Source organism: Argiope bruennichi, chromosome X1 (genome assembly GCF_947563725.1).
Source record: "Argiope bruennichi chromosome X1, qqArgBrue1.1, whole genome shotgun sequence".
NCBI classification, from domain to species: domain Eukaryota; kingdom Metazoa; phylum Arthropoda; class Arachnida; order Araneae; family Araneidae; genus Argiope; species Argiope bruennichi.
In genome coordinates this window covers 18,445,576-18,517,664 of record NC_079162.1, presented here as the reverse complement: position 1 = coordinate 18,517,664, position 72,089 = coordinate 18,445,576, and the positions used below count along the sequence as shown (strand labels likewise).

At 29.9% G+C, this 72,089-nt stretch overlaps 1 protein-coding gene and 1 long non-coding RNA gene across 2 annotated transcripts in view; one reads left to right on the top strand and one right to left on the bottom strand.

Moving 5' to 3' along the window:
• Positions 1–39,299: 39,299 nt before the first annotated feature.
• LOC129959004 (uncharacterized) lies at positions 39,300–42,546 on the bottom strand. The gene is made up of 4 exons (XR_008783371.1): positions 42,384–42,546; positions 40,838–41,453; positions 40,579–40,733; positions 39,300–39,640 (listed from the first exon to the last, which is right to left on the bottom strand). It is a non-coding gene; the product is annotated as an uncharacterized LOC129959004 (long non-coding RNA).
• A 20,090-nt stretch (positions 42,547–62,636) lies between these two features.
• LOC129958569 (inactive tyrosine-protein kinase 7-like) overlaps positions 62,637–72,089 on the top strand; it is an 85,222-nt gene continuing 75,769 nt past the window's right edge. Inside the window, exon 1 of the mRNA XM_056071131.1 lies at positions 62,637–62,738. Coding sequence (XP_055927106.1) covers positions 62,705–62,738 — 34 coding nt within the window. The 5' untranslated portion in view covers positions 62,637–62,704. The remainder of the gene's footprint in view (positions 62,739–72,089) is intronic.

The window sequence follows — 72,089 nt, the reverse complement described above, 5'->3', positions numbered from 1 at the left end:
AATATTAACAACCAATGTTCATTAGCACATGTACGAAATCTTGATTAATAACTAAACCTTTTTTTTAAAAAAATAAAAATAATAAGGGAAATTTTTTTTTAAAAAGAATCTAGTAATTAACGCAATACGGCACAAAAAGAAAAAAAAATTAAATACACGCAAGCAACTGCAAATAATATGCAAGGACGAGTTTTCATAATCAATAGAAAAATAAGCAAAAAAGAATTCTAAAAATGAAAATCAATCAGAATAAAACATTAACATTAAAAAACATTAACAATATTACTAACATCAGTACGTAATAACATCATTTGATGCATCTAAATCAGACTGAAATGAATGATCAGCAGAAGTGATATTCAAAAGCAACACTGAAAAGTTGTCAAAGTCTGTATTACAATTGATAGTTGCTATGCAAATTGTTTTGATTCACAGTTGTGGTTAATCATGTTGAGAATTTTGCACGGAGTATTTAACCTAGAGATTACGATTTTCAACAAATGATTATTAAATTGTGTGCGTTTGAAATAATTTGTGTGTTTATAAATAATAATGAGATATCAAAATAGCAATAATTAGTTCAAAAAATTAGATAAAAGTTGTGACACATATGTGGAAGAGGAAATATATATCTGAATCAAAATAAAAACTATTTCATGATGATAAAAAGGCATTAAATAAATTGGAATCGCAATCATATTTATGGATTTTTTTTTATTTAATAAATATATGGATTTTCAGGTCTTCGTGGCTTTCTCCTATGGTTTACTGTGACTCATGCTTTTAAAATATTTATCCTCACATTAAAATTTTTGATAAAAATTATGTTATTTTTCCTTTTTTTAATACAATATTAAAAGCTGTTAAAATTATTTGTGTTTATTATTTTCTGGTGGTTATTCTTCATTTTTTATTACATTTGTTGTGAATTAGGAAAACAACTTACCTAAATCCAGAGAAATTTTCCGATGGAGGAAAAACACCTCCGAAGGAGGGGCTGAATAGGATAGAATACGATGATAGGCTGAATAGGATAGAATACGATATTAAATAAGATTTACAGGGATAAATATTTCAGAATAAATAGTGTCGGATACAATAGCTCTTTCTTCTGCATGCGCCACAGAACCTTCTCAGAATGATTCGACAAAAGATTGAAATTGAATTCGTTCTTACATAAGAATATTTCATGTATACATTAATTTAGAACTGTTTCACCTTACATCTTTCTGAGTCAATATTTTAAAGTAAACCTTATTCCAGAAATAAAATTGCTTCTAAAGCTGGGAAATAAGAAAACATATATATGTATATACTCACCAACAAATCTTCGTTTTTTGGACTTTTATTTAACCCTTTCCTACTAGTATCACAGTTGTAATCAGCTTTTAATAATCTGTAGATATCATTACTTGCACTTATATGTTGTAGGTGTCAACATGATCTAAATATAAATGGATAATTATTGGATAATTTTAGCTAATTAATCTGGATAAAGTGAATAATTGTAAATACTTCAGGTAACACGCAAGTATTAATTTTTTTCTAATATTTCATTTTTAAGAAGAGATAGTAATTTGAATAAAGGTTAGGAGGTATTTTCTTATCCTGCTGGAAAAAAAAAATAAACTGAACTCTGCGTTTTAAAATGATTCAGAAAATCAGGAGCCCTGATTGTTGCAAGAGGAAAGAAATCGAGTCGATTTGTATTCAGCGTGATTAGTGGCCTCCGCCCTTCTCTCGGAAGCGGACGTGTCAACTATTAGTAGCCAGCTTTTCCCCACTGGCCGGATATTAGAAGAAATCTTTTTCGCATTCGGGCACCTGTCTACTCGGAAAAAATACTTTTAGCCAGAAACAATTATTTGTTGGATTAGGAAAATGCAACTAAGGAGGGAAATGAGATTTTTATTAAAATAAACATTATTAGTAATCTAAAAAGAATAAAAAGAAAATGTGTTTTAAATAATAATTAATTCTACTTATTAATGTTTCACTAATGAATTCACATTTTAAATATTATGGAATATTGAAATCAAATTTTTTTCGAATCAAAACTTCCCCTCTCATATAAAATCAGAATTTAATTAAATGAATCAACTAGTTGATAATTAAGTACTGAATGCATTAAATTAATGTATTGTCATAAAAAAAAACACAAGTGTCCAAAATTTCAAAATTCTAGAATATCAGGAAGTGAATGAATAAGAGATCTATCTTTCTAAACATGAAACAATTCACTAATAATCGGTACTTGGATCTGTCTTTGCAGGCATGCTAATTTGTATCTTGAACAGTCCCGAAGAATTGCTAATATTCTAAGTAGAGCAATCGCATACAAACCCTATTATTTCATAAAATATATTCTGAAGATAAGCAACATTAGTTCTAATATTAACAACCAATGTTCATTAGCACATGTACGAAATCTTGATTAATAACTAAACCTTTTTTTTTAAAAAATAAAAATAATAAGGGAAATTTTTTTTAAAAAAGAATCTAGTAATTAACGCAATACGGCACAAAAAGAAAAAAAAATTAAATACACGCAAGCAACTGCAAATAATATGCAAGGACGAGTTTTCATAATCAATAGAAAAATAAGCAAAAAAGAATTCTAAAAAGGAAAATCAATCAGAATAAAACATTAACATTAAAAAACATTAACAATATTACTAACATCAGTACGTAATAACATCATTTGATGCATCTAAATCAGACTGAAATGAATGATCAGCAGAAGTGATATTCAAAAGCAACACTGAAAAGTTGTCAAAGTCTGTATTACAATTGATAGTTGCTATGCAAATTGTTTTGATTCACAGTTGTGGTTAATCATGTTGAGAATTTTGCACGGAGTATTTAACCTAGAGATTACGATTTTCAACAAATGATTATTAAATTGTGTGCGTTTGAAATAATTTGTGTGTTTATAAATAATAATGAGATATCAAAATAGCAATAATTAGTTCAAAAAATTAGATAAAAGTTGTGACACATATGTGGAAGAGGAAATATATATCTGAATCAAAATAAAAACTATTTCACGATGATAAAAAGGCATTAAATAAATTGGAATCGCAATCATATTTATGGATTTTTTTTTATTTAATAAATATATGGATTTTCAGGTCTTCGTGGCTTTCTCCTATGGTTTACTGTGACTCATGCTTTTAAAATATTTATCCTCACATTAAAATTTTTGATAAAAATTATGTTATTTTTCCTTTTTTTAATACAATATTAAAAGCTGTTAAAATTATTTGTGTTTATTATTTTCTGGTGGTTATTCTTCATTTTTTATTACATTTGTTGTGAATTAGGAAAACAACTTACCTAAATCCAGAGAAATTTTCCGATGGAGGAAAAACACCTCCGAAGGAGGGGGGAGGCAAACAATATTTTTCTACTTTTTCGCCACAATAACACAATAATTAATTTTATACTTAAATAAAACTAATTAAGATTTTAATAGCTAATTTTGTTATAATTAATAATTATTTGTAGTAATTAATTATTTGAATGTCGTCGTGGTAGTAAAAATAATATTGCCAAACAATGATTAATGATAAAAAATAAGGAAACAACTTGCTCCTCAGGCGATCAGTTGTCTGCCCATGAGTTTTATATTTAAAATAATTGGTAAAAGCAAAGAGATAGTCTTAAATATAACCACTGAAACCGATTTCGGCAATTTTTGTTTCTTATGAAAATCAATGGACATTATCAATGGTCCCGCTGCTCTCAACCACGATCCGTCTTCGAAAGAAATTGCAGAAGCGAGAAAGTGGGCAAGCGATCACTGATGACAAATCTAGAGGACATAAGTTTTCATATGAAACAAACATTTGCGAAATCGGACCAAAGGTTGGTTCGGATTGGGCAACTGATTTTCTTATTTTTTTTAAATATATAGTGAACATAATATCAATTGAAATGTATCGAGCTGATACTGAATGTTTATTATTATTTAAATTTTGTAACAAAAGAAAATGATAGCAAAAACAAGTGAAAATAGTTATTAACTTATTATTGAGCTTGACTAATTAATGATGTATTAAGCTAAATGAATTAAACATATGCTAATTAAATAAATGCTATAAGAAAAAAAAACAAATTAAATCTATTTTTAACGAACCTTTCAAGTCAAATTTGAATTGTTTAACAGAGCATAATAACTCGATTAAAATAATTTATCTTTTTTTGAAAAAGTGAAAATTGAATTTCTACTTAATAAAAATGTGAGTATTAGTATCAGATTCTCTTAAGTAAAAAGATTTAACAGAACATTTCTTCTGGTAAATGTACTTTTAGCTAACAATTTGTATTTTTCAATTCCTCAAAAAAAAAAAAAAAAAAAAACTTATTAATTTATGAACTTAAATATTTTCTTCGCTTTAGAAATAACATTTTAATATTTTCTTTTCACTTGTTATGGAAAGAGCAAAAGCTGAAGATTGTGTTTTTAAATATATTATCCTTTTATAAGCTTTCACGTTAGATGAAGTTTATGGGCAGTAAAGGTAAAGCTGTTGAGGATTTAGTGTTTCTATCACTTGATAATCAGCAAGTATCTTTCAAAATCGCTCCTTTTAGAAAAACAATAATTCGGTAGAATATTTTTGTAACGCTGTTTAATATTCTTATTATTGTAAAAATATTGAAAATCTTAGCCTAATTCGGCATGTAACAGTGTTACAAACAAATCAGTAATAGGCGAAAACTTATCTTTTTTTGGAAGTGGTGGAAAGATATCTTTTGTTCAAAATATTCTTCTGGATGAGCATGAAAACTTCTACAGAAAAAGAAGAACTTCTCTTCTTATTTCTTTTGAAATCAGAATATAAATTCTCTAGAATGAATGTTGTAATCAAAATAAGTGAATGTCTATTGTCATTAATCATTTGCAAGAATAAGAGATTAAAAAAATAACAAAAAATAAACAATGATCCTGATTAAAAAAAAAAAAAAACTCCTAACATTTTGATGTATATAAATTTAAAAATTTCAGATTATGAACTGAAATCATATCCAGAAATACCATGAACACCCAGGGCCATGGTATAGAGAACTGCAATACAAATTCTATAAAAACTTTCCACTAATCTTCATTTCCCATTTCGAATTGAATGCACGAAACTTGGTGAAGTGAGACGTGCGTGTGTTGCTGGAATAAGTGACAAACGGCAATGGACACCTTCCGTGACATCGCAAAATCGAGTGAATGTGGACCAATGAATTACGACTTCCGTACCCACTATCATTTAAGTGCGTTTCTCGACCACTTTTTCCGGAAACGTACCGGAAAACACACACCCTTAACGCTAAGGGCGCACTCCACTCGTTTCCTTGCTTTTTAATGGATTTCCAACACCCATTGTAGGCGACACTGCCAGGGAGTCTGCAAAGGTGGAGGCGTGAGAAGCCATTGTAACCATTTTCGGAATTTCATTTTGAAGAGTTAGATTTCCTTAGATGAATTTTGTGTCAAGTCTAAATTCCTTAACTTATCTATCACCCAGATATATAACTAGAGGAAAGACTGTTGCTATTCGACCTAGAAGTAATCAGATATTATTGAAAAAAAATCATCGCTCCTGAAAATTCATAGTTTCACTTCATTTTTATTTTTTCACACACTTAGAAAGCGAAAATATTGTAATCTTCAGAAAGAACCATCCTCGAGATTTTCAGGAATTTCCACATTTCACACTTCCTAAATACGATAAACACATTTTTTGAATTATATAAGTTTGTTTGCCTCTGTTCTGCCTGTAAGCATGATTACTCATAAAAGCTTGGAGCTAGATACATGAAATTTAGTATTTATGCCACATTTGTAAATTTCTATCAAACTTTAAACGAAATCTATAATAGGAAACTTGTCTGCCTGTCTTTCTGAATGCCAATGAACTACAAAGCACAAAAAGATAGATTGAAATATATTTTAACCATGTAAAATATATATCCATATACAATTTTGATCAATATCTGTAAAGGAGATTTCTGTGGATTGCCATGTTGGTAGCGCAAAATTACGACTTCAAAAGTTGAATTATAGCACGTGATCTTGGCCCTGAAATTGTAGTTTCAATCTGCAAAAGCAGCCAAAATGCAACAGTGAAAACGGTGAAAACAAAACTTTAAAGATTCGTGGCGTTATGGCCTTGCCCAAGGACCACAGCAGTTTGATTTTATTAGGAGGAAAAGCCAAAGTTCACTTCCGATGGCTCACCAAGAAAAAAAAAACAAATTTGTCCTCCGCTCCACTGCAGTTTTTATGCACCCATCCTATCATTAGAATATAAACAATCAAAATTTGATATGATTTTATTGTAGTTATCGGAAGACGGTTTTAGGGGCTACAAAGAACTATGAAGATCACGTCTAGTTGCTGCATCCTGTAGGAACACAGTAGCGGTTAGTAAAACAAAGCCTTCGCATGGATAACAAAGCTGTCCAAATCCAAATTAATTAGTTTCCCATCTGAAGGCTTAGATAACTATTTAAGTCACTACACAACTACTACTACTACACTACTGTTCGAAATCACTACGCAAAAATTCCTGGCGATATCCATCAGAAATGTGATATTGGACAAATTTACCTGGTGATGATGATGTCGTGTCCGCTTTATCACGTAAAGGGGGTGCAGTAGCTTCTGAGGGTAAAGACCCTTAAGCACCCGAGGGCAGAAGTCTGACTTCTAGCTCATATGAAGATGAAATTCACACATTCGCTTGCACAACCCCTTTTTAAATTAGGTCACATTCACACACCTCACAGATAGAACACAGATAAAGAGGAACCATGCCCGAACCGGGAATCGAACCCGGGAAGCCCAGATCAAGTGGAAGATGCGATACCCCTATGCAAGGAGGCCGGCAAATTTACCTGCTGGTACATCATAAAGGAACATGGATTTTCTCTTTTTTCGAAGGAAACATTATTGGCATAAATTTTTTTTCAAATCTAAAACACGACGCTGTAACAATAACATGATATTAATGCTCCGATAGGTTTCTTCTCTCGCAAATAATTTTGATAATTTATTAGGAACAATGGTCCCACTATCTCATTCATATTATATACAGCTTAAAAAAAATTTATGCTTTGCATAAAAATCTTGTAACAACTTTTTCAATATCCTGTTTCTTAAAACCCATAAGAAAACACACACACACACACACACACACACACACACACACACACACACACACACACACACACACACACACACACACACACACACACACACACACCTTATTTTCATATCTTTTTAGAAAACCATTTAAGCAGTCTGTTCTGATCGTCTTAATATCGTAATTGAACTTGCTCTGCAACATATTTTTGATTTTAATTCGCTTACTACGAACATTGTTAAAGATTAACCAAAAAGCATACTTTCTATCTCCAGTATATAATCTACTAATTCTTTTTTTTTGTTGTTGTTAAGAAAAAAAGGGTGTGCAGTCCCAATCCATCTTTAATAGCCGCTTGCTTAGAATTCAATAAGCTTCCTTTAACCTTTGGTTTTATCTATATTTTAAGATATTTTATGGAACATTGAAGCGTTTTGCTGTTTTCGAATATTCCTCCCTACTTCACAACACCTCATGTATAGCCCTCTTTATTCTTTCGAGGCTGTCACTTTTTCTTTGGAAAGTTTTGGACATATTTGATATTTAAAAAAATTAATTTAATTGTGGGGTTGGCGATTTTATCCTGAGTGCAGAGATTATATAATCAAAACTACACCACGCTTCTATTGGATTAAATCCCAACCACTTTGTTAGGGTATAAACCCTTAGTAAACATATAATTTTGGGCTGAATAGAGTTAGAAATGGTGAGGTTGAACTGTATAGAGTTTTTAGAACTGTAATGACTATTAAATAACGATAGTTTAAAAAAGACTAGCGACTTGACATTTTAAAGCAAATTCATACAGATGTACTGAATTCGACTGTAATAATACGGTCAATACACTTTGCCCTTCTATTTGACTAGGCGAATGTAATTCAAAATCTGCCCGCTAGACAGCAGAATAAATAACGTCAGATTCAAGGGGTCCAGTTTCCCCTCAATATCCAGTCTTGCCTCACTCTTCTCTATAAGTTCCAGGAAATCGCGAACTTGGACCTGATGTACATAGGCATATAGAAATTGATACTGTCCGACCTTCTAAGACTGAAAAATAATTATGTGTAGTCTCAAAATTAATGACGCAAACAGTTTTGATGTTATTTTCAACCATTCCTATCACAACAGCTAGAGGTGAGATTTCATTCACATGATGTAACCGATGAACACATGATGATTGTCGATTGAACAAATTTTGAACCGAACACTATATTTTGAAGAAGTAATAGATACTCTTGAATGAAATGAGATATCAAAATAAATAGTTTGAAATTAAATGCAAAATATTGTTAACATATTAATTAGATTCATTTAATAAGCTTTTCAACTGAAACATTCGTCGAAGTATAACTACTCCCCTAACATCCTCCTTGGAAAATGTTTGCTGAACTCAATAATAATTTGTATCTTTTAATGATAATTGTTTAAAAGAAAAGCCATTTCAGACAAACCTTTCTTTAAAAGATTATTTATTTAAATAAACTATCTGGAAAGAAAATTTACATTATTTAGTGAATTCTTTTTCAATACTTTCAAAGTAAGATTAAATACAAATGAAATCAGTCATAGATCTCCTTTGATTTCAATGTCTAGCATTTCAGATGCAAAAGAATTTACACTTAATCTACAGAATGTAGTAGCTGGCCCATTCCTATCTCCACAGCCTGTTTAGCCAGAAGGAGAAAAAGAATTACTAATGTCAAGGGATATCTTTCGCTCTCCCGTATCAAGTTTAAAAGTCGTAAAAAGTGGCAACAATTAACAGTTTGTTATTTTAAAAATTTCTCTTTCTCTATGTTCATTATAATATTTGCTGTTACTTTCTCCACTTGTTAAGAGAAATAAAATTTATTTTCTCCAAAGCAATCTATGACTTTCGGTTGTATATTCCTGCAAAAGTAAGCAAGAAAAATATATGGAATTATTACAAAGTGCACATTTTTTTCCTAATCACACCTTAATTTTTACTCATCTAGTAGACCAATTATTATAGCTCGAGGAATATGCATATCAAAAGATTATTTAGATCTAAAAAAAATATCAACTTCATTTATTTTCTTTATTTACGGTAGCAGGCCGGCGTCCTGGCCTAGGGGTAGCGCGTCTTCCCCGTGATCTAGGCGTGCCGGGTTCGAGTCTTGGTTCGGCAATGGTAGTTCGCTTCCTCGTGTTCTCTTTGTGAGGTGCGCGAATGAGCTCCCCTGTAAAAAGGGGTTGTGCAAGCGACTGTGTGTGTGCTATCTTCATTTGAGCAAGAAGTCAGACTTCTGCCCTCGAGTGCTCAGGGGTATTTACCCTCTTTACGCAAAATTTGGCTTAAAATAGTCACACGACAAAAAAATCATGTTAGCAAGTTGCAAAACTAAAAAGCAATCAAGAATATTATCTGTTACCAAAGATGGAATATCAAGAATACAGAAAATAACAAAAATTAGGAAGTCCTTAAGAAAGCACCTGAGCTGTTTAAACATCTTTACGTGCTTTAAATATTTTACTCTTTTTTTCTCACCAGATAATAATTAAAAGTCCGATGTTAGAGAGAACTTAAATATTACATACGCAGTTCCCTACGAGACCAAAAACATCAATAAATATTTTCTCAATATTGCAGTTGTCGTAAAATTTGTAAAATGTATAATATGATTGGCTATCCAGAAATAAAGTGAATGTGAGAAAAAAATTGCTGCATCGCAATCATCCATGACACTTGTTTTAAATATTGAAACCAGAAAATACTTTACAGAGCCCAAGGCCATTGAAACATATCTTTTTGAAAATTTTCTTATAACTATTGCGAAAGAATATAATGGTTTTTCGCCCCTCTACTGAACAGGACATGTTGATCTCGACGCTGAACAACAGAAAATAGTTCAGAGAATTGGACATCAGACAATTGTCAAAGGTGAGTCAATAAGCCGTAAGCAGAAAAATAATCAAAAGGAAATATCTTTTGGAATATTATAACTATGAATAATACTGAATCATTTTTATCTTTCGACAAATTTTTTTAAAAATTTTTCCACAAAATTGCAAACTGCATACATATGGATATCTCGAGTTTTCTTCTTCATTCAGAGTTTCCAAGCTTTTGAATTTTTATTTAGGAGAGCTTCCGTTCCATATTTGAGAACTTAAAACTCTCTCTGATCAGAGGCTAGAAACGATGCCTGTAATGTCTCCCATAAATCATCTGGCGAGCGTCTATAGTAAACGTGTTTGCTTAAAACTCTCTTTTGTTATTTTCTGGTCCATTCATTCTTTGCTATTAAATGACATTTTTGTTTTGGAGTTTATTTCTGCAAGACAACGAAAATAAATATAGTTGATGTTTTCTTTAGATCTGAAGAGCTTTTTGCTAGCATATTGATCAAACATTTGTATTGAAAATTATTTTGACGATTAGGAACCGAAAATTACATATTAAAATAATTTCATTCTTTTTTTCCTGCTTAACTCTTATCGTGTCAAGATTGCTTTTTTGAAGAAAAGCAAAAAAAAAAAAATGTATATAGGTAGTTTTTTTACAAATTATATAGTATTAGTTATTATTCTTTACAAATTGTATAGTATTAGTTAAAAATTATTTTAGCTTCTTTAATAAAACTAAGTTAAAAATTATTTTATAGTGGTAGTATATTTTTATAAAGTTGTATGTATGGTATACTATACAAAATGAACATAAGGGTTAACAAGATATGTACAACCGAAGGTTACAGACAAATTTTAATTAAATAAATTTTTCACTCTTTAGGAGTTGAGTTTTTAACAACTAATAAACAGATAAAGAAAAAAAATTGAAATAAAAAAATAATGAAAAACGGAGGATGTATTTAACGGAGATATGTAAAACGGAGGAACGGATTTCCCATGTTTTGCGATTTTAAGCATCATGGGGATGTCATTCAATATTATTAATCTGCTTTTTCTTCCAGGTTCGCAGATTTTCTTTGGTATAACGTCATGAAAAAGATCATTTCGGCAAAAACTATTGAATATATCATAGCTTCTGATGATTGTTGGATCTATAGTAGAGCAAAAGAAAACGTTTGAAAAATTTGCATTCAAATCATAAATTCATAATAAATCAATCGATAAATTTCCGAAAAAATTATATTAAATGGTAATGCGACAAATATGTTTATCCTTTTAATTGAATACTCAGTGCTTTATAAATAATGTAAATCATTTTTTGAATGAAAAACCTTAGAAATGATACTCGTGGATTTATATTAATTGAAGTGCCATATTTTTCTTGTGATATTACTTTAAAGATATACTTTATTTAATTATTACTTTAATATTTTTGATTTAATAAAATCAATTCATTCAAATTTACGATATTAGTTAAAGAGTAGAAAATAAAATTCTAATTATATGTGTGATAATATTGTCTATAGGTATGAACGTTTCTATAGCTTACGCACCATATTCCTTAAAAGTTTTGATTTTCAAATTTTGTAATAATCTTTAAAAAGTTTTAAAAATTAGTCAATTCACATCAATAATTTAAATAATGGCACAAAAGATTCTCTTCAGAAATAACCTAAAGCATTTCAAGCGATATATTCTGGAACAGAATGGAAGAGAACGCACTTTTATTTTCTGGAATAAAGAATTTTCACCGAGATAAAAATTCAAATCCCTTCACTCCAAAGATTCTACCGCGTCATCTCTATCCCGGAACGAAAAGTATGATCTTTATCCCCAAAGAAGAGGTCATTTCGATGCTGAAACGGAATGACAAAAACCAAAACCTGGCCCCTTCAGATCTTGTTTTTATTTTTCGCCACCACCAAGCTCATAGCATCTGAATCGTCAATCGCATCTAGTTTCCAAAGAACGAGGAAAATGAAGGCTGCAAAACAATCCCCATTTCAGAAACTTCTTGGCCAAAAGTGGAAACTGTCTATTGTTAAACAAAAGAAGTAAAGAGGAGATCGTTCTCGAATCGAATCTGGCATATAAGAGAATGTATCGATTTTACGATTATGTCTCTATCTTTCGCTCTATCTTTATATTTTGACAAGTTTTCCATCATATCTAAAGCATGTATCATTTTAGAGAAATGACTAAGCTTCTTCAAGCTTTATTGAGGGAGCAACTAAAATTTAAAAAGTCTTAAACTAGACAGGGATGATATTATTTTGGAAATATTTGCATACAGCTTGCAAAAGTATCTCATAGAGGAAATATTAAAAAAAAAATTATTCCCATTCTTGGAAAACGTGAGCAGGAAATTATTTATTATTTACTTTTTAAACTTGTTTTCAATCCATATTCAGCGGAATATATTTTCCAGAAGAGAAGCAAATCAGATTGACTTGCTTTATGAATGGATCATCTGTGGCGGTATTCATTGTATGGTCAAAATTCCGAAACATATCCCGAAAAATTAAGTGTTTAGTTTCGAAATTAGACGCAAATAAAAACAATGAAATAATTTTCAGCTCAATTTGGATATAAATCTTCTGTGATCCCAAATATCAACCTCTCATGTAATATGAACGAGATAACTAATTAAGAAAGACTTTTAAATTAATAAAAAACTATGAAATTAATAAATCAATTAATCAATATAATTAATATCAAGGAATGAGCTTATTGCTGTCATGCTCATTCCTCGATAAAATACATTCAAATATAGCAAAAGAGTCACCAAGGAAATAAATTTCACTTGAATAGTTACAAAAATACCTTTATTCATCAAGAAAATCCTTTCTTACAAAATTCGATCAGTAAGATTATTTTGGGTATTAAATTCCAAATGGTTTTCTTTTTTTGCTAAAAACAATTTTCGAAAACTTCTATGACCAAATATTCTAACTCCATATGAATGAACGGTAATATTTAAGCCATGAACCTTATATTAGCTCAGTAATAAAAATTTATTTTAGATACTGTATTACAATTTATAATTAGATTTATATAAGAAGTTATTATCAAAATGTAATTTGGATTGAAAAATAAATGTCAGATATAAGAAATAACTATTTATTTTAGGGGATTGAACACTAGTTAAATTAATAGCTTAACTGCTAGAATTGAGATAGACCAAAAAAGGCAGGGCACAAATTTCAGTTCGTAATTATATTGGTTTCTAAGTAAAAAAAGAAGAAGAAGAAGAAAAAAAAACTTAATGATGCAAGAACTCCTTAATGAAGTACCAAATCACAAATATGCAATATCTGCCTTATGAATTGCAGACATATGGCCTTGAATAAAACAACATTCCAAAATGAGCATTCCAGATTTAATATAGAAAATCGATTTCAACAAAGTAAAAATAACTAATACAAACAGAACGACTTGTCGCCAGATGTTGGAATGCTGCTCTATTCAAGTACAAAAGGAAATGCAATTTGACAATTAAATATATTTTATAAATAAAAATACACTGTAAACACAAAGCACTAAAGAACAACAGAGAAATTTCAGCCTCAACTTTTTCTCGATGATTTAATTCATAATCCAACAATTTCTTTAAAAGCATATTGAGTACAGTTACTTCTAAGGATTTAGATTTCCATCTTTTTTTTTATAAGACATAAGCATAAGTCTTCTGTTATCGAATTGTGTCAGTTAAACACACCTGTTCTTTTCCAATTATCCATCTGTGGCTGCTTTTAAAAGGAAAATTTCATTTTTTAATATTTGGGCTTAATTCTGAAAATACAACAAGGAAGCATTTTCTATTCCCCTAGAATTTCAATCACCATATTTATACCCTTATCCGAAAAAGTATGGGTTAAATGTACTTCCTATCCAAAAAATGTAATAAAAGAAAAGAAAAGCACACTTAGATATCAAGCAGATAATAATGCAAAAATTGTTTCCCCAAAATAATACATCCATGATAATATTACTGAATCGTGTACCATGAATTTGTACGATGTAATTTGTATTCTCATGTAAAGTTTCAACATCAAAATTTTTGTTGTTTCTAATGGCACTTGTCATAGACAACCCCACTGACTTTAAAAGTCAGTGATTTTAAGACAAGGGTGCGTCTCTTGTTTTTTCAATAGCTCCAACTAGGGCTAAGAGTATGACTTAGCTATACACACGTCAGAACCCTTTTTATAGAGCGGATATGCATTTCATTCACAGATCGTAATTTAGACCTGAATCAGAGAACGATCATTCCTGATCCAGTACCCCCAGGGGTATTATTCTCGACATGGAGCACTTTGTGACCACCACAGGTTTATACATGAGCTAGTCACCACACACACGCACAGAGAGTCTTCGGCCGGCGGGGTTAGAACTCGCAACCCAAGGTACGCGAATCCAACGCCCTACCAACCAGGCTACCCCAGCCCTGAAGACTTTTTAAAATTGCTTTAGGAAAAAAATTTTTAAGAAAAAAAATCTCTCAGTATCATTTTAATCAATATTTGCTGATTTAAAAATTTCTTCTACTTGCAAAATAATATAGTTTATTTTGAAAATTTTTCTGAAACATTAAATAGAAGAAATGCAGATATCCAACAATTAAAAATAAAAACCTGAAATGAAAAGTTGCCGAGTAATTAATAAGATATCTATATGATTATTGAACACACAGATTTTTCTTTTTCGTTTTATATAGTACTAAGCTTAATTTTAAATGATGCTGGGAAAATCAAACTTTAAGTGATTAAAGCTGCGCCATAAGTAATAATCAGATACTCGATAATTAATATTAATTTGACGGTAGTAATACTTAAAAATATTATTTAAATAATGATATTTGTGACTGGATTCACAAAGTAAATAATTTATTTTCGAGTCAGAAGTTAAAATTTCATTCAGAGACTTGACCTTGTAGTAGTTTTCTTCCCGGTTGTTCTTCACGGGTTTCACGGAATTCAATTATCAGATTTAACCAGTGAAAGCAGAAATTTTTTCTTCTCTAAATTTAGCTAGCAAAACTTTTTGATTGAGGTTTGGGTCATTTTATCCCTTTCGACCAGACTCTTTACATGATTTAAATCCCATCCAAAAATTGTTTTTTTTTTATGATAAAAGTAGGATTTATTTACCCACTAGGAAAGGATCTCCAATGTGCATACCCATTAGGGTCTAAAAGGCTAATCTTGAAAAATTCAAAAGCAATTAGAAATATCTGCTTTTCAACTTTCAGTGTAACAAAATGCATTTCAGCTTAGTCTCGGATATTCATAGGATGATGTTGCCCGAGTGCTAGTGTGTTCGCATTGAAGTAATGAAATGTTGATCATTTTGCTTGACTTCTAGAAATGAATTTCTTACTTCGAAAATGCCTTAGCTTTATCATGAAGACGAATTTGCAGTCCTGTTACAAGAGCGGCTGTCGAATTAAATAAATATTATCTTCATAACGGTCTTTTCTCGGAAGCAGAAAATTTAATTTAAACACACAGCACTTTTCGAAATTTATTCATCATAAAACATTTAGAGGAGAAAATTTTCGCAATTTTCAAACAATTTTTTTTATATTATAAATAAGATTTTTGCAATTAATGGTTTATTGATTATTATTGTTAAAGGGTTTAATTAGCTTATTAAATGGTTTATTGATTGCTCTTACTTATAATTTCAGTGTGCATTTATAAAACTAACGCAGATAATTTTTACTCTTATATTTAAAGAAGTGCTGCATATTCAATCTTATATCCTCCAGTTCCAAAATTTAAAATTGGATTTTGACATACTATTACTAGCTTTGTCTTGATGAAATTAGATTGTTTAATAAAACTAACTATTTTTTACTAAATAATGTATGTATAAAGAGATAATATTTTTTATCAATATTTAAAGAAAAAATACTATTTTCTTAGTATTAAGAATTAATTTTTGCGCTTCTTCACCTCTTCTTTTTTTCAATCTATATATATAAATTAGTGATATACATGGCACAGAAATTGAGACACAGTATTAGTTATTGCCCATTGGCAACAATCAAATATAAACAAATCATCGAAGAAACTTCAGGCTGCTTCTTTGAACTTTTTCATAGCTGCACTTAGTTCAACACTTCGTTTAGCTAATTAATAGAGCAGCAAAATATTATTAGAAATATTCTGAAGTGGGTTCGCCGTTTCATCAAACATTCCATTCACTTAAAGAAAATGCGATCTAAAAGAAATCAAGAAATAAGAGGTCAAATAAAAAATTTATCGAGCTTAAAAACAGGCTTAACCGTCGTCAGATGTGTAATCCCTATTACTTGCCTGCAGAAATTGATGATCATATCTTTGAAAACAACCATTTTACAAAAAAATGATCTTTTTATTATGTTAAAACTCAAAAATTATCTTTCTAATGGTATCAGTTCCATTTCCCACCATTTTCTCTTAATTTTAACAATATTTTTCTAATCAGTTTGATATACTATTTCTAACTCTGTTTTTAATTTAAATGTTGAGATCCAAACCTATCCATCAAAGCTTCAATTACGTGCTTCTGCCAATCATTAACTCGTAGTAGAATTTTCACTTCTACTTTTATTCCGTAGTATAGTTTATTATATATACATTCTGATTAGCAGTAAAATGATGCGATCTAATTCATGTTTTTCAGTCTTATCAAATTACAAAATGAAATCTAAAAAAAACCCGAATGCATTCCATATTAGTCTTTTAACAGTAGAAAAAATCAATATTCAGTGCGAGCAAGCTGGTGACCAAAGGCAACTAGTTTGTTATAATACGCAAAAATGGCAAAAGTCAACTCTTTAACTAAAAATTCCTTTAGATTCTTTGAACTAAGTTTTCAGATTTTCCTTTTCTCATTTATTTTATTAAATAGGCATATTTTTTTACTACGAATCTTAAATATTTCTTAATTCCATTTAATTTTGAACTTTCTAAGACAGATAAATTCATCTCAGGCCGAGTTCTGCATCAAGATCCTTATATCTAAGAGAAATGAGATAATTTAAAATATTTCTTGTTTGCATACAATTATTTCTTATTTCATTTACAGGATAAATTTAATATCTTTTAAAAAGCTTTTGAGCTGGTACATTTTATTCTCAAATTGAAGATCTTACCTTAGAAGATCTTAAACAGAAGTTCACTGCATTCAGGAAAATAATTTTTTTTCTTTGTTTTCAACCCATTCAGGAATTCCTTGGTTATTACAATAATATTTCTCTTTTTAAAAAACATAAAGGTAGGCCATTTATTTCTTTACAAATACCATTATGTAATAAAAAAAAGATGCTATATCATACTATAATTTGAAGTCTGAACAAATAACTATTGAAAAATATATAAATCCTTTAAGCCAAATGTTTATATAACGTTAAAAATGCATATAAAGCATTCAAAAAAACTTACAAATTCCTTGTGTAATATCTTTTCTATTTCTTAAATAAAAAGAAGGAGAATTTTAACTGTTTGTATCGAACGTTATGTTCTAACGGCTTATCCCCTTTCCCTCCTGCTCTAGAAACACCAAGAAATACCTCCTTTTGGAGGCATTAACAGTAAAGAACTGCTCATACCCAATGCTATCAAAAGTATTTGGACATTTTCAGATCTATATATTTGTTCCTATTTTCACAGGAAAGATTTGACGAAACACTCTTTGAATTTTGAAAGGAAAAATTCTTGAAAATGATTTTAATCCATTCTGTTCAACAGATGACTTTCGAACATTCATCAATGGTTTGCTTGCTATACACAATACTTATACGTAATTTTATCATAATACTGCCGCCTATTAGTAAAAATATATATATTTTTTAATCCGAAATTTTTCCACGTGTCTTCTGCTTGTAACATACATTATTTTTAATCGAATTGTACGAAACACATAGAAAAAATTTGGCCAGATATATTAGACAACTTATATAAAATTTCAAGTTGGATAACTTTATGATTGGGAAAGATAATCGGCCTTTCAGCGAGATGACTTTTAGTTGCTCTCTAAGAGAAGCAAACGATGAGAAATTTTCCACAAATCGATACTTTTCAGACTTGAATCTCACATTGTGAACAGTTACACTGAATGGTATAAAACTTCAAACTATGTTAAATATCCTGGGTAGTTATAAATTAAAAGCACAATTTAATTTGCACTAATTTGCTGGTAAACTGATCGTCGTATATAAGAGTAAAACATTATATTATTCGCATTATTAACACAAACATAGCAATTGTAACACTGTGAAATTTGATATATACTGCAAAGTTAAAAGCACTTATCTGTTTTGCTTAATCCTGAAGATGCGTCGATTACTAATATAAAGCGGGACTAACTTTTGCTGAAATGGTGCTTTTACTTTATCAGGAAAGTTATCCATTAGTTTATGGAATGTTTCAGTAAGAAATGCATATCATTCTTGACAAGCCCTATCACTAATATGAGATGTAATTAATCAACATCCCAATTCACCCCACTGGTATTGAGAAATTTGACTATTCTGCTAGAATTGCACTCCCATAACTCACCTGTGGGTTGAACTGGAACTTCAAGTCCGGAAACGACTCATATAAATGCAATCTTCATAAAGATTGCAATTGCAAAAAAAGGTAATCCACTAGTTGACGCATTTTCAGGATTAACAAACCATGAAGATGTCCAGAATTTTTTTAACAATACAGTTAACTTTTTTTTAACTATATTATACCAGATTACACAATTCCATTACTAATAATATGAATAACGTAAAAAATTTCACTAATTTATAGGACGCCTAAATTAATTATATATTCAATCTATAAGCAAATTTTGAAACATTTCTGTGCAACCTTGAGAAGATTCGTGGTTCAAAAATATTTTTTTTAATTCCCTTAGAGAGAAACCAAATATTAACTCATTGCAATTCCAATATCTTTCTGTATCTTATTACCTGGAATATTTTATAAAATTTGTCTCATATCTGGCTTTGAAATTATAAAACAAAAATATGCTATGAAAATTATTATCTACATATAGATAAAATTTATTATCGCTATAAAAATTATAATCTACATATTTAATTTACTCTATCTATACATTTAATTTTAATTTTTTAATATATTGTCTCTTTTTCTGTGAATTTCTTACGATTTCATTAAGCGCATTTTATAAGCAAAAACGTGGAAAATTTTTGAATTTTAAAAATACTTTTACATTTTTACTAATATACATGTTAAATTTCAAAGAATTAGCCACTTTCATGAAGTTTTGATTAAATATTTCACTTGAGAATTTCATCAACAAATTTCAGTACAGAGATTTCTAAGTGTTTACGGTCATATTAAATAAACGATAATTTCAGAAAATAGCTGGAGACAGAAAAGAATTTTGCCCATTCGGCTTCATAATTTTGATCAAAAAATTCAATTCCTCTGGTTGCCAAATGGAGATTAAAACATTGCTCGCATCCACGCCATATTACATATTACAATGCGACATTGAAGTTGTATTATTAAAATGATATATTAAACACTACACTAAGTTTTTCAAGTGATCCATGAAAAAGGTGAGCATTGCTGATTTAGAGTAAAAGCTGAGAAATTTTGTCAAAATGTAAACAACAGCATCAATGGACTCTTACTAAATAACAAATATTTATGCAATGTGACGAAAAGCTTAAGGTCCACTCCTCTGGCCACATCTAGGCACAAAAACATTTCAACAATTGATCAGATCTCGAGTTCTTAAGAGACTTAAGCAAGGGAATAGTTCGCTTGATCTTGTTACTCAGAGTTGTTATGCTTGTTCTTATTCAAGCTTAAAAATTAATGTTGGAAAAAGAGAGAAAAAAAAAAAAAAAAAAGAACTCAAGACGCAAATTTTTCTTCTACTAAAGAAGAGGTGTAAAATTTATTCTTGATATTTGATGTTAAAAAAAGCACTTATGTGGTTCGAATGTTAAAACAGATAAAAGAATTGACAGTTCCAAATTTATATAACTTAGAGACTCGAAGATAAATTTGGTCATCGTGAAAGGTATTTCCGAAATGAATAGTTGACATATTTCTGACTCATCTATATTAAAGTATTTATTAAAAAATGCAATTTTTGTCCAAAAAAATCTGAAAATTACAGATTTTGAATTAAAAAATTTATCGTAGATATAGATATATATTAAAAGATTTGTAGAGAATGTTTCAGGAATCAATTTTAATTCTCGACACATTTTTGGAAAAAAAAAAACTAGTCGAAAGTTATATGGGTTTTTCATTAAAGCAACACGAAAATTCAATTTTTCCAAAATATGTGAGAATTCAAACAATTTGATAATTTTTTAATGTTTTTCAGTTATTTAGCATTAGAACTACAAGCAACAGCCTTTTTTATAACCCTTTTTAACAGCCACCTTATCAAGTAGAGTTTCAATGATAATTAAATAGATAAAAAGGAATAGATTAGATTAGAGTTTGGGGAGAAGAAGGAAAATATTGATGTACGCGAATTAAATATCCTTTATAATTAAATGACGATGAATTCAAAACATTTAACCTAATTGCTACACCAGAATCTCTTTTATGTCTAAATTTTCGAATTAGTGAGATAAGCAAGTCCCTAGATACGTCAAATCGGTCACTAGAATCAAGATGGAGGTATAGACTTTAAGAGGGTGGATTTTATAATGCTTAAAAATAGTTGTCGTCATTCAGTAACTCCTTGAAAGACATACTACTTTTGCTGATAAATTTTTTAATGCTCGCATTGCAATCTTCAATTAATTTGACACCTTTTTCGACTGTGTTGGAAGCAACTCTGAAATTTTACGAAACTGTACGAAATGAGCTAGAAGAAGCTGAAATTAGCAACTGAGTCACAATTTTTTGGGAACATAGAGAACACATTCAAATCTTGCAAAGAATTTGCTCTTTTCAGGCATTTCCTACTAAAGAATAAAGTACTTTACTGGGCATTCTTTCCTTACATTTCTTGGTGGAAATCTTAAACGAATATTCAGGGTTTAAGTTAGCATTATCAAATTTTTGACATTTATAAAATATCAGATTTTATACAGTTAATAATTTACTAATTATCAGACTTCATTCAGTACAATATACAAGACAGCCAAAGAAGTAATAGTTTTTTTTTTATTATTATTATTTCTAACTGAAGTAATCTTTTTTACTGTCTACTCGTAACTTCATATTTTGTAGCTTACAGTTCAAGCAATGTATATTAAATTATTTCTTACTGAGGTCCTATTAGATTAATAAGAACAAAAATTATTTTCGAAGTTATCCGCTGCTTTTCCATCTTCAACAAGAGCAGAGAAAATCTAGTACTAAATACGACTCGCTGGATTTGCTTATTTTATAGAGGCATGCTAATTATCTTTTGTAGATGATTACTAATAATATTTTATAGTGAAATACTAAAACCTTAAAACTAAAAAAAGGTTCATGACTCAATCTTCAGAGTAGTTGTCCGTGTTATTCTGTTGCCAGGTCATCTGATGCATTTGCAAAATTATGGGAGCAAAGCTTGTATGTTGAGAATTAAGAGATTGGTTTGCCAGTTTAAATGCCAACATTCACTCTGATATACTGCTACAACGCCTAAATATTTCAGCCATCTTTTTATATTATAAATATATTTATATCTGGTTTCATAACTTTATTCTCGAATAATAATTATTTTCGAGTTGTTGGGTAATTTTTAATTTTACAGAATATAGATGGCAGCACTAAACCTGAATGCCAAAGAAAATGTAGAACGTGTTATTATTTCATCCTAAAATTTGCCTTTGAAAATATTATATTTTTTCTCACTTAGCAAATATGGCGACGAAACAATTCATTTTGCTTTTCTAAAAATTACAAAAAAGGGAAAACATGTTAGAAGATTAATACGAAATGCATTTTTCAAATTTCACCTTATTGTTTGATACGGCTGAAAAACACGAATTTTCATGAATCATTCAACTACAAATTGCTGAGCGTCCAATGAATATTTGAATGGATGTTTGAATTCCGTCAGAAAATTAAAAATATTATTACAGAATATATATCAAATTAAATACATAAAAGTTATTAAAAATAAAGAAAAAAGCTGTACAGAAGAAAAGTTAATATCATTTAAAAGGTGATTTTTTAAAAAGAATTTTAAGATAATGCAAAAATCATTTTTCTGATATAATAGTTTTGAAAAATATGAACATCGATCTCCATAGAAAAGTCATAACGATTACCCATTTGACGAGCCCTAATAAACCTTCTGTTTGATGTCTGTTTCCATCATATTGTTCTTTAACATTTTCTTTCCTCTGAATGAATGGACTTTTTGGTGACAAGGAAAGCTCCCTCCCGAACATTTCTAATAATATTTTGCGGTTTCATTACTCTGCTAAGCGAACCATTCGATGAAATGCAGCTGAAAAACACGTTCAATGAAGCAGTTTGAAATTTGTGTGGCAACTTGCTTACAGTTCACTATTGCTATTTGATAATAAGTAATACAAAAGTTTTCTGAGCCAAATATAATATCGTTTTATGTATACAGATTTTCGGAAAAAAATGTACAGCTTAATGAAACCTGAATGGCATGTATTTTTATTCACTAAAGACATAAATCCCTTTCTAATCTCATAATATTTTAATTAAAAAAAATGATAACATTTGCAAATTTCTTTTCCTGTTGCCTTAACTGATTCTAACTCATTTCTATAAATTATCTGATTTCATAATACTATTTCTTGATGATCACCAAAACCAAAAATATAAAATAACAAAAATACCAATCCAAATAAAGTAAGAAATAAAGTACGCAATTATATTTCTTTAGAAATAGTTACAAAACGAAACGTTACCTTGCAACATTAAACGATATTATTACTGAATTAGCACCAAAATTTTTTATTGTTTTGGATTACTACTACGGATATTCAATCCACTCGTACCATAATCATTCAAAATATTAGAAAATAATAATTTATAATAGATTATTTTTGCAAATCTTTCGGGGCAGAAATGCTCGATTTTAGCACAGAACTTTAATGGTATGGAATTTGTGCTGGTTCAATTATATATATATATATATATATATATATATATATATATATATATATATATATATATATATATATATATATATATATATATATATATAGTACATTCCCGATTATCCGTGGAATTGGGTGGCGCGGCCGCCGGATAATCCGAAAAAAGCTAGAAACGGGTATAGCAAAAGAGAAAACAGTCATTCCAACTTTGAAAAATCGTTTTATGTACAATAAAACGTAAAATAAACAGCAGGAAATGTTTAACTAACGCTTAATATTTTAGTATATCACTCAAAATTAACCTAAAATGCATTTTGTTAATGAAAACCGAAAAGTGCTTTGTACTTACGGGAGGCGTCAAGGATACCCAGAAAAATTAATACATATGTACTGTTTTAATATTGTAATGAATTGTTTTAATACTGTATGTACTGTAATGTAATTACAAAAGCATAACTGTAAAACTACACCTTTTTGAAGAAATCAGTCATTTGTTTTTGCATCTTATGTTTGCTTGAGGGGAAGGTTCCGAGAAGGCCTGGGATATTTTTGTCATAAATAAGCACGATGTTAGCAAATTTAACGTTTCGCTCAGTTTTGTGAACATTTTTATTTTCTTTGCTTTACGCTTGTAAAAAAAAAAAAAAAAAAAAAAATTGTGCGGCAGGCGCGGATAATCGGGAGTCTACTGTACATATAAAACATTTGTTAAATAGAGCCAAAATATAAAAAATGAAACTCAAGCATAACTTATGAACCTAATTTATCCAGACAACATTCGAATTAATAGGATTATTTTCCTTTCTGGAGTTTCAAGGACTGACAAGTTTCCCAAATTTATGTCAGATTTCAAGGACTTTAAGAAAAGATAAAAACGTAAATTTTAAACACACATTTTCTTCTTACTGCTTTCAGCCCTAAGCAGATAACTTTTAGCTCTCTTTCTTTTTTTTCGTAAGAACTATGAAATAGTACACGATTTTAAATGCAGTGTATTAGGCCCCACATCAAAATTTTGTGACCCAGTACGAATACCCACTTCGTTTTGATTAGATAGCATATTCCGTGAATAATTTATTTCTTGCGAAGTATTTATTCTGACATCTACATTTAACACGCCATTAATACCTATCATTTCACCATTTCTTTGGCGGAATCTACTTTCTGATACAATTCAGTTTTATCTTCATTTTTGACACCCCGTGGAATGCTTTCCTCGTTCAAAGTTCCCGTAAATTTGTTTGCGATTAAGAAATCGCCTAATTTTTCACTTTGTGTATTTCCAGTTATTAAAACTTTCAACAACACAGCAAGTTCTGCAGTATTCCACATTTTGAATCATTTCGGATTCTGCGTTAGCTACACAATTAAATGTCTCAGAGGCATTGTCGAAAATAACTATTTCACCAATAGTCAGTTTGACTTCATTTCCTAAATCAATTAATAGGCTTTTTGTTAATTCATTTCCAATATATCTCTGATTATCACAATAAAACAGTTTGTTTATAAAGCTTAATAGCTTAACTTTTCCATTCTTCTGCTTCCTCTTGTACCTCTATAATTATATAGATAAGAAGTTATTATTTTTCCTCTCCAAAGTTATAGCTAGAAAAAATATCTCACAATTTCATATTAGCATGTCCCATCAGCATGTCTGATCAAGTCACATCTTTTGTAAATAAATAAGACATTATGAAATAAGAATGTGACAGGAGTATTTCCTAAAAACATTTTCAATAAATGAGGTAATATTCTGATTCCATTTCATTCAATATATTTAAATAAATATAAAACCATATAGAATATAAATTGTGAAAATATCCTTTACAAGAAATTACCCTAATTTAATGACAGAAATCTCTACCTAAAACTCTCAATTACAATAACGTCACAATAAGACATACCTTATTGGACAAAGGACAGGAGTTATTAAGGATCACAATCATGAAGACCTCCTCCATTGATGTCTCTCAAAGGATGCCTTCTATAGTTATAGTGATGCAAAGTAAGATCAGCTGCATAAAGATGTGAACCTCTTTCCGAAGCACAAAAATAGGAGCTGAACACATGAAATCGCAGGACTTCGGGTACGCAGGAGCACGAGGACTAAAACACCGGTCTTTCAAAGCACTTATGATAGTACTTTTTTTTCTGCCTAGTTTATCTACAATCAATAAGAAATGACCACTCACGCTTTGAGAATCAATTGTAGTTTAGAAAAGAAACGGCAACAAAACAATAAAAGAACTTCCTGCTAAAAAAAAGCCTAATTTAGGTTTTAGAAACTAAAATATTAATTTTTTACGCCCAAGTTTTGCAATCTAAGAACAATTCTCCATCAATCAAGTATAGAACCTTCAAACAATTCATAACAGTTAATTAATCCCTAAACATTCATCATTGCCACCAGTTGTAGCTACAGAGTATTCAAGTAGAGGGGAAAACACACCATTTACACGCTCAACTATACAATCTAGGGTAAATATTTATATACTGAAATGTTTAAGGGTGTTATTTACAGATATGGGTTTACCATATTCAGAAATTTGATTGCGTATGATGTCTAGCTACTGATGTACCTGCTGAACATAAGTCCGATCAAATTTTCTGCCAGAATCAAATCGAAATATCGAGGTCTAGTCAGAATTACCGAAAAGGAAGAATGTCAGAAATATTTCTATCATCTCCGCGCAACTTCTCAGTTTGTCATCAATCGCATCTGGTCATTTGACAGCCAGCCTCTACTTATATGGCTGCAGAATATAGAAAAACATCTGGAGAAGTAATCAACTTGTTTTTGTCACCTATGACGCTGTTTCCGCCCCAACAGAGCACATAGTAATCTTAAATTAATAATGCATAAGTATTGATGGAATTTGTCCCTGTATAAATAATTAAATACTAAATGTAATATGATTCTTCCTAAACATATGCATTCAAAGATGTATGAGAGCATGTGAATGTAGATGAGTGAGTCAGTATGAACGGCTGAATGTGTGCATAAATGATCATGAATAGTCATGCTGAGTGGGAATGTATATGATGCATGTAAGTGAATATGTTAGTTGATTTATTTAAGTATAAAATTGAACAATTTTTCAGGAAAGAAGTATATTTTTCTTCTTTAATCTATAATATAACGCAGAAAAACAAAACACTTTTCATGCTGGTGAACTTTCATAGAGCAAAATTTTCCCAAATATTTATTATCATTTAATTCAGAATCATTCATTTTTTTTTTTCCATATGAGACACGGAGGTAAAATTTGTTCAAAATAATTATCTATCATAAACTATATAAACTTTTTTTCTCACGTTGTTGAAAATCTTTCTTTAGTTTATCTTTTTCCTTTTTTTTTAATGAAATAAACGAAACTTAGAAAAGTTTATAATCATAGAACGATGCCTCTACTGATCATTTTACAGAAGAATCATTTCTTATTATAAATAAGAAAACAAAATTTAAAAAACGAATAATAAATATTTATTAACAAAATAAAACATTAAATATTATAAAATATTTAAGAACTACATTTCGGAAATAATTATTATTACTGCAAACACTTTAAAAAATTCAAAAACCGTCAACAGATGGCAGCATGAGTGGTGTTTTATCTTTTTCTCCCCCCCCCTTCTTTTTTTCTTTCTTTTTTTTATATTTGTAATGCACAGGTTGACCCTCAAATAATTTTCCCCGTTTAGAGACATCTGCAGCAAAAAACAATTAACGGAATGAAACCAAATTTCATTTTTTTTTTCCATATTCATTTTTTTTTTCATATTCATTTCATTTTTTTCTTCTTTATTTCTCTCCAAAGAATACATAAAAGACAGAAAGTGGGATAAAACCCCCATGGTACAAATTTATTGAAAACTAGGAAGGATAATAATATTGTTTCCAAAAGAACTCTGCTTCAGAAAAGGCCATCCTGCTTAAAGGGACAGTGTTAGCGACTAGATGGTCTCAGTATAAAATCGGAAGTCCCCGGTGAAGTTAATCCTTATGGACTTTAACCTTTTGCACTCGGATGGTGCCTCTCAGGCACCACTCAAAATAGTGCATCATTTTGACATTTTATTTATTTATTTTTCAATTTTGATTGTTAAAAATACCAACAGAATAGTAAGAAGGTGTAAATTAATTTTTCAGAGAAATTCGACTTGAAACAATTATATATATTTTTATTTTTCGGAGCATTAAACAAGCCCTTGTATTAGGAGAATAATTTTGCATCGAATTACTTTTCCGAGGGCAAAGGGTTCATCTCCAAGCTTGAAGTCGCAAGTTCGAAACTATATGATGTATGAAAAACCACTCCGAAGGATACCAAGTCGCTTTTACCATCGGGAATTTTGGTTAGTCAGTTTCTGTTTTGGTTTTATTAAAAGTTCAATTTCGTTTCAAATTTGCTTTAGATATAAATCAATAAATAAAGAAAGAAAAACGGGAAGGGGTATTTTAAAGAATCCGGGCTTATGTAACAAATAACAGAAACAGGTTAGAATATGTCGATAAAAGGCGATAAATTAAAATCACGTAGCAAAATAAAACTTTTTCACTATATTTAAATACATAGAAATCTAAGAAAGGAGCGATTATGCTTTCATCTATCATTCTGGTGTTTAAAACACAACACAAATGTTTCTTTATACAAGTAATTTTAGTAGTTTTTATAAATACTTTTAAAGTAATTTCGAAGTATTAAAACAATTGGGGGGGGGAAATATTTTTCAAAACTGCTGGGCCAATTAAACTGCGAATTTATTTAAACTCCAAATTATTTGCCACATATTTGAATATAGGCATTTTGATCCATATAAGGACGAAAGGCACATCTAAACTGATTAAAGTGTTACAAAGGATTTTTTATCAATATATTCCTAATCTAACTTCAATAATATTTAAATATCTCGAATTCAGTAATTCGATACTCGAGTCTGAGTCGTCATTCCAGCGCAAGAAATTAATCGTGCTACAATTTGTTTTGAAAATCATCCTCTCTTGTGCTTTTTTTTTACTTTACGTCGTTTTTCAAAACGTTACCGCGCACAGATGTTTTAAGTAAATAAAACGAACATGAAGGTTTCAATCTCCATGACTCTCGAGGACGTGTGGCCTGTGGGAGTGAGCGGCACGCATGTTCGGAACTTTTTGAAAGTCTTCAGTTCGAATTTTAAAGAAAAATAATTATTAGAATTTTATATGTTTTTCTTTTCCTTGCATAATTTTTTAAATTATGCTTTATTCTCATTCAAAAGTTAGAACAAAAAATAATGCTGATAATACTTCCAAAAAAAAAAAAATTATCACAAAATATCACTAGAATTTACCGCAGTTTTTTTTATTCCACACATTGCGCATGTGCAGAAATGGCCCCTGTTTATAGCATTGCACCTTTAAACCAGAAATTCATCGTGTTTCAACTATAATTGTTTGAACGAACTTAAGACCTACATCTCCGTAAGGTTCGAATTATGCTTCGCATGTTGGATTGCGTAACATACCAATTCCGAAATTTTTGTAGGTCTTCGGCTCGAATCTGGTGAAGAAGAATAGTTTTATATATTTTCCCTTCTTTTTTAATTTTTTAATATAATACTTTATTCTGATTCCAAGGTTACTACGAATTATTCTGCTGGTAATACTTCAAAAAATAAATTCTTATATCAAAATATCAATACAATGAACACATTTCTTAAATTCCAGACCTTGCGCATGCGCACAGATTGCCCCCTTTCATAGCATTGTCCTTTTAGACTAGAAACCCATTATATTTTAAACAATAACTGTTTAAACGAGCTTCAAACTGAACATCTAAGCTAGTCTCGTTGAATGTGTGGCTTGTTGGATTGAGTGACAAGTCTGACGGGCATTTTGCAGGGCTTCGACTCGAATCTGAGAACCGATGAATAGTTTTATATATTTTTTTCTTCTTTTCTAATTTTTTTTTTGTGTGTTATTGTTCTTCAATCTAATTCTAAGGTTACTGCGAATTATTCTATTGGCAATATTTGCAAGAAAAAATTTTATTTCAAAATAATAATTCAATTAACAGAGTTTTTTTAATTCCACACCTTCCGCGTGCCCAGAAATAGCCCCTATTCATAGCATTGGCTTTCAGTCTATAAATCGTATTTGAAACAATAATATTTTAAACTTGAAAGCCTACATCTAAATGAGGTCTCTCAAAGGATGTGTATAGCTTATTGGATTGGGTGACTAGCTCTTACCGGGCTTTTTGCAGGGCTTCGGTTCGAATCTGGAAGTTTTTTATAATAGTTTTACATATTTTCGTCTTGAATTTTTTTTTAATATTATACTTTCTTTGAATTCTGGTTACTATGAATTATTCTGTTGGAAATACATTCAAAAATAAATTTTTATCTCATATATCCATACAATTAATACAGTTTTTTAACTCCACACGCTGTGCATGTGCAGAAATGACCCCTATTCATGGCATTGTGCTTTCAGACCAAAAACACATCGTACTTCAAACAATAATTTTGTAAACGAACTTGAAAGTTTATATCTTCTCGAGTCTCGAGGAATGTGTGGCCTATTGGTTTGAGTGACATACCTCTTTCAAGCATTTTGGCGGTTTTCAGTTCTAATCTGGGAGTCGATGAATTAGTTTTATACATTTTTTCTTGTTATTTAATTTTTATTATACTTCATTCTAATTCAAAGGTTACCACGAATTATTCTGCTGGTCTTAATTCCAATATTAAATTTTTTTTCTTAAAATATCAATACAATTAACACAATTTTATAATTCCACAGCTCGCGCATGCGCAGAATTGTGTCCTACTTCAGACTGTGTGCTTTCAGACCAGAAACACATCCTACTTCAAACAGTAATTGTAAACGAACTTGAACTCTTACATCTCTCCGAGTCTCGAAGGATTGTGTGGCCTTTTGGATTGAGTGACAAGACTGTATCGAACTATTTGCAGGTCTTCGGTTTGAATTTTAGAGCCGATGAATACTTTTATAAATTTTTCTACTCTTAATTTTTTTTTAATATCATACTTTTTTCGAATTCTAAGGTTATTACGAATTATTCTGTCGTTACAAAATAAGTTTTTATCTCAAATTATCAATACAAATTTTTTTAATTCCACATCTTATACAAAAGCAGAAATGGCACCTTTCATGACATTGTGTTTTCAGGCTAGAAACCCATCGTTAAATTTCTAATACTTTCTTGATTCACGATTAGCTAGGTTTGGTTTTGTGGCACAAGAACCAAATATGATCTATGATTAACTCTGAATATCTCCCAAATATGCTTCACAAAAATTCCATACCCAAAAATGCAACACTTCTTCCCATTATAGGAAATTTTATTTACTATTAATTTACAAATTTACTTCATATTGCATTAGTTTGATGCCTCATTATAAACGCTAGTGTAAGCAAATATTCAATAGATAACAATTAACAAGCACAAGTTAATAATTTCAAATATTTTCTTCAAATTTCTAATATGTTGTTGATTTATGATTAGCTTGGTTTGGTTTTATGACACAAGAACCAAAATTGATCTATGATTAACTCTGACTGTTTCACAAAAATTCCATACACAAAAATGCAACACTTCTTTCAATTTTACGATATTCCTTATGTTTACTATTAACTTACAAAGTTTCTTCATGTTGAAGAAACCTTATATCTCATTATAAATGTTAGTGTTAGCTAATGTCTAACTGACAACATTTTACAAGCACAAATTAATAATTTCCTTCAAATTTCTAATATTTCCTTGATTTATGAATATTTTGGTTTGGTTTAATGTCACAAGAACCAAATTCGATCTATGATTAACTTTGATTATTTCACAAAAATTCAATACCAAAAATGTAACACTAAATTGTATAAAATTTCTTTAGACAAATATTTAAAAAAAAATTATCATTTCCGTCTTTTTATTTTTTGAAAATAGGAAAAACAACTACTCAAAACCATTTATTTATAAAGACCTTCATTAAATAATATTCTACAAATACAAAGTAAAATAATCATTATAATTTACCTGAAACTGGCTCATAACTTTCAAGAATAAATAATATTGTCACAAAGTCATTTATAAACAAAATTTATCACAATTTTATTTACAATATTTGTAATACTTTAAGAATTTGAAATTTCTACAAATCCACACACATTTATATAAATATTATATATGCATAACTGAATGATCTGCTACATACAAGGAATTATATATAAATATTTCATTAGGTTCACTTTTCCTTTTTGATCAGATTTGATGAACCTAGAACACTATTATAATAATGATTGTACTTTTAAAAGAAGTGAAAGCTCAAATAAAATATTTATTGACAATTGGAGATTATGTAATTAACCCTGTCACTTCTAGCGGGTGGTTTGGGGCGCTCCGGAAATTTTCCTTTAACGTCCAAGTGGCTCGGTTTCGGGCTCCTGATTTTATTATAGGGGAGGTGGGTATTAAAATCTGCTACTGTTGTAAGCACACCAGAAAGTCCACTAAATGGGTTGATTGCACATATTTTGTGTTTTGATTCTGTTCTGTTGTTTCTATTTCTAGTGTTTTGATTTGTAGTTTCTATTTCCACATGTTGTTATCGCAAAATTGGAAAGATTTTATAACTATTTATAAAAGAAATTTTCCGCTGTAGTTCTCTGTTAACGATAAATGCTATATAAGGTTACCGACACATTGTTTATTTTTCGGATAAGCATCAGAAGTTTTTTCAGTATTAAGACTATTGAAATGATACAAAGACAAACTATTGCATTGACACTGCGGCGAATCACATTGCAATTTTTTCACAAAATGGGTAACAACTCTTGTTACTGTAGAGAAAAGTCGTTTTATATTCCCAGCATTTTATTCTATCATCAAAGGACAGTCGGAATTTTTGATGCCGATTACAAACAAAGGCTTTCAAATAGCATTAAAAGATCCCAAAAAGATTGGGAGTTTTTTCCCTCCTTCATAGAGTGAGATAAGTTATATAAATGCCGAGTTTCTTGTACGAATGCTATTCTGAAAATTTCTCTTCAGTTGTGAATTTCTACTCTTTATTTTACGTACTGTGAATCGGTTTTTGTATTATCAGGGAATTTATTATTTAAAGGCTTATTATTTCTTCATTATGAGTAAAAGTAAACTTGAATTCACTGACGAAGAAATAAAAACAATTTTACTCTACTGATGAAAGCTACAGTTATCTGTCAAGCGAAGATGATGGTTGGTCAAAAAATGTTTTAGCTGATCGTTTGAAACCTTTTCTCAAGTTTCATTTATTTTTCTTATTTCATTGTAAAATGAAGTTTTAAAACCATCTTGTCTATTTTCTGAATTACTTCAATGTACAAAAAATTAAGAAGTAATATATGGCATACTGTCTACGATTGACAAACGATTGTTTTAATAACATTTTAACAGTTTAATAACTACAAGATAAAAAATAAGGAAATTTTTTTTGTAGACATTTGACCCAATTTTTATTTCAATGATCGAAAAATGATTTACTAAAAATTAATGCGTAAATTTGTGGAAACTTAATTCGGAACTTTCGTCAAAAATTCATTTTATTTCATTTTAATAAGATCTTGTCTTAATAATACTATAGAAAACTTAAAATAACATTTTAAAATTAGAAATTCAGCTTGAAAAGTTTAGCATGATGGTTTATACTAAAAAAGTAATATTTATGATGAATTAAAGTAAAATGTTCAGGCTGAAAACAATGTATTTTCAAAATATAGTTCGCTAAGTAATTTTTTTTCCCGGATTTTATTGAACAACTTTTTGTACTGAATTGCATTGGCATCTATATTATGTAAAATATATCGTAATTGCATTGATCTATACACTATGTCTGTCATATATTACTATGTAAAGTTAATTACGTATTATTTAATTTTGACATATGATGTATAAATTTTGCATATGACGTATTATTTAATTTTAACAAAAAAATTGAATTAATATTCTCAAAGTTTATTGAAAATTAGATGAAAAATAAAGAGATTTTTGAAATGGATATTAATGCCAGTTTTTATTTTGATAAGTGGTTTGCAAATCTAAAATAAAAAACTTTATAATAAAATTTAAAAAATTTCTAAAATAAATTTTAAATATTTGGTAATAATAAATACCCCAAAAAGTCGTTGAAGGAAACACTTCACACTAAAAACTGTCAATGCATTAAGCCGTGTTCCAACCACCGTGAATCTTCACACAGGGCACACTTTCCTCCTTGACCCTCTCTTATGGTATTTGAGCTTGTCCAGTTTACCGACAGTATGTAAACTGGACTGGAGTGGTGTGGAAGTTTGGAGAGGGGGTGCCGGTTCAGGTGCCATCATCGCTATCTGACCGTGGTTCAAAATTACGATGTCCGTCTCAAATAGCCCTAGTGTCCCTTTGAAGCGGGACGTTAATATAACTGAAATAAACTATACCTACAAATGGTTTTCCCTAGATTTGAATTTGGAGGAAACTAAACAAAAAGCAACCAAAGAATTTTTTACTTAAATATTAAATTGCCATTTGTAACTTACTGCATTTAGATTGTTTCTACTAATTAAAAAATGTCTGATATCATTCTCACTAATTTAAGTCATCAGACGTTAAATGAATGTACGAAATGGAAGTACTCGGCTCTAAAAGGAAAGTGCCCGGTTTGAACAACGATGACACTTTTGGAAAAAGACAATCTCTTTCACACTGGCAGTTCTGATTCTGGCAGAAAACAAAAATAGAATTGTAGCCCCAGAATTCAATAATTAATGTAAATGATTACTACTCAAAATAAATCCCTTTCAGTTAAACAAAAGACTAATCAACTTTTTGTTTTTACGTTAATATCTTAAAAGAAAATAGACGCCTTCCGTGACAGCCGTTCACGCACCAAACGTTTGGCTTAATTTAGCTGTATTAACGTCCAGTTTTAAAGCAACACTAAGGCTATTTTGGCACAGACTTCGCAATTTTGAGCCACTGTCAGATGGCGAGAACGTCACCTTAGCTGGTACCCCCTTTCCAAGCTTCTATACAACACCAGCGGGAGGACGTTTGGTTCCGACGGATTTAACGTGCATCAGACCCGCTTACATGGCGGTTCTTCGACAGAATCGGGTCTGGAACCTAAAACCCGTCAGTTCCAATGTCGAGACCTTACCACAGGGCCACCGCAGCCAAGCATGGAAGGTGTTAAAGGTTCAAGATCATTTTCATCAGACACATGAATCCATAACTGCCGAACACGAAGAGATTGCCAATCACACTGCAATGATATGCAATTTTAGGAATGAATTGCGCCCACGTTTAAGTTCCCTTTTCAAATAAAGGTACTTGAGTAAAGAGTAGAATTTTATCAATGTAATGCGCATTATCCCTTAAGTGGACGGAGTATCATACAGAGAGTGGACAGAGTGCTCCCACGCATCATACAAATAATAATTTAGACATGTCAATTTTATTTTACCATAACAAGTCAACAGCATTTTCAAGCATTCCTGCACAATAAACAGAGCATATCAGTTTATTAACTATACATGCATTCGAAGTGGTGCAATTATTTGTCGAATAAAACATTAATCGGTCAGGTTTATCAAGTTGAAACTGACATAATCGGTGGGCTGCGTTCTAGTTTTATTATTCGATAACTTTCGAAATTTGAGTAGTTGGGAAAAGAAGCATTACTGATAACTTATCTAGAGACGACTTTTCATGTGAAACAGAAACTGGCGAAATCGAACCAGTGGTTCACGCTGAACATTTACGCAAAATTACACTTACGACATATAATCACGATTGATAACCATCTGGATGCTCTTCGATTTCCTCCGTGATCTTTTTAATTAACAGTAATATTTTTGAAGCATGTTGGTTTATAAAATAAATTCTGTTGATATTTTTCAATATTTGCTGTATAAATCTCCAACACTCAGAAATCCAAAGGGTAAATTTATTTCACGACGACATTTTATGGCTGTTTAAATGTGAATATAAATTTGGAGATCGCCTTTCGATTCCTGGTTAAAGTCTGGAATTTCCCTTCTTAAAGTAAAATACCATGATATTTTTTTTGATAAATATTTAAATATATTGAATATTTTGATTAAGATTTAAATACATTATAAAATTTGCTAATAAAGAGTAGAATACTTTCAAATAGTAAATTTGCCAAATTCGCAGCTCAGAGAAGCGAGTCGAATTTTTATTGCAGAATTCTAATCACACAATATACAAGTCGATGAAAAATAGTATAAAAATCAACGAAGCCAGTAAAAATACGATTTTAAATCAGAAATGGCAATACATCTGTATATATTTAATTAAAGGTTTTAATAAAGTAAAAAAATGTTAACTTATTTTTAGATAAATTTTAAAGTGGAAAAAAAGGAATAATAGTGCAACGAAATTTCAACTTAAACTGTATAATTCACATCCAATTCATTCAAAAATTTAAAAAAGAGTAATTTTTTTCTTAAGTAGAGTCTCAAAAATTCTCATTTGCGATCACGAAGTACAGAAAGAAAAAGGTAAAATAGTGAATAATTATAAGCTTTGAATTCGAATTGGCGATTTTAAAATTTAATAAAGAGAAATTTCAAAAATGATAAAGAATTTTGATAAATAAAAATTATAATTCCCTTTAATTTTACTGCATTTCTAGAGCATGAACAGTTTAGCTAATTTCTCATACATATACTATCATTAGAACAGCGAAATGAATCAACACTAATTTTTCATGTTTATACTCGGGCAATAACTAGCAAATAAATTCTGGTGATATTTAGATTATCTAAAATGTTTTAGGTAAAGATTGATTTACATTTAAGCTGAATTGGCTATTGATTTATATTTAAGCTGGAAGAAAAATGATTTTAAGTGAAGGATAGAAATTAGTAATTCATCTTAAGAACTTTCACTTATTTTATATCAATTCAATAGTTCTCAGACGATGTAGATGTATGTACCATCTTAAATTTAAACTACAGATGTTAAATATTTTCTAGAAACTACATTGTTAACTACCAAATATCTGAAGAAAATATTTGGTAATTAAATAAAAAACTAAATTAGAAATACAAATTTGCAAATTTGATATACAAAAACAGACGGTTTACAAGATTGTTACAATATAAAAAGTAGAATACGACTGCATTTGAAATAAGAGTTCATAACATGCATCAAAGTAAATTGGGTTTTGCAATTTTATGTAAAATGCTTAACAAGAATTCATAAAGTTCATTAACAAGAATTCGTTCAAAGAATTGAAAATAAACCGACTCTTCAGTTCCGAATTCTATTAATGAATTCTTAAGAGTTGTATACATTTAAATCAATTACTGCATAATAACAGAATTTTAATTATAATTTCAATGCGATTGTTTTCGATTGTATAATACAATTCAGAATGAAAAATATTAAATACAATATTTAATTTTCAAAGAAGATGTTTTTCCAATTTTAATACCCAAGAATTCTGAATAATCAGCTACTAAAAAGGTCTCATTTTCATTATTGAAAAAGAAAATTAAGAAGCCATCAACACTAGATTATTGCAACATTCACCATTTTTCTTAAAACGTTGTATTTTTATTCACAAAAACCTATTTCCCGAATAATGAAGCTTCCCAATTGCGATCGGGGAGGAATATAGAAATTTTTTTGCCTTTCAATTCGAATGAAAATAAATCTCATTTAAAGACATTGAAATTTCCATGAAAAACAATGTTAAAAAGAACCAGAGCAAAACTGCAATTCACCTAATTCTATATTTCTAAAGCATGACCAGCTTTCGAATCTGTCATTCTTCTCAATTAACGAAGAAATTCTAAGAAATTTTTTATTTTTTTTATTAGGGAAAGGATTTTAGATAAAGGATATAAACAAATAACTATTCATTCATCTTATGCATTTCTACTTTTCATTTGAATCAATTCAATATTCTTGTAGCGACTTGTATGTACGCACCGTCGTAAACCAACAAATTCGTAAACTGAATTTATAATTTCCCTGAGACGTCTCCCATCGAATAATTTCTGTCAGAGTAGTAAATAATATTCAGAGATTAAATACAAAATGAATTCAAAGTACATAAAATTTTATTTGCATGTTTGATATACGAGTACAGGTCATTTACAAGATTACTACAACATAAAAAAAAAACGCAATATAAATACATGAAGAATCTAGTACAGGTATCAAAACAGCAAAGGCCAAATAAAAAATAAATTGGCTTAAGAGTTCAGTTTCATAAGTAAAGCATTCGTTTAACATTAAATGAACATACTTTAGTTGGAACATTTTATGCAGCATCAATTGCTATAACTAGGGGGAAAAAAACGCAATTATATAAGTTAATGCTTTTGGCAGAATTTCAATTGAAAATTCATTATGAAAATTTTATTTCAATACTTAATGTAATGCAGAATATGCGAAAGTTTAATATTCTATTAAATTAAAAGAATTTTTTGGGCACATTTATTACTGAAAAGCCGATAGTTCAGAACCCTAGACTTTCTCATGTTATTGGAAAAAGAAAAAGCGATCCGCCCTACATTTAGATTTAACATTCATCGCATCCATTCACTTTTTCCTTCAACAAAAGAGACCTATTCGAGTAGAATTTTATGCATATTATTTTATACTAATCATTAAAGAGCATCGTATTTTCTCTAAAAGCATATTGATCACCGTGATGATCAGGCACGATGATCAAATGCTTTCTGAGAATCAAAAGATATTTTGATTGGCTGGCCGGCCGAGCCAATCAAAGTATGCTTTATCCGTGAATGCAAACTTACATAAAATTAAAAGCCGAAGTAGCGAGTTAATTAGAATTTTAAAATTTGCCAATAATCTTAAATTTAAAATAGTAATAGTTACAGTAGCAAATAAAATTTTAATTAAAAAATAAGTTCAAATGGATGCAACGAACAGATTTAATATATCTACACAGACTACGGTAAAAAAATCTGAAGTATTAATGCCAATGGTTATTAATTTAAAATCTCCTTTTCTAAATTTTGATTCAGAAACAATTCATGCAATGCATTACGAAATTCGCATATTAAAAGGTAATGAAAAGAAGCTGAAAGTTTATTTTATAATTTTAGAATATTTATAGTTTCAGAAGTATAATCAAATTTATAATATAACCATAAAATCTCAAAATGAGGAGCTGTTTTATGTGCATAAATACACGACCTGCGATTAATATTTATTGAAAATATTTTCGAAATTTCATACAATATAAGACAAACATGCATGCTAACTGTACGTTTTGATTTATCTTCCATACACAGACATTTTTCTTGACAAGAGTTACTATTCGTATATTTTAAATTAGTCGAACATGCATATGACAGTTATTACAGCAAATTTCATAACTTGCCGAGTTTACTTTAGACCAAAATTCCGTTTTAAATTTAGATATTTTGGGAAAACATAACTGAAATTAAGCATAAAATATTTTGGAAAATTAACAAATATTTGAAAGGCGAATATCAGGATTATGAAATGCAAAATTCCTTAATATATTAAGAATCGTATACATATGGTCATAAGAACATATTGAATTATTTGATAACTCATTTTATAATCAAAGCGAGTTCTAAATGAACAAGATCATGAAATTGTTTTCACAAGCATTGGCATTCAGTACAAAATGATACCAAAAGACTAATTGAGAAATATGTAGGTAAAGTGAAAAACGAGATTGGTTTACAAAAACATTTACATTTTTTAAATTTTGCTATGGTAATCGGATTAAAAATAATCTTAAATCATCTAATGGCGAAAAAAATTCATTTTCCACTCACAATGAAGTAATGCATTATGCAAATGAATTTTTTTTTTTTAAATTTCATAATAATTGCTATTCTTGTCTATATTGCTGGATCAATGAGAGCTCTGCTTGTCAACTTGTTGAGCTATAATAAGAGATTAATAACCATACAGAAATTTTAAAGCCAATTTTATCTGAAATGTAAACGAAACATCCAGTCTTGTTGGAAAGTTGATTTAGATTACTAGCAAAATTAAATACACTACCAAATTTTAAGTTATCAATATTAAAAACCATTTCATCAATGTAGATTGAGAAATAAGCCTTTTAAAAACAAAGATTAAAAAAAATCAAATATTACAATTGAAGGGAATGATCAATATTTTGAAGTTGGCATAAGAATAAGTTTCCAGACAATTTTGAAATAATGATTGAATTGCCAAACGCTTGTTTTGAATAAGATATTGCACACTTAAAGCTTTGCAAAGGTCGAAAAAATAAATATTCAGCATCTTGCTTTTAGAATAGAATAAAATATTTCAAAGATATATTGATATCCTCAAGTAATTTTGATTACATACATAATCGCATTTCGGCTGTGCAGACCATTTATGTATTCACTTTGACACAAACATAAATTTAGGCGAAGCCAAAATGAATTTTACAAACTCAACTGCATAAATTGGATCTCCATATTTTCCATTGAAAAGGCTCTGAATTGCAAGGTTGAAAGCTCCAAATGGTGTCTTGTGCCGTGATCACTTGGGTTAAAACATGTAGACATCTGAAAAGATTAAATCAAATTTTCGAGAATGCCATTAAATGCCAGAATATAATATCTTTAAATCCACTCCAATAATCTGAAGAAAAAATTGTTTAATTGCTATCGATAGAAACAGAATCTACATCTAGGATTTTTTCCCACCAACAGTTAGGATTAAGAAAATGTAACCAACCATTTTAATGCAATTTTAAAATAAGTATTTTTATTATTCCAGAATCTTCCGAGACACACGAGTGTTTCTTCTCTATGAAAGTTAGAAATGGCAAATGAATGCTTTAATAGCGTTCAATAGCCATTTAGATTTTAGAATGCGGTAGATTTTGCCAGGCTCTCGAAACTTTCACAGAACCGGTTAAAAGCGCCAAAAACGAACACATCCTTTCATAGGAGAAAATAAACAGGCTCGAGGTTGAGAAATGAGCACAATTTCTTTCATAGAGATTGCAAATGAATTTCCTAGATTGTAGTTTATATACTTGAAAATCAAACAAGTTCGCCTTACTAATTATTATATCCTGGTAACTGCTATTAATGAAGGATTAAGAATTTTAAATATCAACTGCAATGCGTTTGGTTTGGCCCCAAAAATAACTACAGCGGAGAGATGACAAAATTACGCAGAAACATTTTTTGTTTATCTTTCATAGGCACATGTCTGAAAAGGTTTCACCATACATTTCCCTATTGACAAGAAAGCATACATAGGCCAACTCTTTGGGCAATGAATTACTTCAACATCTACAGAAATTGATTTCCCCAATACAACACGAACGGTAATTCGGTTCTTATGTTTAGAGGCAGCTAAAACATCAACATTTCCATGAAACTATGGCTTATGTATTTTTTTGGGCCTTCGAAAGGCTTTCTAGACTGTCGAAATATAGTTTCCGAATATCATGCTATTCTGATAATTTTAGTATAATGAATCAAGAACTTACCATGAAAATGTGATACTTCAAATCATCTTAAGGAAAATGAAGAGTATTGATGTCTTGTGTTTGGAACCAAGAAAGCAGTATTACTGATGGTGACTGCACATTTATCCAAGAAAAATGCATCCATAATGGTCTTAAGCTGTCTGACCTATGAATATCTAATGAAATAAGAACTTTTTTTTATAGACGAATTATTTCATAATCAAAAGCGTTTGGATACAATTTTCAATTCTATTTGACGGTTATAATTCTTGCAACTTACCGATATCACTTCAGTACCATTTTTCCCGTCAATCCAGACATCTCCCATATTTAGAATTTGCGGCTGGAGTCGAAGGTATCCACTGCACAGATGAAGAGTGGTAATAAGCCGTCGTTCAATTAAATGGACTAATGTATTCTTTGTAAAATGCGCTGCTCCAATATCAATTGCAAGATATTCTGCCTCTTTCGATTCATAAGACGTTCCATCATGAGTAAACACAAAGAATTCCGTCAGAATACTTTCAGGTATAATTAAAGTAGTTTAAATTAATATTATCTCCAATGTTTTTGCTATAACTCTAAAAACTGAAATTCGCATTCGTTTTTTCTGTTCATCTCTTGAAAAAGCGTAAGTAGTAATGGCCGTGGTTTTCCCCCTTACCTCAGACTGAGAAATCAACGTAATTCAGACTCGTCACTTAGAAGCCATTTTCCTGGAATATGCAGGTATTAGACATTTTTTCTATTTCAACCCACTGTGCAGGTTATTTTTTAAATTCCGGTAACTTTTGTACAAAGTTGATACTTTAAGCTTAGCGAATTCGAATATGCGTTTGTTGAAATTCAATATTATCTGTTGTGCCGTGATCACTTGCTTCAAAACCTTTCAACATCTGAAAAGAAATTAATAGTAATTAAATATGAAATTATCAAGAATACTATAATATGCAAGAATATGCATTTTACATTTGCTCTCATCTACATCAAAAACTAAAATCTGATAATTTGCATGCAACTTCATTGACAGAAATTAAAAAGTTTCCCGTATTAATCAAGAACTCCCAAGGCTCACCTCTGTTAATTTTTTCTTTTAAAAAATTAAGTTATTAGCAGTATTTGAAATACATTTGTTAAACAATTAATCTAAGTATTTGGTCTTAAATACTTCCAAATCTTTTCCGACAGCTATAAGCGTATATAGGAAAATAAGTCTTGCATCTAATTTGTTAATTGCCGTTAAGTATAATTGCAGATTCTAATTAATAAGTTTATTCACTAAATTCTAGAAGTCTTTAAAGTGACCCACAAAATGATTAGTGGCAAATTATATGAAATTTCATTTAAAGGAACATTCTATTTTTATTTTGGACGGTTGAATTTCAAATTTTATGGAATGTTATATTTAGATATTTGAAAAATAGGAAAACGAATTTGAAACTCTTACCAAGAAGCATGTTTATTAACTGCAACTTAAAAAAAAATCAGTTTTTCGAACCTTTATAAGTATTAATACATTTATTCATTCTAGAAAGTAAGTTTCTCTTAGTTCAGGTACGTGTAAGAATCAATGATTTGCGAGTTCCTGGCCCTGTACTACTCAAGTGATGATATGCAAATAACTATCCTAGTATAACATTTATTTCAATACCGGTAGTTCTTACGTTGGAGATGGTTCAAAAGGTCACATTTTAATAAATGTTTCCCGGAAGTTTCACTTCTCTTTGCAGCTTCCAGAAAGCTTACTTTCGAGACGAACCGAATACAGCTGGTTTCCAAACGCCATGCCGCTTTGTTAGTTTTATCAATATAATTTGCAAACTTACTGTGTCCTTGAATTTCTTGTACTTTGATATCACCTTAAGAGAATACTTCCTCGTATGAAGCATTGGTGCAGATGGATAGTATTTACATGGAACTGAGAAAACAGTACTGGCGATTGACGTCGGGCCTTTGTCAAACAAAGCGGCATGGACACAGGGAAGTTGTCCACCCTATGAAAAACTAATGAAATGAAGTGCATTTTACAGCTCTAATTACCATTGATAAATTATTGTATCTAATTTTCATTTCGATACGACAATTATAAATAGCATAACTTACCGATATTACTTCTTTACGGAACCGAGAGAAAGTCCCCTGGCCATCCAGATGCCTGCTATCAACACAATTTTCCCCAAGAGATAAGAAGGCAGTCAATCGACATATGGGGAAAGGCGTTTCATTGCTCCAACAAACATCTGAAGAGTCTACAGAGAGCTGCTCTAATAACTACAATATTTGTTTCATTGATATTTTCGGTGAGGTTCCATTTCTTTTAAATGAGTGGAAAATCGGACGAATCCAAAACAAGCTTCCTGGTATGAGTGAGGCAGTTTAATGATCTCCAAGTTTATTTTAACCCCAGAAACTTATCAAATTAAATATTCATTCAGCATATTTTCGGAAACGGCACAAGAAAGCAATCGCTTTGGCTCTTTCCTCTATCATTAGACTATACTCGGTAAAATCCATATAATTATGGCACTTTCGTCACATGAAAGCCATTTGTGTAGAATATCCAAAGATTATTTCTTCCGTATTCAATCAAAACGCCAAAAGTTCAGATTTCAATGCGTCTAAGAAGCTTTCCTAAAGTTTAAAAATATACGAATGGGCAGCTAGCAGTTTAGCGTTTAGTTCAACGTCTTCCAAAACTTAAAAATTAAAGATTATCCCGCGCTTACTTTTTTAATAAAAAATTTGGTCTCGAATGGAGCAACCTCTTGCCTTAAAGTTGTACCGACATTTTTTAAGCTTTATGAAAAGGATAAGTTATTTTTTATGCATCAAAGGATAGAGAAATGCAATACGAAATTTGCCTAATTTCATATATATTCAAAATGGCTGCATTAAAAGACAATATCTCCAATTCTTAATTCGATTACAATTCTAAACCTTTTCCTTTCCCTGATCTAGCCGCTTACTTCCTTTCATTCAATTCAAAGAGGTAATTAGAATTCATCCGCATTTAATACACGAATGATATGGTTCCAACTTCTGTTTTCGAATTTTGCTATAGAACAAACTAAATTTCTAATTTCTGGACTTGTGGTTGTTCAAATAGACTGATACTTTATTCAGTAGAAATTATACTTTAATGCACCTCAAAAATATCTAATCTCTTAAGGATTAATTGATACGCGAGCACGAATTGAATGAATTTTTCCCGTACTAGGTGCAATGTTGTAAGGTTAACTAGGAGAATAAATTCATACAGAAAGAAAAGAAAGGCATCCATAATATTAGTGTTCACAATATATGTTGATTTTAATTTGAAGATTGAGGGGGGAGGGGAGGGGAGTGGTAAGGGTGGTTAGAAGAACGAAATGCTTCATTATTAAAGATTAAGTATACGAAATTAATACTGTCCAAGATGGCAAGAACTGCGAGCTAAAATTAAAAAAAAGGGCAGCTTTTAAAAGAGATGTAGAAATTTTGGAATAAATTAATTTTCAAGACACAAACAATTTTTTTATTGCCACTCAAATAAGTAAATGTAATTCGGAATAAAATATCTAAAGTTTACATAAGGCATTTCAAGGAATTACATTTTTTTTAACGAACCAATACATTTTTATATTGAGCTCAATCCTAAAGAAAACGCAGTAAACCAAAGACTCTGGAAATCAAATATCTAATTTCACCGCAATATGAATTCGAATATATTCTGTTAATATGTTATATATGGAATATATGTTATTCAAGTGCCATTTGTCGATATTTATACCATGAAGAATTTCAATTATTCATTAAAATCATAATGCGTTTTAATTGCCGATTTGAGCAGTTCTAATAAGAGATTCTCCGAAATACCACAAAACGAACAGCATCAGAACAATCGATTTATCTGTTATTATTCAATCCGGTTCGAGCTTATTCCTACGTAAAGTGGAAACTAAAAGAGGATTATTCTGTCAGATATACATATATAGCTGTCACGTTTATGGGATTCAAATCCAAATGATTTTGAAAAGTACCAAGGAAGGCCTGGTTTAACGTTAAACTTATTTCGGAGTCGCCTAATCATTCTGTTAAGCATTCTTGCCTTATTTTCCTACTTCTAAGCAACGTTTCAAGCTTCTCAACATCTATATCCCACTTTCTATCGGAATAATGGTCGTAAACGGGAAATCAAGGAGTGGAGAATAATTAGAATTAGAAAATTCTTGTACAATACACCGTTGCGGCCCCGTTTTCTTTCACACACAGTCATTGCCCACGCCTCCCAACACCACCCTCAAAATCACAACTCACACACAGGCATTGCCCACGCCTCCCAACACCACCCTCAAAATCACAACTCACACACAGGCATTGCCCACGCCTCCCAACACCAACCTCAAAATCACAACTCACACACAGGCATTGCCCACGCCTCCCAACACCATCCTCAAAATCACAACTCACACACAGGCATTGCCCACGCCTCCCAACACCAACCTCAAAATCACAACTCACACACAGGCATTGCCCACGCCTCCCAACACCAACCCCAGAAACCACAGCTCAAGCGCTCATTACTCACACCTTCTGCTCTACCTCCAATCCACGGTACTAGTAAATATCCACACCGCCATCCCCATCCATAGTCCATAATTCTCACGCCTACAAACACATTACTCCGCTAACACCAACTCTCAATACTACGTGCAATATCCGATATCACGACTAGTTTATCAAGACAATGTCTTGTCCATAAAGCGTGGTGAAGTAGCTTGCATACTTTATCACACATTGACTATTTTCAAATTCCACAAAGCTGTCACTCCACCCACTGCCTAATGAAACATTGCACAAATTAGACTCCGCACCCACTCCAACTCCCAAAACAAAGTACGTTAATTGCATTCCGTGAATCATGCTCGTACATAAGAATTTCGTTATACACATCACTAGGGAATTTTCCGATTCGCATAATGCATCTCAACCTGATACTAGAATGCATGTCAGTATCCTCATTGCTCCGCGAAGATCAAATATTTTGCACTAAAATTAAAAACTGAATTTAAAAATACCGAATCTAACGGTTTTTATGATAGTTCTGATTAACTCGTTGAGTTGAAGCAGAATAGAAACGGAGCATGCGATTTGTTCAAAATTTTGGCGATTTAAATAAAGATAATACTAAACAATGAAGTTAGATAATGCTAATTAAATGGCACTCCTTAAAGGATACAATTGAAATGTAGAAATACCAAATGTAAAATTGATTTATCCCATTAATCTAAATTACACGAAGGACGTTAAAATAAGCAAAGATTAAGAATAATGACAGATTAATATAGAAAAGCAAAAGAATTTTTATATGAACCTTGTTAATGATAAAAACCTAAACAAAGAATTATTTCAAAGAGCAAGGGAATGTTTAGGGTACTAATCGGCAACTTCAGTACGAAATATGGTGTCTAAATGCCAATTAGAGAGGAGTACTTCAGGCTTAATTAAAAAATGACGTCGTTTAACATCCTTTGGAATGGATAGTAAAATTAGAATGTCATTAATTTTCCGATATCCTTAGATTTTCCATTACCACTCTAATTAAAAACTAATCACTTCAAAAAAATTTCGTCATTCCGACTTCATCCAATTCACTTTAACTAGAAAAATTTCGTTTACATAATGTAAATTTTAACCTCGATCTCTGAAATGTTTGTATTTGGCATGTAATTTCTCCAAATTCATCGATCTATAGCTTCAAAAATTAGTAGGCCATGATGCTTTTATTTTTAGTATCTGAACTAACAGTTTATTCTTATCTTGGTTCATCTTGCATTTGATAAAAACTCGAACATCAAGAATTAACTGCAACTTTATTCGAAACGGGTTTGCCTCTTTATTGAGTAGTTAGATATTTTGACCTAAATTTCCCTACTTTAAGAATTTGATTTGTATTTCGCAATACGAAATTTGTCACATCAATTCATAAATTGAAGTTTGAATAACAGCCTGAAATCAGAAATTTGATTACTTTAGAATATACCGACTGAAAAAAGTAAACGCTATTGGGAAGAAATTTCAAGAATCTTCAACGAGCTCGATTAAGTAGTCTATACAACTTCGAAATACCCCCAAATAAAGCTCCAGCGGAACTTGAATGGCTTGACAAAATTACAATCAATATTTAGACGAGCTGATCTCTAAATTAACAATCGCGAAAATGAAACCAAACTAGTTTGAGAGGTTCATTTTGGAAAATTTATCTTGAACTTCTTAATAGATTATTGTATCAGAAAAATATTTAACTTCCGTTTAGTTTGAGATGCACTTATTGACAGGTTTGAGAGTATTTGAGATTTATTCGTTTTTGTGCAGGTATTCGATTTCTCTGTATTCTAGACTGTTCCTTTAAAACGTTTTCGACACCTCAAATTCACGGAAGAACTAAAATCTAAACTTCTAGTATTCTGAAGGAATAGGGAAGAATTAATATCCGAATATTCGACACAAGTAACCTCCAAGCAGCTAGGGCACCACAATTATATAGACATACCTGGTTAGTCCAATGCGATGCGAAAGCAGGAAATTCAGGAGAAAATATCGCCCTCCATCCAAAAGAGCCCAACACTATAGTAATGGTGTTCTTTTCTCAAATCTTGGAACTAGTATTAAATTTTGAATCGAAAAGTTGGAAGAATGACACTTGCAACGGCGATAGCTTCAAAATATACAGTCCATCACATAAGGAGAGTCGAGCATAAAGATGCAGGTGTCGCTTTCACATTGCAGTCGAGATTATTGTGAAAAGACCTGAAAGAGAAATTATGGTTATCTTGACGTGATTTACGATAAATTAAGAATTATTTCTTTTTAGGAAATGGGATGCGTTATTCTACTTTATATCGATTTCCCACGCTTAATGAATAATTCACATCGCGAATAAGATTTGAGGGAATTATGGTCATTCAGCGAGGTTCTAATTTCATTAATCTAGGCAACCAAAAATACTGTTAAGGATGGAATTCGTTATTGTCAATTCTATTAAGTCACTTTATAATCAGAAATAATGATTTTTATGGCAAAAGGACCAGAATTATATAAACTGCGTCAAACAATGATGCACAATCTATACTACATACGCAATAGAATATCATTAAAATAAGTGAGGGCCTCGTTACATGGCAGAACAAGAGCTTGCCTTAACATAGTTTTATGCTTTTATTATAATTATGGGTAAAATGAAGGAACGTACCTTATTCAGCTTGAATTAATGTTACAATAGAAAGATTGCCGTACAAATAGGTTTTTAAATGTTTTATAAGACACTGAAAGCCTTGCAAGTTAAGGTTTTTCCCGTGGTAGGGCAATAAGTTTATTATGCGAAAAATATAAAGCTGAAGTGTTACCTACAACTAAGAAAGCACGTATAATCATTTTAATGATTTTATTTCAAAAGAATCGCCTGTGATCCCCCGAGGCTTTAAGTGTGTTCACAAGATGTTATGATAGTGAAAATTAAAAATTTGCATTTCACCACATGAAAGATTTCCAAGAAAAATACGACACGAAATTAAAACTGGCAATTTTGCAAAATGTGCTATTAAAATTCAAATCAACTAGGGATGCAAAAGCTGTGAGCCTATATTTTAAGTATAAATGAACCTACTTTTATGTTTTACGCTGCATTTATTGTTTAACCCATTTTAGTAACAATGTGAATCGAGAATTATTGGCATTTGTTCAAATTATGCATTTCAAGAAATCTTGGTGCGCTGGTCATTGGTGGCCCCACGGCGCCAAAGCCATGTTCAAGCAATTGTTCTCAGTAAACCTTATGACGTTCAATTCATTATTTCGGATTATTAGAAGCTTGCACTGTTGAAATTTATACGCTACACTTCGACACTATTAAAAAATTGTCCTTTCAAGACAACCTTACCATGAATAGCGAGGGGCATTACGTACAGACTATAATGTTCTTTAGACAAAGATTTGAACCTGAAGCTGTCAATTTTGGTAAATAGTTATTTTCGAGAAATAGCATTACACGAGAGAGATTCACTTTTACAAAAAATTTTTGATTTTAAAAAATTAAATTCCCACCAAAAATTTCTAGAAATAGAAAATTTCCCTTGAGAACTCCAGAAATTATGATGAGAAGCTAACTTTACAGAAATTTAAAAATTAACTATTCAGTGATAATTTTATTTGTGTGCATTTAACTTATTCAACTTTTAAAAATAGTAACAATGCTTATATGCTGCAATAAAACTCAAGAGTTTGTTTAGTTATATTTCAATCGCATGCTTTAGCCAACATAAATCTAATGTAAAAAGTGCAATTTTACTCATTAATTCAAAAGCATAACTTTCACTTTAACAGATTTAAACTGGCATTTATTCTGCAAATCAAATGATTAAGATACTTCGAGTAGAATGCGTTGACTAATGAAATATGGCTAGATCGACGATTCAAGCTTAAAATACCATGCTATTACGAGATGTAAATTTGCCATATTATTTTAATTTTTTAATCCATTTTTTCATTGTGCATATAAATCATGCTAATGAAGTGAAATGTAACTTCGTGGATGGCATTTCTAATTTTTACTATACTAAAACTTATTTCTTCTATTCCGAAGAAAAACAGAATCTTTAGCTTTCAACAACGTTTTGAGTCACTCGAGTAAATATTTGATGAAATAACGAAGAGGTTTAAATTTCTGAATATAATCCGTTGTTGCATATTAATGAAATAAAAATTTAAAAGTTACCAAAATTTGGAAAAATTCCCCTGACTATTAAATTGGCATTAGAAATTTTTTGTAACGCAGTATTTAAAAAAAAATCACAAAACTCACGAAATTTAGCCTTTTAAAGTAAAAATTCTCGTTAACATTTCAGAAGATGCCCGAGGAGTTGCATTACCACCTTAAAATTATGTATGTGCTAAATTCAGTAGCATTAGGTTACATGGTCCGTCTTTTAGAATGCAACACACATTCACCTTTATTATTAATAGATATGCAGAAATTAATAAGCAAATTTGAATTTGGGGATGTATCAGATCCCTAATACAAGAATTTATTGTTTTATTGCGCGAAAAACATGCGGTTTTTTATTCAGTAAACAAAAGAATGTTTTCGAAGTTCAAGAGACTTGAAATGAACTTTAGCTAAGTTCGAGGATTTTACAATTCCCCTATTTTACACTTAAATTGAGCTACAATCATACGTACATTCGTTCAAATAAGTAAGTAAAAGAAAAGTTTAGAAGTCAAATTACCGAATATCTGCAACACTAGAAAGGTGTTTTTTTTAACACTAATTAACAAAAATATTCAATCGAGCATTAAAACTAACAGGATCTTAGTCGAAAGACGAAGCTTCCGGATTTCTCAAATGTGCCATTTTACGTAAAAAGTTTCTAAATGTTTCCATTATATATGTAGACGTTTCATTTACGTAGCCATATTTCTAAAGTGTATCATGAGCAATTCGTTTTTGGCGAGATTTTATTATGAATTAAGTTTGGCTTACAAGAACTGAACTTCTAGACTGCTTTTGTCGCAATAAAATATCAAGGTTTTTCCCAAATGAATTTCCCAATAAATTTGACGAAAAATGAGCTATACGATACTTCTATGTTTTACAGCAAGCCATTTACAAAAAAGTAATAATCAAGCCTTGTTATTTTAAATTGGTTCATTCATTCATCTAGTGAACGATAGCGTCATTTATATAGTAATGGTTTATTCAATAATTGCATAAATTCTGCTACATACTCAATTTTCTAAAAAGTTGTTTAAAAGAATTAAAATAGCCTTTTTCGAAAAAAGATTATTATGAACGAATATTTCAGTGGAACAATTCTTCGAATCTTCGATACATAAAATAATTACAGTTCATTTTTATACTTATGCGAACTCAAAACTATGCAACTTACCCATTATTTTTTAGTTCAGTATGATTTATGAATTCTTGAAAATAATATGAATATTTTTAATTCTTCTTTGAGTATGGCACCCAAGAGTTGAAGATAACTAAAATATTCCATTTTTATCCAGTCTGAGAATAGATATTAATAGTTAACACAATGTACTCAGTCTACCAAAATTCAGAACCATTTTATAAAATTCGTTAAATTGAATATTCTTTAAAATGCACACAACAATAAAATGAAAACTGATCAATTCTTTGAGTTTTTATCAGTTTATAGGGATCTAGAAATTTCTTATAAAGCATCCTCTTCTTCCAAAGATTGGTGCGAGGTGGCTGCTCAGCTAGCGCGTACGAAGTGGAGTACGAGATATTTTCTAAAGGTTGCTCGCTTTTTGAAAAGGATTCAAAAATATTTATCCAAATTTGAACCCTAAAGAAGCATACTCAATAAATATAAAAATTATTTTAAAAAAGCAATTGTCACGACAAATTTAAAAATAAATCTGTCGTCTTTCGTAGAAAATTAGGATAATGGGAAACAAATGTGCCCTGTCATTCATTCAATCACAATTATAGATTATTACTTTATATGCTATAAGCGGGATTTTCATTTAAGGATCGTGAAAAGAAGACCCAGTAGCATAGGAATCGATGAAGGTACATCATGATATTGTTTCGCTCCGAATCCCAACTAATTCTTGCTGAAATGCTCCGGTATAACCTCTTTAGATACTGCAAATAGAGGGTTATGTACACTGCTGACCATAAAAATTGCAACACCAGGAAGGAATGATCTGACTAACGTCAAAATCATATAAAAGGAAAAAGAGGTTGAGATATGCAAATGTTAGCATTTCAGCTCATTTAGATGGCTCGAGGGAGAAACGACATCTGAAGCACAGCATAAAAGAAAATTTGTGAAGGGGATTTCTCATTTGGAAAGTGCTTTGTAAGGATGGAGTTTGCTCAGAATATCGTATTATGATACGAGTAATAATAATCTATTCCTACTGGTAAGTCAAAATTCGGTAGAAGCAGGATAGTTGGCTATCCACAGCGTGGGTTACCGCTCCATGATACCGACAGTCACCAAATCGCAAAACTATTGTCATGCGAATATGGAATCAATGAGTTGTTGAGTCATATTGAAAGGCATTCAGGATCTCATTGTTTTCCATGATTAACGTCTGAGAGGATAGGTATGCTGTGTGGTAGTCCCTGCAAAAAATAAAATTTACTGCCTTGCAAATAAAAACTAGAATGATAGCTATCATAAAAACAATGAAAGCAAAATCTTGCCCAGTTGATGAATAATGATTGATTACAAGAGGATTTCTGTTGGAGATCTATTGGAAACCAAACTTCATTTGCATTGAAAAACATTTATCCTTCTGAAAGCTGGGCAGTGTACCAAGCATTTATCATGTTTATAAAAATCGTGTTATTAATTTTTGATCATTTGCATATACGCTCAGTAAGTTAACACCTTCCTTCTACCAGTATCTTTTCGATTGTTAATATTGGGAAAATATCTGATATATGAACAGCTGCTTTCTTTAATTTCCAATATAAATACGCTTTCATTCGGTTAATGTCATTATTAAAATCCAAAAAATGTTAAATTTTTGATTTTAAGATTATAGATACTTAAATTATTTATCATCATTGAAGTTGTATTTATAATTATTTTAAAAATTAAATTGAAATTCAATTATCTTGTGAGTGAACATAGTTTTTTTTTCTTTTGCACACAAAAACAACTTGAAACAATCTATGGTAAATTTAAATAGTTATAATTTTTTAAAAGGCGCGTTTGTCTTGAAATTTCTTTTAAAAATTAAATTTTTATTGAAATATTAAGAAACCATTTATTTTTGCATGCAAAAATGAGTAACAAATTAACTGAAAATATCTGTAAATTGTTAATTTAAATTATTTTGAACACTCTTCTTTAAAAAAAATAACGTAACTAAACTTATGGCTGTAACTTAAATTAAAATCCAAGAATTAGAAAAATAGAATTTTTATACAAAATTTTTTAACATATTTAAAATTATTTGCAAATTTTTTATACAATTTGAAATAACATTCGAAAGAATTTTTCAAATCAAATGGTCGCGAATAGAACACTAGCCCCACAGACGATGCCGACCGATTGTGCTGACTCGACGTTCAACGCCCCTGCTAAATTACTCGTCTATAAGTTATGCTAAAAGTAAGAGAGCCATTTTCTCATAATTTGCTGGTTATTGCGCTTTAATATTTTAATGAAAGACTATACTAATGGTGTACTAACATTATATTAAATCTTACCCCTAACTCACTTTTCAAACCCTTGCTTTCTTTCTTTTTCTTTTTTTTTTTTTTTCTTTAAACATCCGACTGCAAACTAAAAATTAGAAACTTTTTAAACTCGCACTGGAACCTTATTTTAAGCGGCCAGACTTTAAAACTCATTAGTTAAGCTTCTAAGATTTTTCCGGTTTTAGAAGAGTCGTGGGGAGTGGATTTGCATTCGAATGAATGTCTAAGTGTAGGCAAATTACAGCTATTGCAGTACCTCAAACTTCCTTGAATTCTTACTAGGTGTTGTAACCTATTGTGATTTTAAAAAAAAACAACTTTATAACGAGTAAATGTTATGTAATTTTGAATTTGCATTTAAGCATATTCAGCTGAGGGGATGCAAATAAATGAAATAAAAAAATTTCGAGCAGATTAAATTATGGAAATCCAAGTATGAAATTGGTACAGGCAAACCGTTTTTTGTGCGATATTTTTGTGATTTTTTTTATATGGTATATAAATACCAACGGTGTTGGCATTATAACACCGTTATGTTTTCTATCAATGGGCATATGTACACTGATGGGAAAATACTGTTTTTAATTAGAAAAATAATAATTCTTGATTATCTTAATTATGTGTTAATTATTAATGTTTTAATTATTTTTAATTATATGTTAAGAAATAAATTTTTACATCATATTAAAGAAAAAATTTCTTTATGTTTAAAATGTGAAGTTAAATTTTTTTAAAATGTTTCCATATGTAATTTAATTATTTATTTTGTTTGGAAAACACATTTTTATTAATTCTTAAATCTTTGACAAATTTTCTAAGTGTGACTTTTTTATGCGATGCCTCTTCGTGGCATTAAAAAATGTTTTTTTTTAATACATTACAAAAAGAATTATATCTATCTATGCAGTTTGTGAATATTTTTTGCACGGTCTCTTTTAAAGCACAAAAACCGGCTTGACATCTTTAAAATGTCAGTCTTAAAATTGCTTATGGCTTATGATACACTTAATCAATGTTTAAGATGGTACTTCGATTTAAAAAAAAATAAAAAAAGCTCTGTGTCTATCCGAAACAATTTTATTCGGAACAAATAATTCATTCTTATTCAAATAAAAATAGAAAAAAATATTTCAAAAACTAACACAAATTCACTGAGTGATTTGATATTCTTTAAATGCTCAGTCATCCTTTGCTCTTCAATAGTTTACACTTGTGCGACAAATTTACTTGTAAATTTATGTTGGGTCCCTGCGCATACGGAAATTTTATAACCTGATATAAATATTTCAAATCTATGAGAATGGTTTTGCTTAGCCAAAGATAGATTTAGTGCCATAAAACTCAAACTCAAACTGAAAAAATGAAAGAAGGACTTCATTATTTTCCTTTTCAACAGAAGCTAAATAACATGCAAAAGTATCAGCTGGTCACAACGACAACAGTTATGGCGAAAAAGATAATAATGCAAAATGTTCAATTTGCGGAAATCTGTACACGAGCGATTGTCCGGAGAATCATTATTAAAATTTACATAGCTAAAAATACTCTCTCATAAAATGCAAAATAAATAAATAAACAGAAAGTTGTGATTATGTGAATTGCTTCTAATTTTATTTCAGGAATTCTATTTTTTTTCTAAGTTTTTTTTTTCTATTTAGGAAAGGTTTTAATAAGGTATGTCTGCTATATTCTTAAAACCACGATAAGTCTGCCTTGTATTACTTCAGTTTCATTATGTCTTAATTTTCATATTTGATGAAAAATGTGTGATCATAACGTAACTTCTTTCATTCACTTTTGACGTAAGAGATATTAGGAACATATAGTGGATTACATTAAGAATTAAAAAAAAAAAAAAAGAAAAATATCCCAATCACACACAGAAATTATGCGTGTATTATTATCATGTGTTGAATTTAGCTTTTTGGTGGATAACAGGTTATTATTGAAAAACAATTATTTTTAGACAAATGATAATATTAAATGTATATATAAGCAGAGCAGAGGGTTAATATAAATACTTACCCTCTGCTTATTATAATGTTTAATGGTGTCAATAACTGGACTGCTTAATTTAAATAGGGAATATTTCCTTAAGAAAATCAAATATTCAATGAATTTTAAAAATATTTCTATCTTCATATCCTCAGAAAAACAGTATCAAAGAAAAGTGCATGACTTAGTAAGTTCTATTATAAATTAACTAAAAAAAAAATGTAAAAATTAATATCTATTTGTGTATTTTTCCTTGATTACAACGCGTTTTAATTCTTATACAAAAAACGATCTTACTTAAATGAATGAAATTATGCCTTAGTTTGCCTATAATTTTTTGAAATAATACTGGAACTATTTCTTTGCCATTGCGAAATATAATGAAGCTAAGCTAGAGGTCAGATCGATGCTAACTGTTGTCTTGATTGGCCTGTCGAGAAATCTGATATTATCGTCTCCTCTCCTCTTTGTTAGGACGCTCAAATGAAAGCAGGTGATCGAACTGAAAACACAAAGGACGGAAACGCAAATGAAATCTGAAAGCTGATAATACCTGGCCGACACGGATAGAATTAAAAGGAACAAGAATTTGAAAAGAATTTTAATAAATAAGCGCATGCATTACTGCGTCACTGCTGATGACTTGAGTACCGTTAAAATGCTTTCAGTTAAAAGATGTTATTGAAGAATTTCGATGAATAATAAGATTCGGTACAACTAATCCTCGTTATCCACAAGACTTTATAAACTCTATTAGTAATTTACTATTTTTTTAAAATAATATCTTTTAATTATAATAAGTTTTGGTTATTTTATAAAAGTTTCAGCAATAGCTGACTGTTACTATCAAAAATGCAGTTCCAAAGACATTAGAAGCGGATTTTCAAATGTTTTTTAAAGTCGAGTTTTAAATTTGAAAATAAATAAAGTAGAGGATAATCAATGATAAATAAAAATTAATAATATAGTGCAATAAAAAAATTTTCATAGTCGTAGAAGTGATGTTTTTTCATAAACATTATTTTTAACTTTATACTTTTTTTACTTTAAACTTTATACAATTTTTTACTGTAACTGCGACTTCTTAAATTTGTTTAAACTACAGTAAGGATTGCATGATATATAAGTTAGAAAACTTATTTTGAAGTTCAGTTTTAATTAAAAAGAAATTAATAATTGATTTGTTAAATTTATTCGTTAAAATTTACATTTATCAAGTCAATAATCAAATAATTATTCCTTATTAAGTAATAATTAGTCTATACAAATTAATTAAAACAGGCAGCATTGTGGTTATGCGGAAAGGAATGACTGCGCAATGTTGCAGCAAACACGTACGCATCTTACAACCACAATGCATGAATTGCCAATGTTAAAAGTAACCAAATCGAAAACAAAAAAAGTGTAAGTAATACGTTCGTGTTATTTTAGATTGTGATCTCTGTAAGAGAAAAATATCAGTGTGTCATTATGCAGTATACTGGCTTTATTCAGATACTGACTGTTTTTTTTCATTACAAAAGATTTGTAAAAATATGCTTTCCGTTTCTTTTACTGACCATCAAAAGATTGTCAATATTTGAGTCTATTTCTTTATCAGTCTCTTGAGATTTACTTACACGGAGATGTAATTTTGGAAAAATTTAGTTGTATTTCATTCTAGATTGTAGTATATAGATAGAAACACGGATTGAGCCAGAATAATCTGCCATGTCAAATAAACAAATTAACTCTTATCATGGAATTCTTATCTGGATTTCTAAAATGAGTGTAGAAACTAAATTCAAAAGTTTTGTAAAAGAAATTTTTTAGAAATCCAGAAAAATAAATGAAATTGCCAAAAATCGATTTTTTAGAATAGTTTCCTACCTGAAATAATTCCTATAAGAATTTCAACAACGGATAAAAATTGCAGAAATTCGGATTATTTCGAATTCGAGGCGAATAAGTGAGTGTGCACAACAAAAATTTACTATGGTTTGGATACGAACAATATAGAATGCAGAAAAGATACAACGATGTTGTTGTTTCTTAAGTAGGTTGCAGAAAATAATTTATAAATATATGTATAAACATACGATTTTATGTAAGATATGAAAAATGTATTTGTGAAAAATGGACTACTTAAACATTATCCCATGTTTTTGTTTTTCAGAGAATATTTAGTGTATGGTATAGTGTATAAGCTTAAAAAACCAATGTATTTTATTAAAAAATAATTAGGTCTTAAATATAAACTCTCCTAATTTCCTTTTTAGTCACGTTCTTGTAGTTCAGAATTTTTTACTCTAGAAAATATTGCAAGCTAATATTCCATTCAAAAATGAGTTTCATCCCCTCATTTGCATCCATTGGTTTTTCTTAGTCGACCGATAAAATTTTTTTGGTACAATGCGATATCTTATTCACCTGCCACCTCATCGGTTATATTGCAAAACGTAGTGAAAATTATAAACGGAATGAACGTCATTTGATTCAGATGTCTGAAAATCTTCGGACTTCCATGGCATTTATTCAGAGTCAGCCGTCAGCAAAATTGTTGGCAGAAAGTGATATCTTATTCACCCTGACGGATATATTGCCAAATGTAATGCAAATTATTATCTTGATTGACACGAAGCCTGAAAATCTGAGGACTTAACTTCTTCGACGTCCATGCGTTCATAGTCAGCCGATCAAAAATTGTTTGCAAAATGCGGCATCTTATTGACCCTATCGAATTTTTTGCCAAATATAGTCAAACCGCTTTAACCGTTATTGAATATTTCGACTACTTACAAAATATTATATTTGAGAATGATCTGCTCTCCACAACCAACTTGGTGGTGAAGTTGACGAAAATCTCAATATCTCGCCGACGAGGGGCAAGCGTTTACTGTCACCCCCCTGTTCCCTTGCTAACGCCGCCTTCTGGTCATATCTAAAGAAGATCAGCTCCTTGAAGATGAAAATGCACGATGATCAATGGTTCAACGAAGACAGGTTTGTTTTATTGGCATCCTTTTGAATATTCCTTGTAAAAAATATTACTCATGAAAGGGTTTATTTTTGTTGTTTTTTATTTGGGCTAAATTTTATTTTTCAGTTCTTTAACTGGAAGTATTTAAGCGCGGAATATCGAAATACATATTCCTTGATAGAAAAAGTTTATTATTTCTCGCTTTACTGCCTCTTCCAGTTTGATTAGATATTTTCGGAGCGCCCCGCTTATAGTCTGATAAACAAAAATACAAACTTTAAGATGATTATGTGTTTTCTTTTCCGAAAACACTGCCATTTGTCTCGTAGTGTAAACCAAAAATTAGTTTGGTATCAGGTTTAAAATGGTCGGTAAAAAGAGTATAAATCACCAACAAATATTTAGTTTTATTTTCTTTTCAAATAATTATTAGGGGAATTGAAAATTAATGTCAAATACAAAATAATAATAAGATAGAATAAGGTTTAATTACTAGAACCACTCATTTTGCTAAAAAAATAATGGGAAATCTAACTTCTTTTCATACTAAATTTTTCTCACTTAGTTTTATTTCCATCGTTTTGTGTTCGAAAGGAGTGGCATACATGGCTGCTTTATATTTTAGCAAAATTCCATTTCGATGTTCTTAACGGAACTACTGTTTCTGACCAAACTTGTCGTAATGACTTCCTGCTTGTTTTGTGTATAACCGCCGTGTTACTATGAGTTTGCTCGTACTTAGGGTAACAGCGATAGGCGAAACCGTTACGCTCTCTTGCTTTGACAATGGCAAATAGCTTAAGGCAATACTAGTCACACAAAAAATTCACACCTAGTGCAAGGCCTTCCTTCATTGTAGCGATAGAATCTATCTCGCCTTTAAATTTGTCGGTACGAGATTTTAAGGAGTTCTAATGAGTTCGAAATCTTTGTTTATTCTAAGCAAAACGATGATTTAATTTCTTTCTAAATTTTATCTGCAGGTTCTTTCAATATTCCAGGTTCCGGTTTATGTTCCCTGAAAAATTTTTTCAAACGTGTTTATTTTGAGACAGATGCTTTCTTTGTCTGTATCGAACAAACGAGAGATGATTCTGTTGGCTACGAGAATTTTTGCATGGTTTTTAAAATTTATACATATCCATATGTTGGAGAATGAAATTTAATGCTGAAATTCATCTATCATTCAACTGATAGAATATAGAAAAGTAAACAGTTCCTTTGTATCGAATATGTGAGAATTGGAATTAACTACTATAATTTTGAATTAACTACTGTAATTTTTGATTAAATATTAAGCAGAATTTTTTCAAGGAGACAATATATAGCAGGTTTCAAAGATGTGTATTTAGCAGAATAGGGGAGATACAACTTCATCTACATCATCTTAAGCTAATGATTAGAAAGCAGGCAGGTTCATATAACACGGAGGAATTTTCGATAATTCGAAAATAACGTATTTTAGAAATTGAGAAATATATAGGAATTAGATTAGAAAATGAAATATTTAGATTGAACTCCAATTAATTTCATATTAAGCGAGTGTTGGAATAGAAAACACTCTCCGTGGAGTATTTTGCGCCGTGCTACGTGAAGCCTGTTTTAAAATTGTCCATGAATAGAACAATTTACCTATTTAAAGTATTTCAATGAGCATGATACTCGTAAATGTCCATTCGCTGATAACTATATACAGTTTCCTTAGTACAGTAAAAAACATAATTATTTATTTTATTGCCATATTTTGTATTCTTTAAAAATACGATAATTCAATTTATTATTTTTATATGGCTTGTTTTAAATTTCAACTTTCAGATTTTTTTAACCAGCAATATTTAAGCATGCTATTTCGGAATACATATTCTTTGGAAGAAAAATATATTATTTCTTCTTTCTTAATCTCAGTAAAACATTACACAAACTTTACATCATCATTACACAAATCTTCCTAATTTCCCGAATTAAGAATTAATTTATATTTTCCTTTGCTTATCAGCAGAATATTTTGATTCAGGTCAACTACTTTTTACAAAACTCTAAATTTTGCTTGATTTTGTTCTATTGAAGTTCTCTTCAGAATCTGCAGGAGAGCCACTGTGGGACAGACATCATAATTTTGAAGCATAGTTAAATGACAAAGTCGGTATGTGAACCGGCCTTCTCCAAATTTCTGCTTCTCATTAGCAGGTAGATCTTTGTCCCTTGATTACATATAACACAGCGGATCATTAGATAATCACCCCGACTCGTATTTTAGAAATTGAGAAATGTACAGGAATTAGATAAAGTGAAGCATTTAAGTTGAGCTCCAACTAATTGAGGAAAAGCGAGGATTTATTATGCGTAGTTATACTAGGCATAAATATAATTCTAACATGGTGAAACGCACAAAGTTTCTCTTTTATATAGATAAATTTCGTTCTTTAGATAAATTTTATATAAATAAATTTCGTTTAGAAAATACTCCTTCAATTTTCGCAATTTGTCTGTGGGCATCTATCAAATTGTAGTATATCTGCCATATACTTTCCTGATATTCACGAAGTAAATATCGTTGCGAATGAATAAAAGCATACATTTCATGAAACCACAAAGATAGTTTTTCTTTTTCAGCTCTGATTTACCTTCCCTCCGTTGCGTGAGTACAGAAAGTGAAGCATATCTCACTCAGCTCTGGAACTGAATCACCAAGGACTATATTTCCACAAATTCGATTGATATTTTGCAATCAATTGTTTGTACTTATGGAATCAACCGGTTAATTTGAGCCCATTGTAAATACTAATTTCTGTTTAAGATTAGGAATTGCCATTGGAAAGAAAATGGCTCATTCAATGTCAAGAATTTTAGTGCAGTGCTTCAATAAAATATTTTACTTGTGAAATTTCGAAAGAGATATTCTAACCCAGAAACTTATTAGTATTTTTTATAGCAATCATATCATCGAAGCTGCCTACGTGGTGTCACAGTAACACACATACAGTTTTTATCAAAATGATTTATTTATTTTAAAACAATATTTCAGAAAGTTGTGATAAATCCGTTTCACAAATGCAGATTTTCTAAATTTGAGAAAGGGGGGAAGGAAAAAAATCCGGCGATATCTAGGCCATAGTCACACTTGTTTTCTAGATATATATTTGCTCTTAAAGAAGTATACTTAAAATATAACTGAAAGTTTTAAATTTAAATATTAAGGAAAATCCCAGAAATACGTTGCATACGTATAACTCTAATTGACTTAGTTTTTATTTCCATTAATTTTACAATAAAAAAATATCCTTATGCTTCCGAAAACTTAAGTACTTTTTTTCTTCCGAAAAATATGTTTTGACTTTTAAAATTATTTAATAACAGTGACAATGTTAACGAATACTGAAAATATTATGTACTTTCGAAATTATTAAAAATTCCGGTTAAATTAATTAATAAGATACATTCAAAATCATAGTTCTTTAAAAGCAAGGTCATTAACTGCCTTTATTCAAGCACTTCAGTACAAATCTGTTTTTATACTTGTTCTCTGATTAGTACTGAAAATAATTAATCCATTATTAATGATTATGGTTATGTTTTGGAAGAAAATGAGAGAAATTGTTCTTAACATGCATTTAATATATATCTGCTTGCTGCAAACGAGGGAAAGAAAAAATAAATAAAATAATCCAAAAAGAAACAAGCGATTGTTAAAAATGAAAACGTCCTCTTGTCGACTTCGATTTTATTGAAAGTTACTATACTTCAACGATTGCAGAAAAACTTTTTGATCCACAAAAGGACATGTAAAAAATATTCATTTCAGAAATTCACGAAGTTTCTTTTTAAAAAATCACAAAATGTGATGACTTTTAAGATGCTTTTAATTAATTTCAATCATACTAATTATCTTAAATGAAGTTCTGAATATAAGCAAAAAATTATCTAAATCAGCTTAACTGCTTTTCTTCTGTTATTGATACATAATACTTCTCAGAAAGTAACTATTATTTTGAAGTTCAGACTTTGATAGGATTTTTCAAGAGAATTGATTCAACAGCAATAGCTCAAGGCGGAATTTATCAATTGTCGGAATGAAAATAGAGGAATTTTTGGACAAACGTAAAATAATACACAAAATATTGAATAACATTTTGAAAGTCACGTAATATGGAATTAGAGGGAAAAGAAAAAACCCATCCTTTATTTTTCACTTAGCCTGAAGATAAAGAGAAGTTATTTTACAGGAGAGAATGAAAAAAGCTAGACTTGTTATAGCATAATATCGATAAACCCACAGTAAAAATATTTTTTTTCCGAATAAAATTAGTTCTGGAAAAAAAAAAATTTTTTTTTTTTGGTAATTTATCCTTATGAAGACAGATTAAGACCCCAGAACCTCAGTATTGTCATTTCTTACAAGAACAAATCAATTTAATTTATCACTATAACTATTAGCATCATCTGTACTAATCGTGATGGAAACATACACCGAGAGAGAAAAAGAAATGCCGCAGGGCAGGAGAGGGAAAAGCCATTTATTCCAAGTGGTTGGGATAAAGCAGGAGGGGAAAAAAATAAAAAAATAAAATTTCAACTCGCAATCCCGCTTTCCCACTCCCCTGAGGTGTTCACTATTTATCACAAAGCGTCGGTCACAGGAAGACGCTCCTACCGGCGAAATTTTCCAAAACTTCCTCTCAAAATTCTACTGCTAGGGTATATTCCATAGTCAACCTTCCAAATAAAGCTAATTTGTTATTGTTTGGCGTATAGGAAAAGCAAAAACTTATCTTCAGCGTAATACAACAGCGCACTATTTTTTTTCCTTTGCGCGCACGTATACAAGAGCGTCCGCGTCAGCTGTATGTATCATAGCATTTGGCTTTTCCAGCTGCCCTGTGTTAGTCGCAGAAATGAGGCCTGTTACGAAGGGTTGAAGCTTCTTATCAGAGGAAGATATTCACGATCTGGTAACGGAAAAGCGCCAAAACATGAAATACATCGTGGTGATAACTGTAGCCCTCTGTAAGTGATTCTTTTTACTTTGTTTTCTTAGATGGCGCCTTACTTTTATCTGGTAGAAGAGATGTCAAATATGTTTTTCTATTTTCCCACTCAAAGAGTTCTCGAAGGCGGTATGAAGCTTGCGGCTTGTTGATGTATATTTTTTTTCTGTGTTTTAAATATAAAAATTTAGGATTACGAGTTGGAAGAATATGAAGTAAAATTTCTTTTAATAAATTATTTAATATTATGAAAATTATAAAACTATGAAAATTTTTATATTTGGTGTTTTGCATTTGAACTTAAAGGAATTAGAAGTAATTTTTGTTTTAAGATGGATTTATTTTAATAAATTAATACATTTTTTTTCTTTATTTAGCGGTTTATTAATTTTTTTTACATTATCGCTTGGAATATTAAAAATCATGTCAGAAATTATTTTTTGAAATACAATATAAGGGAAGAGTGAAATTATTAAGATGAACGAAGAGCTTGTAAAATTAACTTTAATATCACTTGTCAGCGTTCAAAGAAAGATTTCAAAATCCTGTAAATAACCTACCTTTGTATATTAATTATATTCGTTCGTAAAAGCTTATAAAATAACGCTCACTCTGAAATATAAACGGATGAGGTTTTCTACTCTTGCGAATTGTCACCATTTAAATAATTGTTGCGAAATCACTTATTTTAAATCGAATTAAATGCTCTTGTGTCCTCAGAAACATTAATTTTACACAAGCACAACCATACTAACTGTCATATGGTGTTTAATATTTCAGTTTACTTTTGAAAACAACAACAAACTGTTGTGTCATTGAGTAAAAAAAAACAGTTATTTGTTATAAATATATAAAAGTTTTTCTTATATAACTTAATATTTCAGCATTGCTTTATAATAATTTTCACTTAAATTTTATCCAACTGAAGATTTCAAGAAATATGTATTTAAAGAAGTCATGTAATTGATTGAGTCTGGTAATGGTCATACTTAATTCATCATTGTAATTTGTACACTTGCAATTGAGAATTTGAAGTTCTTTCTCGCACAGAATGAGATGTTAAAAAATATGTTGTGTGCTGTATGGATTCTCTTCATAGAGAGGAATCGGGACAATATTATTGAAATTTCCCAGCTTTTGGCTAAAAGCTAATACCTAAATATTCCTCCATATGCCTCCCACCATATTCCGGATTTTGTTTTATGAAGGTTTTTAAACGCTTCTTTTGGTAGGAAGTTACAGCAATGAAATAAATCACAAGGTACATTTCAAGATTTGCTGGAAAAGTTGAAATATTTCTTTGTGACATTTGTAAAAAACAATTTTTTTAATAGCAATTTTTACGTTTTTATTTATTTGTCCGAAAAGAAAAAAAAAAAATTACATTTGTGAAAGATTTTTTTTTATTATTTGTTTATGTATGTCATTAAAACTCCATATCATAACTCCATTCAAGATATTCGAGACAACAATTACATGTGGGTTGTTCTGCAGATTATATTGCACTGACGAATAAAACTTTAATAATCATCTAATATTTTGTCCATGTTCATTCTAAAGGTTAAACAACCCAGAAATTCAGCTGTTTGCAAGACGCGCATTCTCTTTGGGAAGTTATCTGTTTACACAGCTTAATTCAGCGGCTGTGCGTGCTTTTCATCCGCTTCTTTTTACTTTCAGGATTTTGATCCAGATCCTACTAGGAGTTGATCGTCTGCCGTTTTGTAATTTCAGAAGCATATAAAGTGATAACTTTGAAACGCAACTACTTAAATATATCAAATTTGGTATGTGATTTTGTGACTACAATTGCAGTTCTGAGTCAAATTTTGGTTTGAATCGGTTTGGAAAAACGAGTGTAAAACACAAATTTGTTTTTCGGATATTATTAACCACATGGCAGGGATTTATCGCCAAAACACTAGTCTAGGTTAACACGATAGATTCAGTAACAATGCTAAATTCACGCCAAAAGTTAGTATTTCTTAAGTATCGTCAGCCAATGCCATGAATGGCGTTCTAAGCCTTACCCGAAGTCCTCAATTTTTTGCGGAGGTTTGGGGCTAATACCTTTATTAGAGTGTATGTGAGAAAATTTTGATTAGACTACTCCTATTTGTTATTATTTCACTGTCTACTTAAACTGTATTTTTCTTCTTTCACCTTCACGCCTTTCTTAAATAATAATAATTAAAAAAAAAAAAACATGTTTTTTTTGTTGTTTTTTTTTTAATCATCAAACACCTGCTGTCTGTCAAATGGCTTTCCTGAATTATTAGAATAAACGAAGATCACGATTTATAATTTTCGTGCACTTCATTTATTTCTCAATGTTTTGTTTTCACTTCCCTTTTTCTTAACTTGTGAATTCATTGCCGTTTTTTGCAAAATGTTGTTAATTATAATTTTAAAACGTGAGCTTAATACAGCGAATTGTGACATAATTGATAAAGTTTTCTTAGACTGAAGAAATTCTTAATACTATTAAAATTATTTTATAATACATTTTTTTATTTTAAAAATAGGCTTATATTTAAATTTGCTAGTTGAATGTAAATAAATAATCGTCTTTGAGTCAAATATTTTTTATATATTTACATGCTTAATTAGCTCGTGTTGTATTCATTTATAGTTGACGCTTTAGATATAATTTGACTACTCTGATTAAATTCTCTTCATTTCCCAACAATTTTTTAAATATATTTCTTAAAAATTCGCTGCGCAGTTTAAAAAAAATATTTATGACTTAGATTAGCAGATTAATACTCTTAAATTTTTAATTCCTGCATTGTTTCTTGAATAAAAAATAATATTTTAAAGTCAGTTGCTTTACTAGTGTTGTTAATATCTGCTTAATTTTAGTTTCAAAATAGTTGGGTGAAAATTAGCCAATTGGAATTGATGTGAAGTAATAATCAATAAATGTATTAGTCTGAATGTTCATGGTGTTTACTCTCCTCAATGACAGTAGCTATATTGACACTTGTACTAAAGTTTGTAAAACGTGGAGTATTACTAAAGTCTTTTTTGAATTATTATTATTATTTCAAATAGGTTCATATCTTTAATTATTAACGAATTAACTATTTAATTATTTGTCTCGGAACCTCCACTTGAATTTTGATTTATGTTTTAATATTTGTGAGCAAAATTTTAAAGACCTATAGCATAAAAATGTTTGTATGATAGCAGAGGTAAGTTATCACATACCTAATCAGCTGTTGACGGCTTCATGATGAAGGCGTTATAAACGAGAAAATAAAAATATATTTATTACTGGTTGATGAACCCAGTGTTGCTCGAGATAAAAATTCTCTCACATATAATATTTTTAGCGTAAAAACTATTATTTTTTAAGTTCTTTTATGGTTTAAAATGTTGTTTTTTTTTAAATTGAGATTAGAATATCATTTGAACAAAACGATTTTTAAAAACTGCCGTTAGCTAATTTTCTCTGTAAGTTATTAATATTTATTTTATTAGTGGGAAAACAGGGGCTAGTTGTAACAATTTTTGGAAAAAGGCTTTTTTAAAAATGTATTTGGGATTCCTTGGTTATTATTACTATGTTTTATTGCTTAACTATTCATTGGCAATATGAATTATAAAATATTCAACTTTTTTTTAAAAATTTAGAACGAAAAATATTTTTTCAAAGTTTTTTTACTGTTATAACTTGTCTCGGATATGGGGCAAATTGTAACAGACTTGTTCGCATTATAAAAATAAAAACAATATTTAAAATCATTTTTTACCATTATTTAAATAATTTAAATGCACAAGATATTTGGCAATGATTGTCACTTGGTATAGTAATAATACATTTTATTAAGTAATTTACATTAAAAAAAAGATTATTCAATCAACATAAAAGTCTGTCTACATCTGTATCAGAATTGAAGTTACTTCAAGCAAACGATACGCTGCTTCTTATCACACACGTTTTGTACTCAAATTTTGCAAATAATTAAGTATTAAGCCCATTTTCTTTCTTGAGAATTGCGGGCCACGGTGGTTTGTTTTTAATGTCCTGACTCTGCAGTGGGAGTGTAACTGGTTCGAGACAGGATTTCTTTGAAGAAAGTCATGTAAGCAAATCTGCCATACTCTAAATCTGAAGGGGCCGAATGTCTCCCCACCCCCCCGGTGTGGCGCGGAAGAAGGAAGAGGACGTGCCAGTTAAAATGCTGTCTTGACCGTTGCTCAAAATTACGTGATCTATCCCAAAATAGCCCTGATGGGATGCTAATGAAATATGCTTAAAAATAATATATCGACAGAGTTACTGTCGATATCTTGCATTGCTGCAAGATAGAGGCAAACCATTCTTTTTAAAATCAGTATTTAGATCAAAATCCTTTCCTTCGTCCTTTTTTTTCTTCTTTTCTTCCTCCTTAAACTTTTCTTTTTGTTTTCATTGCTTATTAGTTATATCGTCGTTTTATTTTCTCACTGCTTCTTTATCTAGTAGGTAAGTTAAGAATTTTTATGTATCTTTATTTTTTTATTTATTTTTTTATTTTTTTTATTTAGAGTCTGTGTTAGATTCTTTCAGGGGTGAATTCTTAGACGGAGATCTGAATTAGTATTTTAATATTTAAAGCAGAATGTGTTAAGTACGTGAATGGAAGAGAAATCTAGCAAATTCTTATCTGTTGCAATTTAAGCCATTGCATAGTTACGTACATTTTTGGTGAAGCATTGATTTTGACATTCAATTTTGTTGCCTATAAAAAAAAATACTGCATTTGGGAAAAAAATAAACGTGACTTTTTACAACCTAATATATCGACAAAGGAGATAAGTAAAAATATTTTTAAATATAGTGAATCAACTTATCATAAATCGAATTACGAAATATTTTTTCACTTACTAATTAAAATGGAGCACGTGCTCACAAATTCTCACTATCCGTTTCCACAGAGAACTTAGCTTACTATTGTAATAGGGCTCACTGAGGAATCAATATTTAGTGAAAGTTCTGATTATAAATTTTAAAAACCATGGCGTAGCGTGCGTATTACAACTTACCCCTGTTACAGCTTAATGCTGCAAATTTTCTTTATTAATATTGAAGTATAGGTTAGTGGTTTGAAAGAGCATTTTGAGACAATTAATTAAGTAGTTAAATTATATATTAATAAAATAACTAGTTGTTCTGAAACAAATTCTTAATTTTCGGCATTTAAAGTTTTCTTTTAGATTTCCGTTTATGCATTCAGGCAACGGCTCTTGTTATGTATTTTTACTCTTCAGAAATAAAAACTGCATTATATGCTTGCGAAAAATCTGACTTTCTTTGCCTTCATTTGAATTTGAGCGATGCACATGATTTTTCTTTTATGCATCATTAAATTGTAACTCGGAATTTCTCTTCTAAAATTCAATGTTACTTATTTATTATTTAGTTGAAAATTCAGGTAAAGATACTGTAAAATTTTATTGACAGTATTTAATTAAATGAATTTTAGATTTATTTAAAGAAAACAGTAAAACATTTTCCAAAATATTAAGAAAATAGAAATATCAAAAAATAAAGTTCCAAAGTTTCAGCATTGCCACTGAATATTTATAAATATCTTCATTTCAATATCACTTGCAAGTATTCATTTATTTAAGGTTAGGGAAATTAATAAAAAATGAAGGGAAAAAAATCAAACAGAAATAAATTAGGCATCATTGAAAAGGTTCATGCATTTGTAGTAGATAGGTTCTCGTTCGTCTTTTAGACTTCTGCTCTCATAATGATTTGGGTCGGTCCCTCATCTGACACCTTTTTCATGCTCTTGCAGAAGCTTTATTATTCTTCTCTTCGTTTCAACAATTGACTTAAGTTTGCTTTTCACTTTTTACTACTTTAAAATCAATAAAAGTGCCGTCCAAAGACATGAAATAGAAGCGAAAGTTTTTTTTTTTTTTTTTTTTTTTTTTTTTTTAAATTAAGAAGAGTAGTTTGTGGTAGAAAAAAGTAAAAAATTTGGTTGATTTTTAATTAATGAATGTTGCAGGAAAAATTTTCAGAATTTTTATCTGATTTACTACATTAGAAAATTTTGGCAAGTAACTTCATCAATAATTTTCTAATAGCAAGTTTGACGTTCCTTATGCTTCAGATCTAAAAAGAATTATCTCAATCTGTTAGACAAAAAAAAAAAAAAAAAACCTTGAAGATATATGTTGATTGAGAGACGAAAATTAGAGAGGTTATCTGTCAAATACAGAATCTGATTCCATTGATTAAAGAGAATATATTAATGAAGCATATTTTTGTAAAGATCAAATTCCTTTGATTTCAGTAAAAAGTTTTATCTGCTGTTAGATAATGATAACAATTATTTAATCTATTTCTCTTACAACTCTGTAATGATTTTCAGCATCCGTTTTTGGATTTCCTTTTAGCACCTTTTTGACCTGTGTATAAAAGAGACTGTTTATTTAAATCTGCTATCTCATTTCTTTCAATCGCTGGAACTAATTCAATGGATTTCTTCAATAGGCTTCTTTCATTCAAAATTCTTGATCAAGTTTTATGATTTGTTTTTGTTTTTAATTATTGATAATCTCTTAACTTAAAATCCAGATTACCAAACATTTATTTATTTTCGGCAGATAAATATGATTTGAAAGGCTGTACTAGAATCAACACATGCCCCTGACATTGCATTCATTTTACCATGCCATATGTTGTTAGAGAGATACGAATTAACATATCGTCTGAAACGAAAATACCATAGAAATATGAAGGGGAAAAATAAAAATTTTGTATACAGATTTTGAATTGTATTTCTACTTATCACATACAAAGAGAAAGTCACTAATTCGAAACCAGTATTTGGATAAAATTTGCGCAGTATTAGGGGAAAAAAAAAAAAAAAAAACACGTTTGGAAGGATGTCTATGAACAAGATAATCTTATAATGTGAAGTTCTACGCGGATTAAATTTGGTATGTGGCTTTACACCATAATTCATTTTCAAAATATTATCTAATTTTGGGCTACATCTATCTTCATAGTTAGGATAACTAAATGAACACAAAATGTGCATGCAATGTGTGATAAAGTGGAATGAAATACTAATTATTATTTCAACTTTTGAAACTCTGCTATAGCTACATTTGCCCTTTTTTATCCAAGATCCTGCTTTAGTTTTGTGCCTCACTATGAATTTTTAGAATTATTTCGAAAAATGCATCTGAAAAATTGTAAATATATTTACATTACAAAAAGAAATAGATTCTTAGCTGTTCTCTTTTAACTAACAGCTCTCCAATTACTTGGATATTTGTTGCAGAATTTTTTATTTATTTATTATTGTGTAGTGAAAGAGCCTCGGTTAAATCTCGGATATGATTTCAAGTACTAAATAAAAAGATCTTTTCTTCCTGTCTGAAAGGAAGGGAAAATTGACGCTTGAAAGGAATGAAAAAGAAATTTCTACTTTATTATTCCAAATAATATTTTCTAGTTTATCAACTTTTTGAATCTGCGCTACGTCTTAAATAAAGTAGAACAATTGCAGATTATTCTATTAATTGAAGTAGAATAATTGTAGAAACGATTATTATTTAAACCTCGTAAAATAAATATCTTAATCATTCTTCTGTAATACATTTATTTATTTTGATGCGATATTTTATTCAGTTTCTCTTTATTTCAGGATTCGATTTTAACATGATAATTCTGTTTTTCTGATTAAAAAATATATTTCATTGAATAAGAGTCCAGTTTCCTCTGAAAACTTTTGCTATCAAGTTGCATATTTTATTCTTCCAAAATACGTTTTTCAGAAATAGAAATTTGGCAGTTTCGTTGGTATATATTTTAAATTTGAAATGAATTAAGTCAATCGCTAATTACGTAAAAAATTAACGTTTTAAGTTTTAAATGATGACGAGCGTCAGCTTATTAAAAAAAACTTTTTACTTAAAAAAAATCTGTAAAAAATTATCATTTCTTCCTTTGCAATAGAATAAATGTTGTTATTAAATATTAGATTACTTTATGTTGACTGCAACTTGAATGATTTTGGATATGAAAGATTCAATACATCATCCGTACTTTTTCTTACCTTACTTCATGATTTTTTTTTGTTATTATATATATCGAAAAAGTAATGCTATTCTAATTATAAAAAGTGAAAATAAGAAGAAAAGTTAAGAGTTAACTATTATGGAAAAGTAAAATCCTAATTTCATTTTTTTTTAAACTTCAAATATATTTAGATTTACCAACACTATTTTCGTTTTGGACTCTCAATTTTTTTTGGCAGGCTTGTTTTTAATTTATTGCTGCTGAATCAAAAATCCTTAACCTTGAAGAAATATAGATATTTAAAAATGAGACATATGAAATGTACATTATTTAGTTTATTGTTAATATATGATTTGTTAGATATTAACTAAATATATTTATAAATCACTGCTATCTTGAATCATGGAAATACTTATTGTACATAGATCTCAACCTTATTTTCCTCACCATACATACATAGCTGTGGATGTAAAAATGGACTATTTTAATATATATATATAATTTAGCTTCACTGTATATATATATATATACACAGTGAAGCTGAATTTCACGCAATTTTTGCATCTTATTCATTTATCAAATTTTGCTGTTAGAAAAATATAATTCGCTAATCACTGTACCCGAGGCTTCTTGTGTCATATATCTGATGAATATAAATTATATATATATATATATATATATATATATATATATATATATATATATATATATAATAAATAAAAAGCAAAATATGCATAATTTTACATTATATAATTTTTGCATTCTTTTATTCAACCCATTAGATGTTTTAGAACACCCCAATCTAATTTAAATAGTATCTTTATGCAAAAATTTTGAAAAATGAGCGAAATTAAAGAAATAGACGTTTAGAAATGAAATTTATGTCGTTGAAAAGCTAATTTTTAAATTTTAAATGATGTAAAAATAAATTATATGTTATGATATGCTCGAAAATTGCGGCGGAAAAACATGTCATTCGATCCCATTTCGCACCCTTTCCAGGCCGTAGACTTTTTTTTAATAGCGCAGAGATAATTAATCTCTCTAAGTGTTTAGGAATATGCATGCTAAATTTTGTTTGATTTTGTCAAGGGATGTGAAATTGTATAAAGTTGAAACAAACGAAAATTCAATTTTTATTTACAGGACTAGCAAGAAATGAGTTTTTTCTTCAGATGGCTCTTGAATGCGCTCTATTGGTCCAAATGAAATAAAATCTGAATTTCAAATAGTTCTAAGAATACTCTTGGCATTTATTAAATACAAAATTTTAGTATCACAATTCACCAATAGATGGCGCGGTAGAACAAATAGTATTTATTTATATGTTTATATACT